Source organism: Xenopus tropicalis, chromosome 7 (assembly GCF_000004195.4).
Source record: "Xenopus tropicalis strain Nigerian chromosome 7, UCB_Xtro_10.0, whole genome shotgun sequence".
Taxonomy (NCBI): domain Eukaryota; kingdom Metazoa; phylum Chordata; class Amphibia; order Anura; family Pipidae; genus Xenopus; species Xenopus tropicalis.
In genome coordinates this window covers 2,905,992-2,978,080 of record NC_030683.2, presented here as the reverse complement: position 1 = coordinate 2,978,080, position 72,089 = coordinate 2,905,992, and the positions used below count along the sequence as shown (strand labels likewise).

Here is a 72,089-nt window from a genome sequence, read left to right as displayed (position 1 = left end):
CCTAACCATGGTATCCATAGTATCCATCCTAACCATGGTATCCATAGTATCCATCCTAACCATGGTACCCATAGTATCCATCCTAACCATGGTACCCATAGTATTCATCCTAACCCTGACAAGATGGTACCCACCATACCCCTGGTTAGGTGGCACCCATCCTAACCATGGTATCCATAGTATTCATCCTAACCATGGTATCCATAGTATCCATCCTAACCATGGTATCCATAGTATCCATCCTAACCATGGTATCCATAGTATCCATCCTAACCATGGTATCCATAGTATCCATCCTAACCCTGACAAGATGGTACCCACCATATCCCTGGTTAGGTGGCACCCATCCTAACCATGGTATCCATAGTATCCATCCTAGCCATGGTATCCATAGTATCCATCTTAACCCTGGTATCCATAGTATCCATCCTAACCATGGTATCCATCGTAACCATTACAAGATGACACCTATAATAACCATATCAATAAAGCAACAACAAAGATGGCACTAAGTGGCACTCCATTACAGGCCCGACCTTAGATGGTCACTATTTATTGGGCTGGTAAGGGGGCTGTTTGGGCCTGTTGAAATGCCAGGGCCTATTTCTTCTCACATGGTTTTTATCTTGTCAAGGAGAAGGTCTTCTCCTAACTGCATCTTACTGCTTGGCCAAATGGGACAGTAATAGCATTTTGGGCAGAAGATACGTCTCTATAAACTCACTCAGAACTGGCGTCTCGCACTTCGGACATGCGGGAGAAAAGCCACTGCCGATCCTGGGCAAGCAGAACTTCCTGCAGGTCCGGGTTGCACTGAAAGTGATCCACAGCTATATTCAGGCTGCGCAGGTACAGCGCCTCCGACATGATCAGCTCAAACTTGGCCTGGAGGGGGGAGCAGGAAAGCAACGGTGAGACCAGATAGTGGTATAAATGAATCGGTGAAGGCAAAACATCTCATATAGACTACTCGTCACAGGTCCCACCTTCTTTACAAATGACCTAAGGCAAAAACCTCTGAGTATGAGGAACATCTCATATTAACTACTGATTTGGGGGTTCCTACCTCCTGTAACTTCTGCTCATCCCGTGACATTGAGAGGAACCCCACGCTGCCACGTATCTCAGGTATGTCCTGCCACAGGGAGTCGGCGGAGGACATGGAGAGGCGCCGCAGGTAGGAGTCTTGGGATTCCCTCCGGCGTAGTCTTGGTGACTCGGGCCTCTGGTTTTTGATGGCCTGGTTAAGAGCTTCATCGCTGTATTCCTGGTACAGGACTTTGGCTGGGGGGGATAATAAGAGTTTAATCCTAGGGTAAAGGGTGCCGTCCTACTGTCTCTAACAAGAATAAGTTGGAGGTCATGATTAGTCGTATTTAGTAACCGGATATAAGTCTTATCCCTAAGAAGAACATTGGCACTTACATGCGCCGTAGAACTGGGATTTACGCCGGTAAGCTAGCGACTGGTCCAGGGTCTTCTGGCCATGTTTCTCCCTGGAAGGAAAAGTCAACCCATTAATAGGACGTTAATAGGAATGCAGACAGGGCCGTATTTATATATAAGCAACCTAGGGCCTGTGCCAAGGGCGGCAACTTTAGGGGGGCCCTTGGCCAGAAAAAAAACCTACCCAGTTGCCAGATGATACCTATATAAATCTGGTAGTGGAACTGGGGGGTAAGGGTCCTGAGGGCAATTGCGACTGGAAAGTTACGTCACTTCTGCAACCTGGGGGGGGTTTAAGTCCGATGCCTAGGCTGATTCCTTGGGTGAATTATATTGGATCCGAGTACTGGTCAAGCTGGCCCTATACTAAGTGGTTATGGATTTACAGTTTGTTCATCTGGGGTATAAATGTGCCATTGCTGTGTTCCTGGGGCTGATTTTCTGACTTGTGGGTCAACCCATTTGTGTGTCTAATGGTGTTCATGGTGGTCTCACTGTCTTTATTGGGCTTACTGGGCTGAGAACCTCCCTTGGCCAGTGACTGGATCTCAGTACTCATTTATCCATTATCCCATTGCTTTACCCAACGGAATTTCTCAGCCAGACTGACTGATATTTTTATGAGGCCCAAGTAGATATTGGTCAAGTGTCGATGTAGTTTTTGTCCCATATAAGGGCCAATAAGTTGTCCCATGTAAGGGCCAATTCTGCAGGAACATTGCTTTGGGTTCCATAGTCAAAAGGTTCCACCAAGGCTTGTGGAGAGCCAGAGGCTTCATCTATTGTTTGTGCCTCACTCTCTTTCTCTTCCACGTCAGTAGCTGTAATTTCTGGGTATTTTTGCCCAATCTCATCTGTTCCTTGATCGATACTTTGCTTGGTAACATTACCAGATGGTAAACCTTTCCCTGGGACCCCTGTATCTGTCTCCAACAGGTTGCACAGACCTCCCTCTTGGTCACTAACAGTCCCTTCTTCTCGCCATTCCCCAGGAATATCTGCAAACTCTAGTTTTTCCTTCCTCGGCTCTAACGAGTCCCATAGTTCACCTGTTATCATTGCTGCCCCCTTAATCTCCTGTTCCCCCATCTCTTTACCCAACGGAATTTCTCAGCCAGACTGACTGATATTTTTCTGAGGCCCAAGTAGACATTGGTCAAGTGTTGGTGTAGTTTTTGTCCCATGTAAGGGCCAATAAGGGACAGGAGTGGCAGACAATATCAGTATCTGTATGTGCAGTGTTAGTAAGTAAGTAGAAGATGAGTTTTCTTCTCCCTGATAGGCTCATCATGTCTGTCCTCTAGGGCCTTACACTATAATCCCAGATTGTGGTCTGGAAGCATCTACGTGTATGTGTACTTACCGGAGGAAGACGGAGTCCGACCTTCTGGCAGGCCTTTCTTTTTTGATTGGCTCTTCTTCATCTGAAGTGATAAAAGATGTTGCTCAATGGTCACATCAAACTATGTTGTGCCCCCACAAACCAAAATGGAACATAATAAAAACAAGGCAAATGGCCACCAGTAGAGCAGGTACCCTGAGGAGCAAATCAAAAAGCTCACCAAGGTGCCACCACCCTAAGTGAATATCTCCAAAGAAATCTGGTTTATTTAAACAAATAATCCAGCTAATAAATTACCCGAATCATTGACCAAAGCATTAAATAGTTCCATTGCAACTTACCAGCGAGGTTCTCTTGGCTCGAGGTATCATCTGATTGTTCATTCTCAGATATGGCCTCCGAAGGTCGGAACCGCAGCCGAGTCTGAGGGGAAGCAGGTCTCATGTTAATGGCAGAGAAGGATGGTCCTGTGGGTTGGCCGCTATTCCCAGAGTCCCTTGTAGGTTCTTGTTCACCCACTGTAGAAGTTATTATAGTACCGTGCCTTTTCTTCGTGCCCGTCACTTGATAGGTGCCCTTCTTCTTATGTCTGATTGTGGGTCGTCTCACCAGAAAACTCTCTTGTGGCTCTTTTATTGTATACCCTTTGTCTGAGCCGTCTGAATACCGTATCCCTTGGGGAGTGACCCACAGTGGAGTTACTGATAGACCTAAGGGTTTCTTGCTGGCATTTGTATCAGGAGAACAATGGGACTTCCCAAAAGACCCACCATGCTGGGTTCCTGGAAGGTCCATGTCTATGTTCCCTTCAGGGATGAGCCCTTCACTGTAGAAGCCCAACTGTTCTGGGCTGCCAAACAAATTCAGCATGGGATTTGAAATGTGAGTGGGGTAGAAATAGGACTTCTTCCTGGATTCTGTTTCCCTTACGTCTGAGCCAGTTATATTACCCCTTTCATGCCCTAAATGTGGGCTATATGTAGAGAGACTGACAGTTTCTCTAGTGTTTTTTTTTGTGTCCATTGGTGGGGTGATAGTCACTATTCTGATCTTTTGGAAAGAACCCTGATTGTGAGGGTCAGACTGCATGGAGCCGAGTTCTGCTGCCCCCCTAGATTCACTAGTACCCCATTGCCTAGTTATTTCCTGTGTTTTATTTTCCATGACTTGGTCCTCACTTTCTCCCATGGCAGTTCTCACATCCGTGATGGTCTCATCCTTATCCATGGGATGTTCTGAGAGGTAGGTATCTGTCTTTTTGGATTTGAATCCTTCTGTACTCTCTAATGATATTTCTTTGGATCTCTCCAAGGCCACAGTCCCAGCTGCCTCTTGTAAAATACCCAGTGCTGCCGGAGTCTGACTTACTACCTTGCTATCTGCCCCTTGTGAGCCCTCGCATGTTCCACTGATCTCATGGTTCCCATCGTTATTTGGGTCTGTGCCGTATGGAGCTGATCTTGGGAGGACATCTGGACACAAAGCCTTTTCCCCCCGATAGGGACATAACTCATCGGTATAATGACCACTAAGTTGAAGTTGAGGCATCTCATTTTGTTCATACCCTTCTGGCTCTGCTTGGTCAACGTTTGGGCAGGTGGGACTGAAAACATCCGAGTAGGAACTTTGGCTTGTTCGTGTTTGATTGGGCTGGAAATCGATATCGCTATTGGGCTCTCCATAGATGGGGCCTCGGTGGATGTCTCCACTCATCTGATCTTGTAAATCAAAACTGAAGCTCAATTCTGCAGGAACATTGCTTTGGGTTCCATGGTCAAAAGGTTCCACCAAAGCTTGTGGAGAGCCAGAGGCTTCATCTATTGAATGTGCCTCACTCTCTTTCTCTTCTATGGCAGTAACTATAATTTCTGGGTATTTTTGCCCAATCTCATCTGTTCCATGATCGATACTTTGCTTGGTAACATTACCAGATGGTAAACCTTTCCCTTGGACCCCTGTATCTGTCTCCAACAGGTTGCACAGACCTCCCTCTTGGCCACTTACAGTCCCTTCTTCTCGCCATTCCCCAGGAATATCTGCAAACTCTAGTTTTTCCTTCCTCGGCTCTAACGAGTCCCATAGTTCACCTGTTATCATTGCTGCCCCCTTAATCTCCTGTTCTCCCATCTCGGGGGCAGTAACTCTTCCTGCCGTACCTGCCCCTGTTGCCCCAATGGTTTGCAGCACATTGTCCTCATTATTCATGGCCAGTGTGTCCTCAGTCTCTGCAGCTCTTTGCTCTCTCATCTCTTGTTGAGCAGTCTCTCGCTCCCTAATAGTGTCTGACACTGTCTCTTCAATTTGGATGCCATATATTATTGTGTCTAGCTTTTTACTGCCTCTCACTTCTCCCTGCCTTAGAGTCTCTTGAATCTCCCTGACGTCTCTCATACCCCCATCGACAGTCTCTTCATTCTGTACTCCTCCAGCAACACCTAATATTGGTCTGTCTATGCTGTCATCACTGGCAGTTTCCCATTCTTCACTGTCTTCACTTAGTGTCTCTCTTCTAGTCTGTATGACAGTATCTTCCATGTCTCTCTTTGTTTTCTGTGCAGTAAGTGCATGTATGTCCTGTGTGCACGCGTCTGTCTCTCCTTCCTCTATGGCTGTCTCCCATAGCTCAGTTGCCGTTTCCCACTGCTCATTTTCAGTCTCATTTTGCTCATACACGACTGCTGTTTCTGTCTTCTTAGTGACTGTCTCTCTTTGCTCATCATCTATTTCTTCCTGCTTGTAGTATGTATCTTTACCATGATCATTTGCTGTCTGTCTCTGCTCAGTGGCTGTCTCACCCTGTTGGGTTGCTGTCTCTCCCTGCTCAGTGGATGACTTTCCCTGGTTGGTCGCTGTTTCCCTCTTTCCATTAACTGTCTCTTCCTGTTGGGTTGCTGTCTCTCCCTGCTCAGTGGACGACTTTCCCTGGTTGGTGGCTGTATCCCTCTTTCCATCAACTGTCTCTCCCTGTTGGGTTGCTGTCTCTCCCTTCTCTGTGGATGAGTTTCCTTGTTCTGTGACTGTCTCTTCTTGCTCTGTGGCTGTCTCACCCTGTTCAGTAAATATCTCTCCTTGCTCTGTGACTGCCTTTCCATAATCACTGGCTGCGTCTCCAAGCTCTGTGACTGTCTCCCCCTGCCCAGTGACTGTCTCATTTTGCCTTGAGGCTGCCTCTCTGTGCTCTGTGGCTCTCTGTTCATGATATGTGTCTGCCTCCATTTGTTCAGTAACTGTCTCTCTCTGCTCTGTGGCTTCTGTCTCATCCTGCTCATTGACTGTGCCTTCCAACTCAGTGGCTGTCTCTCCCTGCCCAGTGACTTTCTCTTCCCTCTCTGTGGCTGCCTCCTCATGCTCTTTTGCATTCTCTCCCTGCTCTGTGGCTGTCTCTCCCTGCTCTGTGGCTGTCTCTCCCTGCTCTGTGGCTGTCTCTCCCTGCTCTGTGGCTGTCTCTCCCTGCTCTGTGGCGTCTCCCTGCTCTGTGGCTGTCTCTCCCTGCTCTGTGGCTGTCTCTCCCTGCTCTGTGGCTGTCTCTCCCTGCTCTGTGGCTGTCTCTCCCTGCTCTGTGGCTGTCTCTCCCTGCTCTGTGGCTGTCTCTCCCTGCTCTGTGGCTGTCTCTCCCTGCTCTGTGGCTGTCTCTCCCTGCTCCGTGGCTGTCTCTCCCTGCTCCGTGGCTGTCTCTCCCTGCTCCGTGGCTGTCTCTCCCTGCTCCGTGGCTGTCTCTCCCTGCTCCGTGGCTGTCTCTCCCTGCTCCGTGGCTGTCTCTCCCTGCTCTGTGGCTGTCTCTCCCTGCTCTGTTGAGGCCTCTCCCTGCTCCGTGGCTGTCTCTCCCTCCTCTGTGGTGGCCTCTCCCTGCTCCGTGGTGGCCTCTCCCTGCTCTGTTGAGGCCTCTCCTTGCTCCGTGGAGGCCTCTCCCTGCTCCGTAGCTGTCTCTCTCTGCTCCGTGGCTGTCTCTCCATGCTCTTTGGAGGCCTCTCCATGCTCCGTGGCTGTTTCTCCCTCCTCTGTGGAGGCCTCTCCCTGCTCCGTAGCTGTCTCTCTCTGCTCTGTGGAGGCCTCTCCCTGCTCCGTGGCTGTCTCTCCATGCTCTTTGGAGGCCTCTCCATGCTCCGTGGCTGTTTCTCCCTCCTCTGTGGAGGCCTCTCCCTGCTCCATGGCTGTCTCCCCCTGCCCCATGCATCTCTCCCCATGCCCAGTGATTTCCTCTCCCTGCTTTCTGGCTGTCTCTCTATACTGATTGTCTGTGCCTCCAAATTCAGTGGCTGCCTCCCCACTCTCTGTGGAAATCTCCCTCTGCTCTGTGGCCATCTCTTTTTGCTCTGCGACTGTCTCTCTGTGCTCTTTGGCTGTGTCTCCCAACTTAGTGGTTGTCTCTTCCCTCTCTGTGGCTGCCTCCCCATGTTCTGTGGCTGCCTCCCTCTGCTTGGTGATTGTCTCTCCCTGCCCGGTGACTGTCTCTCCCTGCCCGGTGCCTTCCTTAACATGCTCTGTGGCTGTCTCATCTTGGACAGTGGCTGCTTGTTCCTGCTTGGTACTGGGCTCTCTCTGGATTTTTGATGTCTCTCCTTGCTCAGTGACAGTCTCTTCATGATCTGTAGTGGTCTCCCCCTTATTGGTGACACTCTCTCCCTGCCCAGTGGCTGTCTCCCTCTGCTCAGTGACTGTCTCCTCCTGCCCCACGATTGTTTCCCTCGGCTCAGTGAATGCCTCTCCCCACCTGTGAAATGTCTCTCCCTGCTCAGTGACTGTCTCTCCCTTTTCTGAAGCCCAGCAGTCCATGGTGAGAGGTGTTGTTGGGCCATTGTCATGTGACCCTTGACCCGTGTCTCCGTTATTGCTGGTAGCCATGTTGCTCCCTGGGCCAGAATTTCCAGTTTCCCCAGTTACAGTTATTGGCCTTTCGTTCCCCGGCTCTCGACTGTCACAGAGACTGTCCCTGGGCTCCGTGTGCGCCTGGTCCCTCTCAGCGTCTGTCCCCTCCGGCCCAATACTGGGCGCTGGGGCCTCCTCCGTATCTGCGCCATCCCCTTCCGCTCCGAGATGGTCCCCTTGTCTCCCCTCACTGTCTCCGTCCATCATGGCCCCATGTCCTGCAATAGCAAAACAGCCAGTTACTCACATACCCCCCAATCTACTCACTGTGTAACCCCCATATCCTATACACACAGTAACTGTATAATATATAGGCACGGTGTAACCCCCATATCCTATACACACAGTAACTGTATAATATATAGGCACAGTGTAACCCCCATATCCTATACACACAGTAACTGTATAATATATAGGCACAGTGTAACCCCCATATCCTATACACACAGTAACTGTATAATATATAGGCACAGTGTAACCCCATATCCTATACACACAGTAACTGTATAATATATAGGCCAGTGTAACCCCCATATCCTATACACACAGTAACTGTATAATATATAGGCAGTGTAACCCCCATATCCTATACACACAGTAACTGTATAATATATAGGCGTAACCCCATATCCTATACACACAGTAACTGTAATATATAGGCGTAACCCCCATATCCTATACACCAGTAACTGTATAATATATAGGTGTACCCCATATCCTATACACACAGTAACTGTATAATATATAGGCACAGTGTAACCCCCATATCCTATACACACAGTAACTGTATAATATATAGGCACAGTGTAACCCCCATATCCTATACACACAGTAACTGTATAATATATAGGCACAGTGTAACCCCCATATCCTATACACACAGTAACTGTATAATATATAGGCACAGTGTAACCCCATATCCTATACACACAGTAACTGTATAATATATAGGCACAGTGTAACCCCCATATCCTATACACACAGTAACTGTATAATATATAGGCACAGTGTAACCCCCATATCCTATACACACAGTAACTGTATAATATATAGGCCGTGTAACCCCCATATCCTATACACACAGTAACTGTATAATATATAGGCACAGTGTAACCCCCATATCCTATACACACAGTAACTGTATAATATATAGGCACAGTGTAACCCCCATATCCTATACACACAGTAACTGTATAATATATAGGTGTAACCCCCATATCCTATACACACAGTAACTGTAATAATTATAGCACAGTGTAACCCCCATATTCCTATACACACAGTAACTGTATAATATATAGGTGTAACCCCCATATCCTATACACACAGTAACTGTATAATATAATAGGCACGTGTAACCCCCATATCCTAATACACACAGTAACTGTATAATATATAGGCACGTGTAACCCCCATATCCTATACACACAGTAACTGTATAATATATAGGCACAGTGTAACCCCCATATCCTATACACACAGTAACTGTATAATATATAGCGTGTAACCCCCATATCCTATACACACAGTAACTGTATAATATATAGGCACAGTGTAACCCCCATATCCTATACACACAGTAACTGTATAATATATAGGCACAGGTGTAACCCCCATATTCCTATACACACAGTAACTGTATAATATATAGGTGTAACCCCCATATCCTATACACACAGTAACTGTATAATATATAGGCACAGTGTAACCCCCATATCCTATACACACAGTAACTGTATAATATATAGGCACGGTGTAACCCCCATATCCTATACACACAGTAACTGTATAATATATAGGCCGTGTAACCCCCATATCCTATACACACAGTAACTGTATAATATATAGGCACAGTGTAACCCCCATATCCTATACACACAGTAACTGTATAATATATAGGCAGTGTAACCCCCATATCCTATACACACAGTAACTGTATAATATATAGGCACGGTGTAACCCCCATATCCTATACACACAGTAACTGTATAATATATAGGCACAGTGTAACCCCCATATCCTATACACACAGTAACTGTATAATATATAGCCAGTGTAACCCCCATATCCTATACACACAGTAACTGTATAATATATAGGCACAGTGTAACCCCCATATCCTATACACACAGTAACTGTATAATATATAGGCACAGTGTAACCCCCATATCCTATACACACAGTAACTGTATAATATATAGGCACAGTGTAACCCCCATATCCTATACACACAGTAACTGTATAATATATAGGCACAGTGTAACCCCCATATCCTATACACACAGTAACTGTAATACATATATAGGCAGGTAACCCCCATATCCTATAACACCACAGTAACTGTATAATATTAGGCACAGTGTAACCCCCCATAATCCTATACACAACAGTAACTGTTATAATATATAGGCACAGTGTACACCCCCCATTATCCTATAACCAAGTAACTGTTATATATAGGCACGGTGTAACCCCATATTCTATACACACATAACTGTATTTAATTATGGCACAGTGTACCCCATATCTATACCACAGTAATGTATATATATAGGTGTAAAAAAAAACCCCCATTCCTATACACACAGTAACTGTTATATATATTTAGGCAGCAGTGTACCCCCATATCCTATACACACCAGTAACTGTATAATTATAGGACGGGTGTACCCCATTCCTATACACACAGTAACTGCTATTAAATATAGGCACAGTGTAACCCCCATATTCCTATACAACAGTAATCTGTATAATTATATTAGGGTGTAACCACCCATATCTATACACACAGTAACTGTATAATATATAGGGTGTAACCCCCATATCCTATACACACAGTAACTGTATAATATATAGGCACAGTGTAACCCCCATATCCTATACACACAGTAACTGTATAATATATAGGCACAGTGTAACCCCCATATCCTATACACACAGTAACTGTATAATATATAGGCGTAACCCCCATATCCTATACACACAGTAACTGTATAATATATAGGCGTAACCCCCATATCCTATACACACAGTAACTGTATAATATATAGGCACAGTGTAACCCCATATCCTATACACACAGTAACTGTATAATATATAGGTACGGTGTAACCCCCATATCCTATACACACAGTAACTGTATAATATATAGGCACGGTGTAACCCCCATATCCTATACACACAGTAACTGTATAATATATAGGCGTAACCCCCATATCCTATACACACAGTAACTGTATAATATATAGGCACAGTGTAACCCCCATATCCTATACACACAGTGACCTGTATAATATAAGGCACAGTGTAACCCCCCATATCCTATACACACAGTGACTGTATAATATAGAGTGTAACCCCCATATCCTATACACACAGTGACTGTATAATATAGAGGTGTAACCCCATATCCTATACACACAGTAACTGTATAATATATAGGCACGTGTAACCCCCATATCCTATACACACAGTAACTGTATAATATATAGGCACGGTGTAACCCCCATAATCCTATACACACAGTAACTGTTAATATATAGGCACAGTGTAACCCCCCATATCCTATACACACAGTAACTGTATAATATATAGGTGTAACCCCATATCCTATACACACAGTAACTGTATAATATATAGGTGTAACCCCCATATCCTATACACACAGTAACTGTATAATATATAGGCACGGTGTAACCCCCATATCCTATACAACACAGTAACTGTATAATATATAGGTGTAACCCCCATATCCTATACACACAGTAACTGTATAATATATAGGCACAGTGTAACCCCCATATCCTATACACACAGTAACTGTATAATATATAGCACGTGCTAACCCCCATATCCTATACACACAGTAACTGTATAATATATAGGCACAGTGTAACCCCCATATCCTATACACACAGTAACTGTATAATATATAGGCACAGTGTAACCCCCATATCCTATACACACAGTAACTGTATAATATATAGGCACAGTGTAACCCCATCCTATACACACAGTAACTGTATAATATATAGGCACAGTGTAACCCCATATCCTATACACACAGTAACTGTATAATATATAGGCACAGTGTAACCCCCATATCCTATACACACAGTAACTGTATAATATATAGGCACAGTGTAACCCCCATATCCTATACACACAGTAACTGTATAATATATAGGCACAGTGTAACCCCCATATCCTATACACACAGTAACTGTATTATATAGGCACAGTGTAACCCCCATATCCTATACACACAGTAACTGTATAATATATAGGCACAGTGTAACCCCCATATCCTATACACACAGTAACTGTATAATATATAGGCACAGTGTAACCCCCATATCCTATACACACAGTAACTGTATAATATATAGGCACAGTGTAACCCCCATATCCTATACACACAGTAACTGTATAATATATAGGCACAGTGTAACCCCCATATCCTATACACACAGTAACTGTATAATATATAGGCACAGTGTAACCCCCATATCCTATACACACAGTAACTGTATAATATATAGGTGTAACCCCATATCCTATCCTATACACACAGTAACTGTATAATATATAGCACGGTAACCCCATATAGTACTGTATAATATAGGCACAGTGTAACCCCCATACTATACACACAGTAACTGTATAATATATAGGGTGTAACCCCCATATCCTATACACACAGTAACTGTATAATATATAGGGTGTTAACCCCCATATCCTATACACACAGTAACAGTAACCCCTCCTATACACCAGTAACTGTATAATATATAGGCACAGTGTAACCCCATATCCTATACACACAGTAACTGTATAATATATAGGCACAGTGTAACCCCCATATCTATACACACAGTAACTGTATAATATATAGGCACAGTGTAACCCCCATATCCTATACACACAGTAACTGTATAATATATAGGGTAACCCCATATCCTATACACACAGTAACTGTATAAATATATAGGACGTAACCCCCATATCCCACACACTGTAACCCCCATATCTATACACACAGTAACTGATAATATATAGTGTAACCCCCATACCTATACACAGTAACTGTATAATATATAGGCACAGTGTAACCCAATCCATACACACAGTAACTGTATAATATATAGGCACAGTGTAACCCCCATATCCTATACACACAGTAACTGTATAATATATAGGCACAGTGTAACCCCCATATCCTATACACACAGTAACTGTATAATATATAGGCACAGTGTAACCCCCATATCCTATACACACAGTAACTGTATAATAATATAGGCCACAGTGGTAACCCCCATATCCTATACACACAGTAACTGTATAATATATAGGCACCCCCATATCCTATACACACAGTAACTGTATAATATATAGGCACAGCGTAACCCCCATATCCTATACACACAGTAACTGTATAATATATAGGCACAGTGTAACCCCCATATCCTATACACACAGTAACTGTATAATATATACGCACAGTAACTGCGTGTGACTTTATATCACAACTATTCCATATGCCGCCTCCAGATGTTTTTGAACTATAAATTCCAGACTATACCAAGTGCCAGAGCAGTCGGGGGAGCCACACAGTACATTACATGACACTATGACCTATAGCAGATTCCACCCAATTACCTGGGGCAAAATATACCCCATTGCTATAGGTGTGGTTGGGGCCAAGGACCCAGCCCCATGACTGCTGTCATTTCCACTTGGTTAATACTGGCTGGCAGAGCAGGGGTTAATCAGCTGTCTATCATTTGGATAATGGGAATCCAAGGAGGGTCCGGAAAGGGGAGGGGCCAGATCAGTCGCCCACCCTGAGACGACATTTAATGGAAGTTAAAGCCGCCGGCAGGTTCTGCTGAGTCACGTCAGGGAAGGAGTGCGCCATAGGGATGGCTCTTACCCCTAAGTGCCAGCTGTGACCGGCTATCAGTGCATTCTGGGAGTTGTAGTTCAGCAGCAGCTGGAAACCAACAGACATTAGACCCCCTGCCTTACACAGCCCCTCAGGCCCCCCTACTAGCCCAGATATAGAGTGTGGCACAATGGGCCAGCGAGAGGGTCAATAGAGTGCAGCAATTCCTTTCTGCTTGATATTCAGTGTAGGAGTTTGCAGGCAGTTAGGAAACTAAGGAAAACAAAGGCATCTGAGCGTCACCCTGAGAGACTGCAGGGGGGTGGCACCGGGGGGGTTGGGGAAAGGGGGTACTACCTGTCCGCTGGCAAGAACCACAGGAGCTCACATTCCTCTCCCCGGGGAAGGGTCAAGGTGCAGGGGTCAGATGTTAGATCCACAGACTCACACGGAGGGACACAACTTCCTGGAAAGGAGCAGCCCAGGTGAGATTCCCAGCACTCAGGCAGGTGGGGGTGGGGCAGGTAAGGCCCTCCCACTGAGACGTCACCTGAGAGAGGTTGTGGGGCGGGGACAGGAGCCAGACAGGGAGGTGCGGGGAGACCGCAGGCTGCTGGGGTGACGTGTAACCCTGGGTATCCCTGGAACTATAGCGGGGTGACTGTTACCCCAATGTTTCTATATATCTGTAACCTTGTTATGGGCTAAGGGGGCCCAGCCTGAAGGCCAGTTAGGGGGGATTTGGGGTGAGTGCTTATTTGTGCCCTGGGTATCCCTGGAACTATAGCGGGGTGACTGTTACCCCAATGTTTCTATATATCTGTAACCTTGTTATGGGCTAAGGGGGCCCAGCCTGAAGGCCAGTTAGGGGGGGATTTGGGGTGAGTGCTTATTTGTGCCCTGGGTACCCCTGGAACTATAGCGGGGTGACTGTTACCCCAATGTTTCTATATATCTGTAACCTTGTTATGGGCTAAGGGGGCCCAGCCTGAAGGCCAGTTAGGGGGGGATTTGGGGTGAGTGCTTATTTGTGCCCTGGGTACCCCTGGAACTATAGCGGGGTGACTGTTACCCCAATGTTTCTATATATCTGTAACCTTGTTATGGGCTAAGGGGGCCCAGCCTGAAGGCCAGTTAGGGGGGGATTTGGGGTGAGTGCTTATTTGTGCCCTGGGTACCCCTGGAACTATAGCGGGGTGACTGTTACCCAATGTTTCTATATATCTGTAACCTTGTTATGGGCTAAGGGGGCCCAGCCTGAAGGCCAGTTAGGGGGGGATTTGGGGTGAGTGCTTATTTGTGCCCTGGGTACCCCTGGAACTATAGCAGGGTGACTGTTACCCAATGTTTCTATATATCAGTAACCTTGTTATGGGCTAAGGGGGCCCAGCCTGAAGGCCAGTTAGGGGGGGATTTGGGGTGAGTGCTTATTTGTACCCTGGGTACCCCTGGAACTATAGCGGGGTGACTGTTACCCCAATGTTTCTATATATCTGTAACCTTGTTATGGAATAAAAAAATTAAACATAAGTTTACTAAAATTATCATTTACTGCCAATGATACATGGCATTAAGGATAAAAACTGCAAGAACGAATTGCATGTAGCGCAGCCCCACACTCACACTCCCATTGGCTGCTGTAAGTGCCAGTCAGGTCGCTGGGCAGTCACGTCTGTGTTTAATGGAGACAGGATCGTGCACTAACGCAGTAACCGCAGGCCGTGGGGGCAATGGTGGGTAATTTGGCACTGGGTGTTTGGGCAGCAAAGTCCCCGGCATCCCCCTCCTGTGTCCCCCACTCCTGCCAGTTCTTTTATTCAGCAACATTAGTAAATGTGGTCACTAGGTGGCGCCATTGGGTTTTAGAAAACGTTTATTCATTGAGCCAATGGGATATTAACCCAAATATAAATCTAAGCAATTCCCCAATATCCATTCATTCCTCATTCTCACTGGGTTTATAGTTATGTGTAACTGTCACTGTGTCTGTCCCTTTCCCTTCCCTGCACTGCTGGTTCTGACTCCTGATACAACTCCCCAATACCCATTCATTCCTCATTCTCACTGGGTTTATAGTTATGTGTAACTGTCACTGTGTCTGTCCCTTTCCCTTCCCTGCACTGCTGGTTCTGACTCCTGATACAACTCCCCAATATCCATTCATTCCTCATTCTCACTGGGTTTATAGTTATGTGTAACTGTCACTGTGTCTGTCCCTTTCCCTTCTCTGCACTGCTGGTTCTGACTCCTGATACAACTCCCCAATACCCATTCATTCCTCATTCTCACTGGGTTTATAGTTATGTATAACTCAGCCTGCAGCCTTGTGCCTTTATATGGGGGGCACAGAACCCCTCAGTGACTGCTAATATCCTTATCATTTACAGTAGGGGGTACATTATCCCTTATAATACATGAGTGATACTCAGAGTTCCCTGTATAACTCAGCCTGCAGCCTTGTGCCTTTATATGGGGGGCACAGAGCCCCTCAGTGACTGCTAATATCCTTATCATTTACAGTAGGGGGTATATTATCCCTTATAATACATGAGTGATACTCAGAGTTCCCTGTATAACTCAGCCTGCAGCCTTGTGCCTTTATATGGGGGGCACAGAACCCCTCAGTGACTGCTAAATATCCTTATCATTTACAGTAGGGGGTAACATTTATCCCTTATAATACATGAGTGATACTCAGAGTTCCCTGTATAAACTCAGCCTGTAGCCTTGTGCCTTTATATGGGGGGCACAGAACCCCTCAGTGACTGCTAATATCCTTATCATTTACAGTAGGGGGTACATTATCCCTTATAATACATGAGTGGATACTCAGAGTTCCCTGTATAACTCAGCCTGCAGCCTTGGTGCCTTTATATGGGGGGGCACAGAACCCCTCAGTGACTGCTAATATCCTTATCATTTACAGTAGGGGGTACATTATCCCTTATAATACATGAGTGATACTCAGAGTTCCCTGTATAACTCAGCCTGCAGCCTTGTGCCTTTATATGGGGGGCACAGAACCCCTCAGTGACTGCTAATATCCTTATCATTTACAGTAGGGGGTACATAATGCACGTGTAGCCAGGCCCCTGCAGACGGCTACATGACGCTGAGCAGATTGGCCACATTAGCCCAGACAGACAAAATGTGCATTTGTGTCGGCCACATACAGAGCTGAATAGCCATTGGGCCAGTGAATGGGCCGGGGCCCTGGGAATAACACGTGTTCCTGCTGCCTCTTGCTGTGGCCCCCACTGCCGGGCTTCCTACTGACTGTCAGCTGGGGAGTGAATCTTGGGTCGCCAGTTTAACATGTGAAAGGCTGAGCCGGGGTTGGATGACAATAAAGTTCCTTAGAACGTTCTATGGAAGAGACTTTCCCTTTAGAATCCAGTTTGCAGGTCATTAACAAAACATTATAGGGCCCGGCGCATAACAATGGCCCCCGGGGGCGGCCTCTGCACCTGCATGGAATGACCTTTGCCCCGGGCGCTGGCCGGCCAATCAGCCGCTGTCGTTGGGATGTTACAATGAGCTGGGGAGCCAATGGGGTGCGGTCTTTGTGTATTTTATGGATAAATCACAGGAGAGGGAATACTTCCCCTTGCAGTGTATGGGGTGGGGTTTGGGATTGGGGGGTGTTTGTTACAGGTGAGACTTCCCCTTTACTTGCGAACCCTCTGTGAGCTCAGGAGCCGCCCAAGGTTGCCCCTTTGTGTCGGTGCCATAAAGCGGGGGCTGTTTATCTACATTTGCACCGAGGGTTCATCCCAAGGGTCCTGGGGGCAAGAGGAGTTCACTCCAGGGGGGGGTCCTGTGTTTGCTGGAGGTACAGAATGTGGGGACTATACACATGGGGTTCTGTGCACCCCAACTACACCCTGTACGACTCACAATAATATCTAAAGCCAAGGGGCCCCCGTTACAGTTTAGGGCCCCCTCTTGCACCACTGCACCCCAAGAATCTATATAAGGATAATTCTACAGTGCAGGGGGGACGCAGGGACCTCATAGTGGAACATACTGCCCCATAAGCTTTATCCCAACGCCCCAGAATTCTACATCCCCCCCCAATAACTGCCCCATAAGCTTTATCCCAACGCCCCAGAATTCTACATACCGCCCCAATAACTGCCCCATAAGCTTTATCCCAAACGCCCCAGAATTCTACATACCGCCCCAAATAACTGCCCCATAAGCTTTTATCCCAACGCCCCAGAATTCTACATCCCCCCCAATAACTGCCCCATAAGCTTTATCCCAACGCCCCAGAATTCTACATACCGCCCCAATAACTGCCCCATAAGCTTTATCCCAACGCCCCAGAATTCTACATACCGCCCCAATAACTGCCCCATAAGCTTTATCCCAACGCCCCAGAATTCTACATACCGCCCCAATAACTGCCCCATAAATTTTATCCCAACGCCCCAGAATTCTACATACCCCCCAATAACTGCCCCATAAGCTTTATCCCAACGCCCCAGAATTCTACATACCGCCCCAATAACTGCCCCATAAATTTTATCCCAACGCCCAGAATTCTACATACCCCCCAATAACTGCCCCATAAGCTTTATCCCAACGCCCCAGAATTCTAACATACCCCCCAATAACTGCCCCATAAGCTTTATCCCAACACCCCAGAATTCTACATACCGCCCCAATAACTGCCCCATAAATTTTATCCCAACGCCCCAGAATTCTACATACCGCCCCAATAACTGCCCCATAAATTTTATCCCAACGCCCCAGAATTCTACATACCGCCCCAATAACTGCCCCATAAAGCTTTATCCCAACGCCCCAGAATTCTACATACCCCCCCAATAACTGCCCCATAAAGCTTTATCCCAACGCCCCAGAAATTCTACATTACCGCCCCAATAACTGCCCCATAAGCTTTATCCCAACACCCCAGAATTCTACAACCGCCCAATAACTGCCCATAAGCTTTATCCCAACGCCCCAGAATTTCTACATACCGCCCCAATAACTGCCCCCATAAGCTTAATCCCAACGCCCCCAAATTCTACATACCGCCCCAATAACTGCCCCCATAAATTTTATCCCAACGCCCCAGAATTCTACATACCCCCCAATAAACTGCCCCATAAGCTTTATCCCAACGCCCCAGAATTCTACATACCCCCCAATAACTGCCCATAAGCTTTATCCCAACGCCCCCAGAATTCTACATACCCCCCAATAACTGCCCCATAAGCTTTATCCCAACACCCCCAGATTCTACATACCGCCCCAATAACTGCCCCATAAATTTATCCCAACGCCCCAGAATTCTACATACCGCCCCAATAACTGCCCCATAAATTTTATCCCAACGCCCCAGAATTCTACATACCGCCCCAATAACTGCCCCATAAGCTTTATCCCAACGCCCCAGAATTCTACATACCCCCCCAATAACTGCCCCATAAGCTTTATCCCAACGCCCCAGAATTCTACATACCCCCCCCCCAATACTTACAGGTAACCTGGTGTTACCATCACTGTCACTTTAATATCAGGGACTGGGGGGAGTGAAGGGAATGGACATGGGGTGTCGGGGTTCTCACACAAGTTGCAGTTGGTCTTTTCTTCATTCTTATGTTTTCTGGATCATTTCAGCACCAAAAGAGATTCTGGGGACAAAGGAGAGAATTTTAAAGGTAAAATAAACCTAAGGGCTCATCTGCTCACATTCCCTGTATCTGTAATAAAAGGTGAGAGCCGATTGGCCCAGGAAGTTTGGCTGTAATTACAAGTTTGGGCACATCGCTCCCTGCATGAGAATAGGATCCTGCCCCCTGTTTATGGGGTGGGGGTAGGACGGGGAGCAGATGGCTCGCTCAGGCTCTGCTGGAGTTGGGTGACCTACAGAGAAGCCATTGTGCTGGGACAAAGCTGAGTGAATAGGGAGAGGCTCAGGCCGAGCAGTGGCTCCCATTGGCTGCAGGTGAAGCAGCTGGATTGTGTCTAATTAGTACTGGGGGGGGGGGATCTCATTAGGGCAGGTCTGTAAGGCCGTTAATAAGGATACAGCCCAGTGGGGTCATACGGGGAGCCCTGGCACTCACACAGCACCCACGCCATTTCTGTTAGACGGATTTAGTTTTAGGGGGGGTTGGAAGGAAATGTTTTGCGCATATCCCTCCCCAGGCATTTCCATTGCTCTGTGTATAGGGGGGGGGGCTGTTATGTTAATATGTTGGGAATAGAGTTATATTGAGCAGCTTTACAGCCCTCACTTACTAGAATCAGTTGCTTTCTCCATTCTCCCCTCTCAAGTCTTCAACCGTCTGCTTGTGGGGTCAGTGACCCCGTGCGGGTTTGGTTGGGGCCCTCGGATTGTTGGGAAACTGCAGCCCCCAGTGCTCTGCTTTAACATTATGGTACAGGGAGGTGCAGCCTCATACTAAGGGGGCCAATGAGCTGAGCAATTGGGCCTCATCCTCTGTTGGGGGTCTAAGGACATCCAAGACCATCAGAAATATGTGTTTCAATCCCCAAAGGGGTCCCGACCCACAGGTTGAGAACCGCTGTTCTACAGTCTTGCCCTACTGCCTCCCTCTTGCCCTGATGTTTCCATCTTGCCCTACTGTCTCCATCTTGTCCTATTGTCTCCATCTTGTACTACTGTCTCCATCTTGCCCTACTGTCTCCATCTTGTCCTACTGTCTCCATCTTGTCTTACTGTCTCCATCTTGCCCTACTGTCCCCATCTTGCCCTACTGTCTCCATCTTGCCCTACTGTCCCCATCTTGTCCTACTGTCTCCATCTTGTCCTACTGTCTCCATCTTGCCCTACTGTCTCCATCTTGTCCTACTGTCTCCATCTTGTCTTACTGTCTCCATCTTGCCCTACTGTCCCCATCTTGCCCTACTGTCTCCATCTTGCCCTACTGTCCCCATCTTGTCCTACTGTCTCCATCTTGCCCTACTGTCTCCATCTTGTCCTACTGTCTCCATCTTGTCTTACTGTCTCCATCTTGCCCTACTGTCCCCATCTTGCCCTACTGTCTCCATCTTGCCCTACTGTCTCCATCTTGTCTTACTGTCTCCATCTTGTCCTACTGTCCCCATCTTGCCCTACTGTCCCCATCTTGCCCTACTGTCCCCATCTTGCCCTACTGTCCCCATCTTGTCCTACTGCCTCCCTCTTGCCCTGATGTTTCCATCTTGTCCTACTGTCTCTATCTTGCCCTACTGTCCCCATCTTGCCCTACTGTCCCCATCTTGCCCTACTGTCCCCATCTTGCCCTACTGTCCCCATCTTGTCCTACTGCCTCCCTCTTGCCCTGATGTTTCCATCTTGTCCTACTGTCTCCATCTTGCCCTACTGTCCCCATCTTGCCCTACTGTCTCCATCTTGCACTACTGTCTCCATCTTGCCCTACTGTCTCCATCTTGTACCTACTGTCTCCATCTTGCCCTACTGTCTCCATCTTGTACTACTGTCTCCATCTTGCCCTACTGTCTCCATCTTGCCCTACTGTCTCCATCTTGCCTACTGTCTCCATCTTGCCCTACTGTCTCCATCTTGCACTACTGTCTCCATCTTGCCCTACTGTCTCCATCTTGCCCTACTGTCTCCATCTTGCCCTACTGTCTCCATCTTGCCCTACTGTCTCCATCTTGCACTACTGTCTCCATCTTGCCCTACTGTCTCCATCTTGTACTACTGTCTCCATCTTGCCCTACTGTCTCCATCTTGCCCCTACTGTCTCCATCTTGCCCTACTGTCTCCATCTTGCACTACTGTCTCCATCTTGCCCTACTGTCTCCATCTTGCCCTACTGTCTCCATCTTGCCCTACTGTCTCCATCTTGTCCTACTGTCTCCAACTTGCCCTACTGTCTCCATCTGTCCTTCTGTCTCCATCTTGCCCTACTGTCTCCATCTTGCCCTACTGTCTCCATCTTGCCCTACTGTCTCCATCTTGCCCTACTTGCCCTACTGTCTCCATCTTGCCCTACTGTCTCCATCTTGCACTACTGTCTCCATCTTGCCCTACTGTCTCCATCTTGCCCTACTGTCTCCATCTTGCCCTACTGTCTCCATCTTGCCCTACTGTCTCCATCTTGCACTACTGTCTCCATCTTGCCCTACTGTCTCCATCTTGCCTACTGTCTCCATCTTGCCCTACTGTCTCCAACTTGCCCTACTGTCTCCATCTTGTCCTACTGTCTCCATCTTGCCCTACTGTCTCCATCTTGTCCTACTGTCTCCAACTTGCCCTACTGTCTCCATCTTGTCCTTCTGTCTCCATCTTGCCCTACTGTCTCCATCTTGCCCTACTGTCCCCATCTTGCCCTACTGTCTCCATCTTGCCCTACTGTCCCCATCTTGCCCTACTGTCTCCATCTTGCCCTACTGTCTCCATCTTGCCCTACTGTCTCCATCTTGCCCCACTATACATGCTCTCCCCACTTTAATTCTGCTCCCTGGGGCCTATAGGGACATATTATTATAGTGTGTAAGTTAATACCGCTGATGATGTTGGCCATAGCAACCAATCAATTGCTTTTGTTTTCTAACGCAGTTGACCATTTAAATCTAATTGCTGATTGGACAGTTCGGATGAGGCGGAAGCCACATGTCCCATATTTACTGAGCCTGTGGATATTTCCCATAGACAAACAAGATTTCACTTTCTGGGACAGGGGGGACAGGGGGGGTTTAACAGGAGATATTCAAGCCCAGCAATTAAAAAGCAATCAGTGCAGGGGGGGGGGGCAATGACCTTGCTTTCTCCCAAGCGTCCCGATGAACTCTCTCCCCCTAATGAGAAGTCAGATCAGTTCCACGAGTCCATTAAAAAGGAATCCGCGTGGCACTTGTGGAAAGGGAGAAATGAGGCAGAAAGTGGGACCTGCCGCCGGCACAATGGGCAGAGACAGAGCTGCCCCCGGCTGAAGCCCCTCGCTAGGGTCATGGGACAAAAGATGGGAGGAAGGGGGGGGTGCATGGGAATGGTCTCAGCAGTTCCGCAAATCCCCCCCCCCCCACTTGCACATCCTTGGCATGTCCCACCCCGGGGGGGGAAATGTTTCTGTACCATCTGCACCACGGGGTCTGGGGGGGCAACAGTGAATTCTTAGCCTTAATTATAGCATTTAAATGAGCCCCAATGCCAATGGGCTGTTGGCAGCAGAGAATATATATATATATATGAATAATACAGGGCATTGTGTGGCTTTAGTTACCCTTTAAATCTAATTTGAGAAGCTCCCGTGCAAATGTGAGAGTTTAACTATTTATTTTTCCCACTTTCTTGTTGTTTCATCGTTAACATTACTGTCCCTCGTGGGCTCAGCCTGAGGGGTTAATTATGTGACCCCCTGATTGTCCCTGGCACTCTCTCGTGACAAGCCCAGGGAATGGGAGGCTTTTGAGTGGTGACAGATGTCTAATGTCTAAGAGAGAGAGTGCTATCACGAGTCCATTGATTGCAGGATCTGCCCCCACACACCCCCAGACAGACCATTATTCAGGGGTCTTTGTGAGATGATGGGGGGGGGGGCGAGACAGATTTTCCCAGTGGTCAGTAAATTTCACAGGGTCCCATACAGGGGAGTTGCACCGAGGGAACTGGTGTAACTGGAAAGTGACTCCCCTCCCTGCAGCTGCAGGACCCGATGTTCCTAGACCCCCAACAGAGGATGTGGTCCAACTGCTGAGCTTATTGGCCGCATTGGTATGAGCCGGCCCAGGGCTAGAGCTCAGAGTTAGACCATACTATTAAATATTGCCCCAACCCCTGGGCACCCTACTTGCTTCTTGCCCCCCCCCCCCCATTCATCTGACTGCCTGCACAGTTCTCTACTTGCCCACTTGCCCCTTCTTTCTGCAGATTGCTGCCCCTGTAGTGCGCCCCCCACCCCCAAGGCACGTGCCCATTCATGGGCAGATTTGCCACATTATGCACCATTGCCAAACAAGCAGATATTTACACAATTTGGGTTTTCAGACAGTTGGGCAAATACGAAGGATCTGATTGTTCCCCTGTCCAACAATTGGATCTTAATGGAGGCCTACGGAGACCCATTTGGGTAGAACTATATGATTGTGCCAATGCGATCACTGCCCAATGGGATTATCAAACCTGCCAATCAAAATGGTGCTGATTGTCTGACAGATTTTGGGCGGCCAGACTTCCCAATGGCCCAATACACAGGTCACAGTACAACCTGCTAATTGGGGGGCGGGGGGTGCTAATTGGATATCCTCCAGGGAAACTTCCGTATCTATAGAAGGTTCCATTTACAGTCTGGGTAACACAATACTGCTATTAGCGACACATTGCAGTCAGTACAAGTAAGCAAGGCCACTGACCAATCATAGAAAGAAGAGGGATCATGTGCAATGAATGTGGCTAAGCACGAAGAATAGCAGCCCATAGCAACCAATCAGCCAGGAAAATACACCATTCTACTGTGTGAACACAAACAAGTCATTGGTTGCTATGGGTTACTAGATCTGGAGCCTGTTATTGGCCACATTCTGTGAACCCCACTAAGCTATAAAGTCCAAGCCCAGGACAAGTGCCGGCGCTTTTAGGTTAGGACTTGCAGTACCACTTCCCACCACTGTGTGTGCCCTTGGGCGGCAGTAAAGCTAAAGGTTTTTGTTACTCCCTGCAGTAAATAAGGCAAAATCTGAAGGGCGTCTCATTGGACTAGAGATTTGTTTTAATTCTGCTTGGACCAACCACAGATATTTCCTGGTAAAAAAACAGGTAAAAAGTATCTCCAGCACAGGTGGGACAGGTGGGAGTTGCAGTACAACCACTTTGGGGAGGCGGTTACACTGGCCTGGAAGCCATTGCTTATTTTGTTGCATCACATCACGTTACACCTGGGGGGGCGGAACCGCAATGGTCCAAGTGATCCGCCCCCAACTTCATTTGCATTGATATAAAGGGGAATCTTTTCTCTCCCGGTCTCCTAGTTAAATCTGACACTGGTATCTCCAGCCAGCAGTGCTGCAGCTCAGCCTCTCCGGTAAAGGGTAACTGATCCTGCTATTTGATTTAGTATCTCTGCCATAAAGCAAGGAAGGCCCGCTGTTTTTTTTTTTTTTACAAGAATGGCAAGTAGAGGCAATCATGTGACTAGTAGGAAATACCACCCCCCCCCCCCATTGGACTAACAATATCTTAGTGCTCGTTAGCAACATTATCCTGTAATTACACCCAGTCTGCAATATGCATGCAATATGTTTGGGTTCCGTTTTATTTGGTTGTAGAATAAACAAAAGCAGATCCGTAGTGTGTGGGGCAGATCCGTAGTGTGTGGGGCAGATCCGTAGTGTGTGGGGCAGATCCGTACTGTGTGGGGCAGATCCGTAGTGTGTGGGGCAGAGCTCAGCCATTCCCCAGCACCCACCCATTCCCCAGCACTCATCCATTCCCCAGCACCCACCCATTCCCCAGCACCCACCCATTCCCCAGAGCTCACCCATTCCCCAGCGCCCACCCATTCCCCAGCGCCCACCCATTCCCCAGCGCCCACCCATTCCCCAGAGCTCAGCCATTCCCCAGCACCCACCCATTCCTCAGCGCCCACCCATTTCCCAGAGCTCACCCATTCCCCCGTGCCCACCCATTCCCCAGAGCTCACCCATTCCCCCGTGCCCACCCATTCCCCAGAGCTCAGCCATTCCCCAGCACCCACCCATTCCCCAGAGCTCACCCATTCCCCAGCGCCCACCCATTCCCCAGAGCTCACCCATTCCCCAGCGCCCACCCATTCCCCAGCGCCCACCCATTCCCCAGCGCCCACCCATTCCCCAGCACCCACCCATTCCCCCGCGCCCACCCATTCCCCAGCACCACCCATTTCCCAGAGCTCACCCATTTCCCAGAGCTCACCCATTCCCCCGCGCCCACCCATTCCCCCACGCCCACCCATTCCCCAGCACCCACCCATTCCCCCGCGCCCACCCATTCCCCAGCACCCACCCATTTCCCAGAGCTCACCCATTCCCCAGCACCACCCATTTCCCAGAGCTCACCCATTCCCCAGCACCCACCCATTCCCCAGCACCACCCATTTCCCAGAGCTCACCCATTCCCCAGCACCACCCATTTCCCAGAGCTCACCCATTCCCCAGCGCCCACCCATTCCCCAGTCTGGAGGGGGTGCTAAGTGGATATAATGGGGGGGGCTATGGGGTGTGATACAGCCGGGCACATAGGTGCCAATGCCAGGTGATCCTGTGGGCAGCTTTGCCCCGTGGGGTCAGTGAATAAGGGGGAGGAGTAGAGCCGCACCCTGTTTGTATAGTTACTGCCCCCTCAGCATCTGGCTCGGGGGCAACTGTAATTATGTTCCTATGACTACGTATCTTTTGTATACGAAACGCGTCGGGACCTTTTTGTTTTAAGATCTCTACAATAAAGTTTTAGTGGACCAAGGAGTGCGGCCATTTCTCTTCAACCTGATGTTTGTTTAATACCTCAGGCTACGGGTTGGGGGCGCTGCACCGGGACCCCCACTTGTCTTTGGGGAGTGCATTTCCCAATAACTTTGCCAGGACTGTTTTGAAGTCGTGTGTTGGAGGTGGGGGGTCCGGGGTTTATACACCCACATAATTTATGGGGTGAGCTTGTTACCTCTTCATTTGCACTTAGCTTTGTAAGAGCCTGGGGGTTGTACTGAGGCCTGTATATACGCACACTCCCCCTCCCGTTACCGGAAAACTGTGTATGTACTCACCTATTCACTGCCCCATCCGCCCCCACTCACCCTCACGTGTCACAACTTGCACTCACTCATCTCTTCTGTGCACAAACCGAATTCTGTGCCACAAAATCAGAGCAGCCATGTGATTTATAAGTACAGAAATCTATTCGCTTGGGTGGGGGGGGAATATCAGGCCAGTAATCATCTCCCTGGAACCCCCCCAGGTATAAAACTGCAGTCTTACCAATGTAATTACTAGTAAAATCAGTGTCTGCAGTAACTGGGGGGGGCTCTGTCAGTAACTGGGGGGGCTCTGTCAGTAACTGGGGGGGCTCTGTGAGTAACTGGGGGGGGCTCTGTGAGTAACTGGAGGGCTCTGTGAGTAACTGGGGGGCTCTGTCAGTAACTGGGGGGGCTCTGTCAGTAACTGGGGGGCTCTGTCAGTAACTGGGGGGCTCTGTCAGTAACTGGGGGGCTCTGTCAGTAACTGGGGGGCTCTGTGAGTAATTGGGGGGCTCTGTGAGTAACTGGGGGGGCTCTGTGAGTAACTGGGGGGCTCTGTGAGTAACTGGGGGGCTCTGTCAGTAACTGGGGGGCTCTGTCAGTAACTGGGGGGCTCTGTCAGTAACTGGGGGCTCTGTCAGTAACTGGGGGGCTCTGTGAGTAATTGGGGGGCTCTGTGAGTAACTGGGGGGGCTCTGTGAGTAACTGGGGGGCTCTGTGAGTAACTGGGGGGCTCTGTGAGTAACTGGGGGGGCTCTGTGAGTATCTGGGGGCTCTGTGAGTAACTGGGGGACTCTGTGAGTAACTGGGGGGCTCTGTGAGTAATTGGGGGGCTCTGTGAGTAACTGGGGGGGCTCTGTGAGTAACTGGGGGGCTCTGTGAGTAACTGGGGGGGCTCTGTGAGTAACTGGGGGGGCTCTGTGAGTAACTGGGGGGCTCTGTGAGTAACTGGGGGGGCTCTGTGAGTAACTGGGGGACTCTGTGAGTAACTGGGGGGCTCTGCGCGTAACTGGGGGGCTCTGCAAGTAACTGGGGGGCTCTGTGAGTGAGTAACTGGGGGGGCTCTGCGAGTAACTGGGGGGATCTGTGAGTGAGTAACTGGGGGGGCTCTGCAAGTGAGTAACTGGGGGCTCTGTGAGTAACTGGGGGCTCTGTGAGTAATTGGGGGGCTCTGCGAGTGAGTAACTGGGGGCTCTGTGAGTAACTGGGGGGCTCAGCAGTGACCTGACCTATGTTTCGTTGTTCTCAGGGAATTTGGGAGAAGGGGGTGTGGCTAAACTTCCTCCCAAAGAGGGGCCCAGGCCCTTCTGTTTGACCCCACAGGGAACTACTTACCTCTTCCCCCCCCCCCCCCCGCAGGCTTCAGAGAAAGTGAACTGCCCCATCATGCCCCCACCCATGGCACTGCACCCCACCCTGGGCCCTGACCCCCCCACACATAGACCCAGCGCTGGTGTTTCTATAGGATCCAGAATAATAAACTCAGTTTCTGATGGTACCGGTACCAGCAATGAGACACCACATGATTGGACGGAAGCATCTGTCATTGGCCAAGGGAACAACAAACTGTGATTGGACTACAGGTGGGGGCACCCAAAGCTGATCCCTGCCCCAATCACCCCCCCCCCCCCACAGTGCTCACAACTTCCCCAACTTTCATCCCTGATTGGACAGGACCAACTCTTAAATTCCTACAGGGGTTCAGGGTCCTTCAAGCCAGTTCAGCAGCTTATCTGCCCATGTATGCCCCCCCAATGGGTCAACCCAACCCTAAAACTGGGCAGATCTCAACCAAGCAGGTTTGATTTTCCATCGAATCGGGGGTCACATAATAGCCAGGGGGAGACCCAATCGGTGGTGGAAGGGTCTGTGTGCGGTGCCACAGCAAGTTCCCCCTACCCAGGGGTGGGGGGGCATCACTGACGGGAATGGCATCGGCCTGTCGGCTGAAATACAGGTTAGATGTGACCGTGCTGGTTGACTTGCCCTTTCCCCGGGGGCGGGGCTGCCATACAAGTTTACCCCCCCCCTTACAGTTACTGATTATCTCTTTCTCCTGTAATCCCTGTGCCTGTAACTCAATCCTGGGGGTCTGGAACATCTGCCGGGAAGGACAATGGGCCCCTCATTTGCACAGAGCATTTCACACCCGCAGCTCCTGGGGGAGAACAAAAGCTCCAGACGGGGCAGATTGTGGGCTCTGTTGCACATTGTTGTGGCTGAGACAAACCCGGGGGGGGGGGGGGGCGGGGGGCAAGGTGTTTTCTCATTGCAGCCCAATTGCCCCATGTGCTGATTGGATCAGTAACAGGTGAGCAGTTTGGGGGAACAGGTGGATATCTGGCCAATTTGGCCCCCCATGCACTGGGTTAGATTGGGTTGAGCTAAGCCTTAGCCCTCAACCTGTCTGATTGGTGGTCCCTCCCGCGGGCTCCATATATGGACCAATAAGCTGCCAGCTTTACTTGCCTTTTACCTCTGCGCTGACTAGGATTGGCTGTTTCCAGCTGAACTGCAAGCGGCCAATCACTTGTGAATTTCTCGCCCTATGGGTAAGGGGGATCCTTGTCTTTTCAGGTACCTGATCGGCTGCGGAGCAATTTGCCCCTACATGTGGGTGGCACTGATCCGATCCCGGTCTGCCCTAGAGCTGCTGGGTACATTCCATGTTGGGCAACACATGGGTCAAACAGTGCCAACCCAGACCCCCTGCCAATGTGTCCCCGTGTAAAAAAATATTATTATTGTCCTTTAGATTGTAAGCTCTTGCAAACAGGGCTCTGATCTTAGTGTCCCTGACTGTAACCCATGTTTGCTAGTGATTATAGGATTGTGGGGCGCTGGGCAGACGGATACACGAGGGGGATGATGATGATGATGAAGGTACTGTACCTGAGTGCCCCAGGGGGAGGGGGGGGGGGTCTCTGTACATTGTTGGTTCATCAATAATTACTCAAATTAACAGGTTGTAACAAAAGACAATACATGCTCCTCCCCCTTCCCACAATGCCATTCACCTGCCCCATTGTTCCTGCAACCCCCAGAGGAAACTGACCCCACCAATACCCACAGCGTTAGGGAAGACAAGGGGGTTTGGGGTATAATTAGTGGCCAGTTGTAACATTGTATCACGGTGGCACTTGTGCCCATTGTGTGAATTGTAGGCAATGAAATTAGTGTAATTGGCTCTAACTAAGCTAAAATGCCTCGGCTGCTAGGGATCCTGGGAGTTGTAGTACAGCAGGATGGTTATTGCAGATTTATATCCACAGGGCCCCACGTTAGCTGTGTTTGTAAGGGCCAGGAGGGAATGGGCGCCGCTGGCAGACAGATGGCAGGTACCGGGGCCAGAACAGGTGTTGTCCTCAGGGAACTGCAGGTGATATGGAAAGGAGCCTTCTGATTGGCTGATGCTCAGGGTGGGGGGAGGGAAGGTGCACCTTTGCTTGTCGTGTGATAATCCTTCCATGACTAGGGATGGAGTGTATGGAGGGGCCTGGGGCTCTCTAACATGGGGGGGGGGGGCACATGTGCCCTCTGTGCAAAGCATTATGGGAAGAGTAGGGCTGGGATTAGGGGTATAGTCAGGGGCATCAAATAGAGAAAGCAGTTCTGTAACTTCTGGGGGTAAAGGGGGCACAGGGGGATATGTTTATGAAAATGTCCTGTTGCCACTGTTTGGGGGGGGGGCTAAGCTTTGGGGGCCAGGACTGTTACTTACACCCCTGGATACAGAGGCCCCGCAGGGGGGCTGGAACCCCACTAAAAGCACATACAGTACGTAATTCAGGGGTACCCCTCCGTGGTTATTAAAGATTTATTGCCCCCAAAACCTTTGGAATAAGTTGGTTATCATAAAAGCTCAGTGCTGATGCCAAGCTGTGCCCAGATGTGTGTGTGTGTGTGGCCAAACCCGGGCAGAACTGGCACTTAGTTCCTATGGCACCACATGGTTACGGCGGCACTTATGCACCAAGTATATGGGAAGGGATCTGTGTGTGTGTGGGGCCCCCGGGTACCCCAATCTGCAACTCAATCTGATCTCACTGCCGACTGTGTGACTCTGCTCCAACCAATCCAACCAAATCTGTCCTGGGCCCCCCAATGTTTCTATATATCTGTAACCTTGTTATGGGCTAAGGGGGCCCAGCCTGAAGGCCAGTTAGGGGGGGATTTGGGGTGAGTGCTTATTTGTGCCCTGGGTACCCCTGGAACTATAGCGGGGTGACTGTTACCCCAATGTTTCTATATATCTGTAACCTTGTTATGGGCTAAGGGGGCCCAGCCTGAAGGCCAGTTAGGGGGGGATTTGGGGGCTTATTTGTGCCCTGGGTACCCCTGGAACTATAGCGGGGTGACTGTTACCCCAATGTTTCTATATATCTGTAACCTTGTTATGGGCTAAGGGGGCCCAGCCTGAAGGCCAGTTAGGGGGGGATTTGGGGTGAGTGCTTATTTGTGCCCTGGGTACCCCTGGAACTATAGCGGGGTGACTGTTACCCCAATGTTTCTATATATCTGTAACCTTGTTATGGGCTAAGGGGGCCCAGCCTGAAGGCCAGTTAGGGGGGGATTTGGGGTGAGGGCTTATTTGTGCCCTGGGTACCCCTGGAACTATAGCGGGGTGACTGTTACCCCAATGTTTCTATATATCTGTAACCTTGTTATGGGCTAAGGGGGCCCAGCCTGAAGGCCAGTTAGGGGGGGATTTGGGGTGAGTGCTTATTTGTGCCCTGGGTACCCCTGGAACTAGAGCGGGGTGACTGTTACCCCAATGTTTCTATATATCTGTAACCTTGTTATGGGCTAAGGGGGCCCAGCCTGAAGGCCAGTTAGGGGGGGATTTGGGGTGAGTGCTTATTTGTGCCCTGGGTACCCCTGGAACTATAGCGGGGTGACTGTTACCCCAATGTTTCTATATATCTGTAACCTTGTTATGGGCTAAGGGGGCCCAGCCTAAAGGCCAGTTAGGGGGGGATTTGGGGGTGCTTATTTGTGCCCTGGGTACCCCTGGAACTATAGCGGGGTGACTGTTACCCCAATGTTTCTATATATCTGTAACCTTGTTATGGGCTAAGGGGGCCCAGCCTGAAGGCCAGTTAGGGGGGGATTTGGGGTGAGTGCTTATTTGTGCCCTGGGTACCCCTGGAACTATAGCAGGGTGACTGTTACCCCAATGTTTCTATATATCTGTAACCTTGTTATGGGCTAAGGGGGCCCAGCCTGAAGGCCAGTTAGGGGGGGATTTGGGGTGAGTGCTTATTTGTGCCCTGGGTACCCCTGGAACTATAGCGGGGTGACTGTTACCCCAATGTTTCTATATATCTGTAACCTTGTTATGGGCTAAGGGGGCCCAGCCTGAAGGCCAGTTAGGGGGGGATTTGGGGTGAGTGCTTATTTGTGCCCTGGGTACCCCTGGAACTATAGCGGGGTGACTGTTACCCCAATGTTTCTATATATCTGTAACCTTGTTATGGGCTAAGGGGGCCCAGCCTGAAGACCAGTTAGGGGGGGATTTGGGGTGCTTATTTGTGCCCTGGGTACCCCTGGAACTATAGCGGGGTGACTGTTACCCCAATGTTTCTATATATCTGTAACCTTGTTATGGGCTAAGGGGGCCCAGCCTGAAGGAACTGTATTTGTGGCCCTTACAGATATCCTTAAACTACAACTACCAGAATCCCCCACAGCTAAAGCTCTGTAAGTAAATGATTCAGTGCATTGTGGGTATCAGGGTTACTATCCCTTTAAAAGGCAGTACGTGCAACTTCCCCTTTAATCTCATTAGCAGATAAATGGCGAGTTGAGAGCCGGGGGCTCAGAGTGCTGCTTTGTGCTGTGGGGGCAGCAGGGTGGGAGCAGAGAGCCGCGTTACCCATCACACCCACCCCGGCTCCAGGCGCCGAAACTCCTTCCCCTGGCGGCAATTAGGGCAGTACTAACGGGCGGCGCTAGGACCTGCGCGGAATCCCAGAGCTCCGGTCCCGGGATGGTGAGAGATCGGCAGGAGCTGATGGAGCGATTCCCCGATCCCGACAGTTACCCCCTCGCTGACATGCTCAGTACGGACGGGGGTGAGCCCATGGGGGGCATTAGCGGCTTGGCCACTTTCCTGGATCACGTACAGGTGCTGCTGGAAGCGGCCAACTACCTGGAGCGGCTGGAACAGGACAGGAAAAGTAAGTGTGGGGGGTAATTGTGTCTGTCAGGGCAGGTGGATTCTACCCCAAGACGGGGCAACTGGGATTATTGGGTCCTTGGCTGGGGTGGAACAAAGAGATGGCACATGGGGGCAGTGTGAGTCTGGGGGCACCTCCCTGGGGCACAGTGTGCCCCCAGACTCACACTGTGCCCCAGGGGGGTGCCCCCAGACTCACTGTGCCCCAGGGAGGTGCCCCCAGACTCACACTGTGCCCCAGGGGGGTGCCCCCAGACTCACACTGCCCCAGGGAGGTGCCCCCAGACTCACACTGTGCCCCCAGACTCACACTGTGCCCCAGGGAGGTGCCCCCAGACTCACACTGTGCCCCCAGACTCACACTGTGCCCCCAGACTCACACTGTGCCCCCAGACTCACACTGTGCCCCCAGACTCACACTGTGCCCCCAGACTCACACTGTGCCCCCAGACTCACACTGTGCCCCCAGACTCACACTGTGCCCCCAGACTCACACTGTGCCCCAGGGGGGTGCCCCCAGACTCACTGTGCCCCAGGGAGGTGCCCCCAGACTCACACTGTGCCCCAGGGGGGTGCCCCCAGACTCACACTGCCCCAGGGAGGTGCCCCCAGACTCACACTGTGCCCCCAGACTCACACTGTGCCCCAGGGAGGTGCCCCCAGACTCACACTGTGCCCCCAGACTCACACTGTGCCCCCAGACTCACACTGTGCCCCCAGACTCACACTGTGCCCCCAGACTCACACTGTGCCCCCAGACTCACACTGTGCCCCCAGACTCACACTGTGCCCCCAGACTCACACTGTGCCCCAGGGGGGTGCCCCCAGACTCACTGTGCCCCAGGGAGGTGCCCCCAGACTCACACTGTGCCCCAGGGGGGTGCCCCCAGACTCACACTGTGCCCCCAGACTCACACTGTGCCCCCAGACTCACACTGTGCCCCCAGACTCACACTGTGCCCCCAGACTCACACTGTGCCCCCAGACTCACACTGTGCCCCAGACTCACACTGTGCCCCCAGACTCACACTGTGCCCCCAGACTCACACTGTGCCCCCAGACTCACACTGTGCCCCAGGGGGGTGCCCCCAGACTCACTGTGCCCCAGGGAGGTGCCCCCAGACTCACACTGTGCCCCCAGACTCACACTGTGCCCCCAGACTCACACTGTGCCCCCAGACTCACACTGTGCCCCCAGACTCACACTGTGCCCCCAGACAGAGTCTGGGCACAGAGTCTGGGGGGGCTCTCACTGGCTTAGGGCTTGTTGGGGAGACTAGGGGCCCTTCTGTGTAACAAAGGGAACTGTGCCCCCCCCATGCCAGACAGTGTGAGGAGGGACACAGTGCCCCCATGTGTGGAACTGGGCAACAATGGGAAGTGACTGGGGGGGACTGGTACAGTTTCTATTGGCTCCGCACAGACAGAGGGACAGACTCTCTGTAACACTCAGATCTGATACAGTAACAAAGGGAGATCAGCATCGGGCGGTGGGGCAGTTAGGGGGGTAGAGTAACTAGCTACAGGCTGGGGCAGTCAGTGTGTGGGGCAGTTGGTTGGGGTACAGTGACCGATACAGACTGGGGCAGTTGGCTTGTGTACAGTAACATTAGATACAGGCTGGGGCAGTTGGTGGGGGGTACAGTAACATTAGATACAGGCTGGGGCAGTTGGTGGGGGGTACAGTAACATTAGATACAGGCTGGGGCAGTTGGTTGGGGTACAGTAACATTAGATACAGGCTGGGGCAGTTGGTTGGGGTACAGTAACATTAGATACAGGCTGGGGCAGTTGGTTGGGGTACAGTAACATTAGATACAGGCTGGGGCAGTTGGTTGGGGTACAGTAACATTAGATACAGGCTGGGGCAGTTGGTTGGGGTACAGTAACATTAGATACAGGCTGGGGCAGTTGTTCTGGGGTACAGTAACATTAGATACAGGCTGGGGCAGTTGGTTGGGGTACAGTAACATTAGATACAGGCTGGGGCAGTTGGTTGGGGGTACAGTAACATTAGATACAGGCTGGGGCAGTTGGTGGGGGTACAGTAACATTAGATACAGGCTGGGGCAGTTGGTTGGGGTACAGTAACATTAGATACAGGCTGGGGCAGTTGGTTGGGGTACAGTAAACATTAGATACAGGCTGGGGCAGTTGGCTGGTGTACAATAACATTAGATACAGGCTGGGGCAGTTGGTGGGGGTACAGTAACATTAGATACAGGCTGGGGCAGTTGGCTGGTGTACAGTAACATTAGATACAGGCTGGGGCAGGTTGGTTGGGGTACAGTAACATTAGATACAGGCTGGGGCAGTTGGTTGGGGTACAGTAACATTAGATACAGGCTGGGGCAGTTGGGTTGGGGTACAGTAACATTAGATACAGGCTGGGGCAGTTGGTGGGGGTACAGTAACATTAGATACAGGCTGGGGCAGTTGGTTGGGGTACAGTAACATTAGATACAGGCTGGGGCAGTTGGTGGGGGGTACAGTAACATTAGATACAGGCTGGGGCAGTTGGTGGGGGTACAGTAACATTAGATACAGGCTGGGGCAGTTGGTGGGGGGTACAATTAACAGGGTGGGTACAGTAACATTAGATACAGGCTGGGGCAGTTGGTTGGGGTACAGTAACATTAGATACAGGCTGGGGCAGTTGGTTGGGGTACAGTAACATTAGATACAGGCTGGGGCAGTTGGTTGGGGTACAGTAACATTAGATACAGGCTGGGGCAGTTGGTTGAGGTACAGTAACATTAGATACAGGCTGGGGCAGTTGGTGGGGGGTATAGTAAGAGCAGGTACAGAATTGGGTATCAGACTATGGAAAGGGCAGTTTCTCAGTATTTAACCCCCAGCACAATGCCCCACTCAGGGAGGTTCCCCTATTGCCCCCGGTACTCGCAGCAGGTTAATGCCACTTTATGTAACAAAGGAACCTTCCCTTTATGTCTCCCCCCCTTCCCTGTCTCCGCTGCCGGTTCTGTAGCTCAGTGTTGATTTGGGCCTGAGGAACTGGGCAGCACCTACCTGTCCTGTGTATCCTGGGAAGCAGAATATTCTGTGGTTCTGTAACCAGCCCGGACTGGCAGTCTGTGGGTCAGGCAAATGCCAGGGGGGGGCTGTAAGGTGCAATAGACACTATTTATTGGGCTGTTTGGCCTCTGGGAATGCCTATACCTGAGTTGGTGCAGTTGGGGGGCAGAATGATGGGGTTCAATTGGGTGAGTGAGTCAGAGGCACCGGGGACCCAAGGAATGACGTGATGGCCCCATAGAGGGGCAAGATAAGGTGCGGGGGGGCCCTACAGGTGCTCTCAGTGAGTGGGGATTAGGTGCAAGACTTTGGCATGGCATCATAGTGAGTGTGAGTGAGTATGTGAGTGAGTATGTGAGTATGTGAGTGTGAGTGAGTATGTGAGTGTGAGTATGTGTCACAGTGTGACCCCCCCCCCCCTCCCCTGCAGTGTTGCTGTTTGACTGGTGTATCTCACTCTGTTTGGCTTGGGGGGGGGGGGGGGGGGCATTATATGTATCACTCAGTTAGGCCTGAGTGGGGCCCAAGGGGCACAGAAGCTTCCTATTCCCCCCCCCCCCCCAGCCTCTGGCAATTAAACTTATAATGAGTACCCAGGAGTGAGCCCCCCCCTCCCCAGACTGTATCACAAGTGAGCTTACTGCTCTGTGTGCGACTGTAGCTCTGACCCTCTGCCATAAAGTAAGACCAGGCTGCTGAAGTTTTGCCAGACAGGAAGTAGAGAGTCACATGATCACTAGGGCACTCCCCCCAGAACCAAACGTGATTTTTTTTCTAAATGAATGATTCTCCAAACACATCCAATCACATGCGGTTACTGTTACTCTTCCCCCTCTGTATGGGGGTACGGGGGCAGGTTTGGGGGTGACAAACGACCCATCCTGTTACGCTCAGTAAATTCCTTCCCCCGGGCCCCCATGGTTTTATCTTTCTTCCCTATTAATAACATTGGCATCGCCGTTACCAGTCAGGCAAGTAAAACCCCGGCCGGGGGCAACTTTACCTGCCCCCCCATCTGCTCATTGCCCGGAGCCCCAAGCAGATCTGTGGGTCGGGGGGTGCAGGGGAGTTTGTGGGGGAGACACAATAAGGGGAGTTGTATATATTGGGGGTAAATGGTTTCCCCCCCCCAGCTGGGTCATGTGACTGCTAATCCCCCCCTTTATCCCTATAACCCACCTGACTCTCCAGCCCACAAAGGCCTTTCCCTATACGGCTGCATTGTGCCTAACCCACAGAGCTTGCACTCTAACAGGCCGGTAACAATGATGCTTGGTGCCAATGTTATTAATAGGGAAAAGGCAAAAGTATAGGAAGGCCGGTATTCTATTGCAGAAACGTTGGCAGCCCCCCTGAAAGCCCCGAGAGCCCCTTCATTCTATAGCGCCCCCCCATGGCCATTGCCTGATAGTCTGCTACTCTGGGCGGGGCTTTTTCTTCTGCCCCTCCCCCTTCTCCCTATAACAAGACCAGACTTGTGCTGCCGCGGCTGTGGGGGGATGCTGGGAGTTGTGCCCCACTGAGACACAGTAGCAGTTCTGTTCCCTATGGAACAATAGGTCGAGTCATTACGAGGCCGGGGCCGGTTCGGATTACTGGGTCGGAACCCGATACAAGCCGCCGAGGCGCTGGGCAGAACCACGTGATGAGGAAGTTGCCGGGATACCGGCGCACACACGCTTCCCACATGGATACAGTCTCCTCTCCGCTATTGGCTGGTCTGCCAGGGGGGCGGGTCTGTGTGTTGCCAGTACAACCAATCGGCTTGTGGCTGGCTCTCATGTCACTTGTTGCTGAGGCTCAGGGGGGCGTCGTCTGTTCCCTTCATAAAGCAGAACACGTTAACCCTTTCTGGCCCGGGGGTGAAGTTTTACCTGAGGTGGGAAATAAGTGTCCGTCCCACCGAGTAACTGCCCCCCACAGGCTTTGGGGGCAACTTGCTGCACCAATGGGGCGCCCCTATTTCTTCTTCAAGCCGAGTTACTGGGGCAGTTGCTGGTTTCCTCTCTAGGAAGTGGCTGGCGCAACACAAAACTCCTTCCCCCCGGGCACACTGGGCCTGGGCACCTGTATCTGTGCCAGGGGGCGGCTCTACAGGGGATTACATGGGTTGCTATTGGCCCGGCACATTGGGGGCATTGGAATTTTAATGAAGGGGAATTGGGGGGGGGGGGGGGGGGCTTCTGGGCAAAGTCTCAGTCTGGCTCATCTGCCCCCCAAGTGCCCCCCCCTGTGCCCCCCTGTGCCAAGCTGCTTACTTGTCTATCAATTTCCCCCCCACCTCCCCATGTTTAGTCTATTCATTTGCCCCCACTCCCATCCCTAAACTGCCCCAGCCCCCATGTTTAGTCTATTCATTTGCCCCCACTCCTGTCCCTAAACTGCCCCTACCCCCCATGTTTAGTCTATTCATTTGCCCCCACTCCCATCCCTAAACTGCCCCTACCCCCCATGTTTAGTCTATTCATTTGCCCCCACTCCTGTCCCTAAACTGCCCCTACCCCCCATGTTTAGTCTATTCATTTGCCCCCACTCCTGTCCCTAAACTGCCCCTACCCCCCATGTTTAGTCTATTCATTTGCCCCCACTCCCATCCCTAAACTGCCCCAGCCCCCATGTTTAGTCTATTCATTTGCCCCCACTCCTGTCCCTAAACTGCCCCTACCCCCCCATGTTTAGTCTATTCATTTGCCCCCACTCCATCCCTAAACTGCCCCAGCCCCCATGTTTAGTCTATTCATTTGCCCCCACTCCTGTCCCTAAACTGCCCCTACCCCCATGTTTAGTCTATTCATTTGCCCCCACTCCCATCCCTAAACTGCCCCTACCCCCCCATGTTTTGTCTATTCATTTGCCCCCACTCCTGTCCCTAAACTGCCCCTACCCCCCATGTTTAGTCTATTCATTTGCCCCCACTCCTGCCCCTAAACTGCCCCTACCCCCCATGTTTAGTCTATTCATTTGCCCCCACTCCTGTCCCTAAACTGCCCCTACCCCCCATGTTTAGTCTATTCATTTGCCCCCACTCCTGCCCCTAAACTGCCCCTACCCCCCATGTTTAGTCTATTCATTTGCCCCCACTCCTGCCCCTAAACTGCCCCTACCCCCCATGTTTAGTCTATTCATTTGCCCCCACTCCTGTCCCTAAACTGCCCCTACCCCCCATGTTTAGTCTATTCATTTGCCCCACTCCTGCCCCTAAACTGCCCCTACCCCCATGTTTAGTCTATTCATTTGCCCCCACTCCTGCCCCTAAACTGCCCCTACCCCCCATGTTTAGTCTATTCATTTGCCCCCACTCCTGTCCCTAAACTGCCCCTACCCCCCATGTTTTGTCTATTCATTTGCCCCCACTCCTGTCCCTAAACTGCCCCTATCCCCCATGTTTTGTCTATTCATTTGCCCCCACTCCTGCCCCTAAACTGCCCCTACCCCCCATGTTTTGTCTATTCATTTGCCCCCACTCCTGTCCCTAAACTGCCCCTACCCCCCATGTTTTGTCTATTCATTTGCCCCCACTCCTGCCCCTAAACTGCCCCTACCCCCCATGTTTAGTCTATTCATTTGCCCCCACTCCTGCCCCTAAACTGCCCTACCCCCATGTTTAGTCTATTCATTTGCCCCCACTCCTGTCCCTAAACTGCCCCTACCCCCCCATGTTTAGTCTATTCATTTGCCCCCACTCCTGTCCCTAAACTGCCCCTACCCCCCATGTTTAGTCTATTCATTTGCCCCCACTCCTGCCCCTAAACTGCCCCTACCCCCCATGTTTAGTCTATTCATTTGCCCCCACTCCTGTCCCTAAACTGCCCCTACCCCCCCATGTTTAGTCTATTCATTTGCCCCCACTCCTGCCCCTAAACTGCCCCTACCCCCCCATGTTTTGTCTATTCATTTGCCCCCACTCCTGTCCCTAAACTGCCCCTACCCCCCCATGTTTAGTCTATTCATTTGCCCCCACTCCTGTCCCTAAACTGCCCCTACCCCCCATGTTTAGTCTATTCATTTGCCCCCACTCCTGTCCCTAAACTGCCCCTACCCCCCCATGTTTAGTCTATTCATTTGCCCCCACTCCTGTCCCTAAACTGCCCCAGCCCCCATGTTTAGTCTATTCATTTGCCCCCACTCCTGTCCCTAAACTGCCCCTACCCCCCATGTTTAGTCTATTCATTTGCCCCCACTCCTGTCCCTAAACTGCCCCTACCCCCCCATGTTTAGTCTATTCATTTGCCCCCACTCCTGCCCCTAAACTGCCCCTATCCCCCATGTTTTGTCTATTCATTTGCCCCACTCCTGTCCCTAAACTGCCCCTACCCCCCCATGTTTAGTCTATTCATTTGCCCCCACTCCTGTCCCTAAACTGCCCCTACCCCCCATGTTTTGTCTATTCATTTGCCCCCACTCCTGTCCCTAAACTGCCCCTACCCCCCATGTTTAGTCTATTCATTTGCCCCCACTCCTGTCCCTAAACTGCCCCTACCCCCCCATGTTTAGTCTATTCATTTGCCCCCACTCCTGTCCCTAAACTGCCCCTACCCCCCCATGTTTAGTCTATTCATTTGCCCCCACTCCTGCCCCTAAACTGCCCCTATCCCCCATGTTTAGTCTATTCATTTGCCCCCACTCCCGTCCCTAAACTGCCCCTACCCCCCATGTTTAGTCTATTCATTTGCCCCCACTCCTGTCCCTAAACTGCCCCAGCCCCCATGTTTTGTCTATTCATTTGCCCCCACTCCTGCCCCTAAACTGCCCCTACCCCCCATGTTTAGTCTATTCATTTGCCCCCACTCCTGTCCCTAAACTGCCCCTACCCCCCCATGTTTAGTCTATTCATTTGCCCCCACTCCTGCCCCTAAACTGCCCCTATCCCCCATGTTTAGTCTATTCATTTGCCCCCACTCCTGTCCCTAAACTGCCCCTACCCCCCCATGTTTAGTCTATTCATTTGCCCCCACTCCCGTCCCTAAACTGCCCCTACCCCCCCATGTTTAGTCTATTCATTTGCCCCCACTCCTGTCCCTAAACTGCCCCAGCCCCCATGTTTTGTCTATTCATTTGCCCCCACTCCTGCCCCTAAACTGCCCCTACCCCCCATGTTTAGTCTATTCATTTGCCCCCACTCCCGTCCCTAAACTGCCCCTACCCCCCCATGTTTAGTCTATTCATTTGCCCCCACTCCTGCCCCTAAACTGCCCCTACCCCCCCATGTTTAGTCTATTCATTTGCCCCCACTCCTGCCCCTAAACTGCCCCTACCCCCCCATGTTTAGTCTATTCATTTGCCCCCACTCCCGTCCCTAAACTGCCCCTACCCCCCCATGTTTAGTCTATTCATTTGCCCCCACTCCTGTCCCTAAACTGCCCCAGCCCCCATGTTTTGTCTATTCATTTGCCCCCACTCCTGCCCCTAAACTGCCCCTACCCCCCATGTTTAGTCTATTCATTTGCCCCCACTCCTGTCCCTAAACTGCCCCTACCCCCCCATGTTTAGTCTATTCATTTGCCCCCACTCCTGCCCCTAAACTGCCCCTATCCCCCATGTTTAGTCTATTCATTTGCCCCCACTCCTGTCCCTAAACTGCCCCTACCCCCCATGTTTAGTCTATTCATTTGCCCCCACTCCTGTCCCTAAACTGCCCCAGCCCCCATGTTTAGTCTATTAATTTGCCCCCACTCCTGTCCCTAAACTGCCCCTACCCCCCATGTTTAGTCTATTCATTTGCCCCCACTCCTGTCCCTAAACTGCCCCTACCCCCCCATGTTTAGTCTATTCATTTGCCCCCACTCCTGCCCCTAAACTGCCCCTATCCCCCATGTTTTGTCTATTCATTTGCCCCCACTCCTGTCCCTAAACTGCCCCTACCCCCCCATGTTTAGTCTATTCATTTGCCCCCACTCCTGTCCCTAAACTGCCCCTACCCCCCCATGTTTAGTCTATTCATTTGCCCCCACTCCTGTCCCTAAACTGCCCCTACCCCCCCATGTTTAGTCTATTCATTTGCCCCCACTCCCGTCCCTAAACTGCCCCTACCCCCCCATGTTTAGTCTATTCATTTGCCCCACTCCTGTCCCTAAACTGCCCCAGCCCCCATGTTTTGTCTATTCATTTGCCCCCACTCCTGCCCCTAAACTGCCCCTACCCCCCATGTTTAGTCTATTCATTTGCCCCCACTCCTGTCCCTAAACTGCCCCTACCCCCCCATGTTTAGTCTATTCATTTGCCCCCACTCCTGTCCCTAAACTGCCCCTACCCCCCATGTTTTGTCTATTCATTTGCCCCCACTCCTGCCCCTAAACTGCCCCAGCCCCCCATGTTCTCTCTATCCAACGGAGAGGGTTAATAGGTGACGGCATTGCAGACTTGGGGCAGAAAGACTACATTTCCCAGCAGCACTTGCGGCTCAGAAGTCCGTCCCTTTCTCTCCGCAGCGAGATGGTAAACACAGTGCGAGTCAGTGCAGCCCGGGAGCCTGAGAGGCAACTGCCCCCCGAGTTCTGCCCCCCCCCCCCCACCAACTGCCCCCCAGCCTGCCCCCCCCCCGGGCTCATGTTCCTTTGCATTCCGGGCTCTCAGTACCCGACTCCCCATTTATTCTATATATATATATGAGAGAGAGTTGGGGGTACCTGTGGGGGTATTTCGGGGTGCCCCTGCCCCGGTGCATTATGGACTGTGTCCGGATGCTGAATGTGCAGCGCTTGCTGGAGGCGGCCGAATACCTGGAGAGAAGGGAGAGAGGTAAATGGGCTGGGAATGTCCCCCTTGTGTTTCCGTAGCTGGTACAGAATTACAGGGGCTGCTGGGTAACTGAGGAAACTCCTCCTTGTCCGTAAGCCTCTGTACCTGCATGGGAATTAACCCTGTGAGTGCCAGAGGGCCCAGGCTGGGAATGTGACTGCCCAGTGGGGGGGGGGGGGGGGAAATATTCCATAAAATATAACATTTGCATTGCTAATATGTATTTGGGGGGGGTAACAATGGGGGCCATACATGGCTCTGTGTGACTAATGAACATGAGTGGGGAGTTGGGCAGAATTGACACACACACAGGGGCAAATTGAGGGAACTTGTACCCCCCCCATTGTATGATTGTATTCAACTTGATTTGTGTAATTAATTCCCCCATTATAATTAGGGCTAGCGGGGGATGGGGGGGTACCCTTTCCACTAACTGCCCCCGGGGGGAGAGCAGGAGGTTTGTTTGGAAACATGGCGCCCCCCCATGTGGATTATGCAGTGCGGATTTATGGGATGAGCTCATCTCCCCCCGCAAACCCCCCCCCCAGTGAGAAATGGTTTGGCCTCAGTGTAATAATGAGTTAACTTGTCGGTCGTTACTTCCTGCCACAAATAAAATGTTATTCTGGATATTTGGAGGGGGGGGGGTTTGCATTATTTATGGGCTGAGAGACCCCCCCAGCAATCGGATTCATGTCCCTAATTGCACTGAGCTTTAACTGCCCCCAGTTTATTTGTGATGGAGAAAGACTGTATTAATAAAGGGTAAATATACCCAATTACTGAATGTCTCTAGTACTAGGATACAGCTTATTGTGTGCCCAGAACATTCCTTCTCTGTATATTTGTATTTATACATATGGGTAGGAGGTGCCATAGTGTTTCCCTTAGACAGTACAGTATGGGGGTACAGCTTATTGTGTGCCCAGAGCATTCCTTCTCTGTATATTTGTATTTATACATATGGGTAGGGGGTGCCATAGTGTTTCCCTTAGACAGTACAGTATGGGGGTACAGCTTATTGTGTGCCCAGAACATTCCTTCTCTGTATATTTGTATTTATACATATGGGTAGGGGTGCCATAGTGTTTCCCTTAGACAGTACAGTATGGGGGTACAGCTTATTGTGTGCCCAGAACATTCCTTCTCTGTATATTTGTATTTATACATATGGGTAGGAGGTGCCATAGTGTTTCCCTTAGACAGTACAGTATGGGGGTACAGCTTATTGTGTGCCCAGAACATTCCCTCTCTGTATATTTGTATTTATACATATGGGTAGGAGGTGCCATAGTGTTTCCCTTAGACAGTACAGTATGGGGGTACAGCTTATTGTGTGCCCAGAACATTCCTTCTCTGTATATTTGTATTTATACATATGGGTAGGGGGTGCCATAGTGTTTCCCTTAGACAGTACAGTATGGGGGTACAGCTTATTGTGTGCCCAGAACATTCCTTCTCTGTATATTTGTATTTATACATATGGGTAGGGGGTGCCATAGTGTTTCCCTTAGACAGTACAGTATGGGGGTACAGCTTATTGTGTGCCCAGAACATTCCTTCTCTGTATATTTGTATTTATACATATGGGTAGGGGGTGCCATAGTGTTTCCCTTAGACAGTACAGTATGGGGGTACAGCTTATTGTGTGCCCAGAACATTCCTTCTCTGTATATTTGTATTTATACATATGGGTAGGGGGTGCCATAGTGTTTCCCTTAGACAGTACAGTATGGGGGTACAGCTTATTGTGTGCCCAGAACATTCCCTCTCTGTATATTTGTATTTATACATATGGGTAGGGGGTGTCATAGTGTTTCCCTTAGACAGTACAGTATGGGGGTACAGCTTATTGTGTGCCCAGAACATTCCCTCTCTGTATATTTGTATTTATACATATGGGTAGGGGGTGCCATAGTGTTTCCCTTAGACAGTACAGTATGGGGTACAGCTTATTGTGTGCCCAGAACATTCCCTCTCTGTATATTTGTATTTATACATATGGGTAGGGGGTGCCATAGTGTTTCCCTTAGACAGTACAGTATGGGGGTACAGCTTATTGTGTGCCCAGAACATTCCTTCTCTGTATATTTGTATTTAAACATATGGGTAGGAGGTGCCATAGTGTTTCCCTTAGACAGTACAGTATGGGGGTACAGCTTATTGTGTGCCCAGAACATTCCTTCTCTGTATATTTGTATTTATACATATGGGTGGGAGGAGCCAGGCCCTGGGCTGACATGTTGGTGCCGTTGCAGAGTGTGAGCATGGCTATGCCTCGACCTTCCCGTCTCCGGAGAGTTTGGACCCACAGGGATTAAAACAGAGAAGGATCAAGTCAAAGAGATGCAGTGGCCTCGGCATTAGCAGGTAGGTACCTACCCACTCACAGTTACACCACACAAACCAAGAAGTGGTTCCTATAAATAACCAGGGTTTAGCAGCCCAGTTCTGACCCAAAGATTCAGTATCACACAACTTTATAGCAGCAGCCACAACATTTCCAGGAACCATTAAGGGCTCTGCACTGCTGGTTCTGACTCCTGATACAACTCCCCAATATCCATTCATCCCTCATTCTCACTGGGTTTATAGTTATGTGTAACTGTCACTGTGTCTGTCCCTTTCCCTTCCCTGCACTGCTGGTTCTGACTCCTGATACAACTCCCCAATATCCATTCATTCCTCATTCTCACTGGGTTTATAGTTATGTGTAACTGTCACTGTGTCTGTCCCTTTCCCTTCCCTGCACTGCTGGTTCTGACTCCTGATACAACTCCCCAATATCCATTCATTCCTCATTCTCACTGGGTTTATAGTTATGTGTAACTGTCACTGTGTCTGTCCCTTTCCCTTCCCTGCACTGCTGGTTCTGACTCCTGATACAACTCCCCAATACCCATTCATCCCTCATTCTCACTGGGTTTATAGTTATGTGTAACTGTCACTGTGTCTGTCCCTTTCCCTTCCCTGCACTGCTGGTTCTGACTCCTGATACAACTCCCCAATACCCATTCATTCCTCATTCTCACTGGGTTTATAGTTATGTGTAACTGTCACTGTGTCTGTCCCTTTCCCTTCCCTGCACTGCTGGTTCTGACTCCTGATACAACTCCCCAATATCCATTCATTCCTCATTCTCACTGGGTTTATAGTTATGTGTAACTGTCACTGTGTCTGTCCCTTTCCCTTCCCTGCACTGCTGGTTCTGACTCCTGATACAACTCCCCAATATCCATTCATCCCTCATTCTCACTGGGTTTATAGTTATGTGTAACTGTCACTGTGTCTGTCCCTTTCCCTTCCCTGCACTGCTGGTTCTGACTCCTGATACAACTCCCCAATATCCATTCATTCCTCATTCTCACTGGGTTTATAGTTATGTGTAACTGTCACTGTGTCTGTCCCTTTCCCTTCCCTGCACTGCTGGTTCTGACTCCTGATACAACTCCCCAATACCCATTCATTCCTCATTCTCACTGGGTTTATAGTTATGTGTAACTGTCACTGTGTCTGTCCCTTTCCCTTCCCTGCACTGCTGGTTCTGACTCCTGATACAACTCCCCAATACCCATTCATCCCTCATTCTCACTGGGTTTATAGTTATGTGTAACTGTCACTGTGTCTGTCCCTTTCCCTTCCCTGCACTGCTGGTTCTGACTCCTGATACAACTCCCCAATACCCATTCATCCCTCATTCTCACTGGGTTTATAGTTATGTGTAACTGTCACTGTGTCTGTCCCTTTCCCTTCCCTGCACTGCTGGTTCTGACTCCTGATACAACTCCCCAATACCCATTCATTCCTCATTCTCACTGGGTTTATAGTTATGTGTAACTGTCACTGTGTCTGTCCCTTTCCCTTCCCTGCACTGCTGGTTCTGACTCCTGATACAACTCCCCAATACCCATTCATTCCTCATTCTCACTGGGTTTATAGTTATGTGTAACTGTCACTGTGTCTGTCCCTTTCCCTTCCCTGCACTGCTGGTTCTGACTCCCCAATACCGTTTTCCTTACAGCCCCTAACACTTCTCCTTTCTGATTTCAGATCAACGCACAATGAACTGGAGAAGAACCGGTAAGTACCTTTGGGCCAGTAATATCTGTGTGTTCCTGGGGATCAGGCAGGGAGCAGACATGGGGGCCACTAGTTATTTTTTACTATTCCTAATTAGCCAGACACTGGTTTTAGTAGCCTGGACTTTGTGTTACCCCCTCCCCCACCCTCAGCCAAATGTGGGGGGCAGCTTGGGTGCAGTTTGGGGACCGTTCTGGATAAAGGCCCCTTTGGGTGGCACCAGGAATGGGCCAGAGATCCTGACTGATGTTGTATGGGGGTACTCTCAGCGGAACAGCGCCCCCTCCTGCAGAAAAAAGCAAAATATGTAACTGAGCCTCGTCCGTCAGCGAATCAGCGGCTGCCTGTGCCCATTCTCTGCCCATTCCAGTGCCCGCCCCACAGGAACAGAACGATACCGACAGTTGTTGCTTCTCCCCTGTACCAGGATGGGAACATCGGGTGGCACTGGGCCCAACAGAACCAACTCTGCTGATATCAATTTACATTCTTGTTTGGCCTTTACCCCGTTACCATCTTTTGGGGGGGGCATTTGAGATAAATGTGCGGGAGGGAATTGCCCCAGACATGCTTGGTGAATACAGGGTTAAAATCTGACCCCTCCTCCTATTGTGCCCCCGACAGGAGAGCCCACTTGCGCCTGTGTTTGGAGCGGTTAAAGGACCTGATACCCCTGGAGTCGGACGCCGCGCGGCACACAACCCTCGGGCTGCTCAATAAGGCCAAGCTCCATATCAAGGTAAGGCGCCACTTAGCCGATATTGGCCGCCAGTTGGGAGAATGTCCCTTTAACTGCAGCATTTGCTGGTGAGTCGCTACAAGCAGTGACACCGGGGGGTTACTGGGCAGTGTAATACCCATTACCCATACGCCCCTGACCCACAGAGCTCACAGTCTTCCTTTCGGGCAGATTGAAACTTGTCTGTGATTGGTTGTTGCAGCAATTCTCACTGACTTCCCTTACCCTTCCCAGAAACTGGAAGATACGTCCCGGCGCGGGCAGCACCAGCTGGAGGTTCTAGAGCGGGAGCAGCGGTTCCTGAAGAGAAGACTGGAGCAGCTCCAGGGCGGCACGGAACCAGAGAGAGTGCGGTCAGACAGTATCGGATCCCACGCTTCCACCGACCCATCCGACTCTGAGAGAGGTAATTGGCTCCCTCGTTAGCTTGTCATGAAACCTCCGACCCAAATCCAAGCCACAGGTTCTGTTTTGATTTCCCTTTGGCTGAAAGCTCCTCCCTATGTATGAACCCAATTGCACTGAAGCTCCTCCCCATGTATGAACCCAATCACACTCATGCTCACCATTCCCCATTAAAGGAACAGTAACACCAAAAAATGAAAGTGTGTTTGTTACAGTAACACTACTATAGTTTATATAAATACCCCGCTGTGTAGCCCCGGGGGCAGCCATTCCTGCACTGGTACAGCTGGGGTGTTTGCTACAGAAACCCTACTATAGTTTATATAAATACCCCGCTGTGTAGCCCCGGGGGCAGCCATTCCTGCACTGGTACAGCTGGGGTGTTTGCTACAGAAACCCTACTATAGTTTATATAAATACCCCGCTGTGTAGCCCCGGGGGCAGCCATTCCTGCACTGGTACAGCTGGGGTGTTTGCTACAGAAACCCTACTATAGTTTATATAAATACCCCGCTGTGTAGCCCCGGGGGCAGCCATTCCTGCACTGGTACAGCTGGGGTGTTTGCTACAGAAACCCTACTATAGTTTATATAAATACCCGCTGTGTAGCCCCCGGGGGCAGCCATTCCTGCACTGGTACAGCTGGGGTGTTTGCTACAGAAACCCTACTATAGTTTATATAAATACCCCGCTGTGTAGCCCCGGGGGCAGCCGTTCCTGCACCGGTACAGCTGGGGTGTTTGCTACAGAAACCCTACTATAGTTTATATAAATACCCCGCTGTGTAGCCCCGGGGGCAGCCGTTCCTGCACCGGTACAGCTGGGGTGTTTGCTACAGAAACCCTACTATAGTTTATATAAATACCCCGCTGTGTAGCCCCGGGGGCAGCCGTTCCTGCACCGGTACAGCTGGGGTGTTTGCTACAGAAACACTACTATAATTTATATAAATACCCTGCTGTGTAGCCCCGGGGGCAGCCATTCAAGCTGGAAAAAAGGAGAAAAGGCACAGGTTACATAGCAGATAACAGATAAGCTCTGTAGAATACAATAGTGTTTTATCTGTTATCTGCTATGTGCCTGTGCCTTTTCTCCTTTGAATGGCTGCCTCCATGGCTACACAGCAGCTTATTTATATAAATTATAGTAGACTTTCTGAAGTAAACACACAACTTTTACCAGTGCAGACAGCAGCACATTATATTTTAGTTACTTTTATACACTTTCATTTTTTGGTGTTACTGTTCCTTTAATGCCCTCAGACCCACACAAGCTCCTCCCCATTCCCCATGAATGCAGCCAATCCCACACAAACCACGCCCCATTGTGACCTCACGCTGTGCCGTATGATGCCATAGCATTGGGACCCATGGGTTGGTTCCGTACGTACTTTAACCCCTGACCCGCCATGTTGTTCTTCCCTGCAGAGGAGATTGAAGTGGACGTTGAGAGCACAGAATTGTCCCAGCTGGAGGTGGGCAGTACCGGTACCAGCAGCGCCAGTATCAGTGACCTGGACGACCAGAGCAGCATGCAGAGCCTGGGCAGCGACGAGGGCTACTCCAGCGCCAGCATCAAGTTGTGCTTTACCTCCTAGAGCCCAGCGGGGCACGTATTGGGGGGCACAAATGGCAGCTCAGCAGGACTCCTGAATATCTGGGACCAAAAGCTCCCGTACCCCCCCCCCCCAAGCACAGGTCCCTTACTGGGGGTGACACAGCTGCTACAGCGCCGGGGGGTTCTGCGCTGGGGAAGATCCGGACCTCGGTTGGAAGGTACCGGCCCATATGTTTGTGTTGCTGCTAAAGAATAAGAAACCATCGACCCATCCTCTTGTCTCTGCAATGTGAAGAGCCTGGTTCTGCCCCTCAGGCCCAACCCACGAGTGGCAGCTAAACCAAAATGGCTTCCACGCTCTGTGGACCAATCACAAGCCTCCCTTGAACTGTGTCTTTATACAGATTCGTTTGTCCCTGGGATCTTATTGGGTTCCTTCAGGTTCCGATCTAACTGGGTGGATCTCTAAGCTGGGCCGTCCCATCATGCAGCTCTTTGGGGCATGCTGGGGGCTGTAGTCCGGTGGCAGTAAATGCACAAATACCCCCACGGCTGCTAATCCTTCCGGATGGACTTCCAGAACCCGGGGCGCGGCGGTTCTTCCGGGTCTCCCCGTAGCACTCCCTTAAATTATTTTTGCAGATAAAAGAGAATATTTTTAATGTGAGAAGATGGAATAATATATAAGTAGTGACATCACGATGACATCACCGCGGTGACAATTGGTGCCTTGGATCCCCGTTTCCTTTCTTCTTTGTGTTTAATTTATTGTTTTCTTGGTCATGTGATACAGTGGCTCCACCCTCTGCCTTCCCAGAATCCCCTGCCCTGCGTTACTGGCGGGCAGGCTTGGGACACAAAGCCCTACACTATGAAAGGGAGCATTGAGTTGCAAGGCTCCGCCCCTCACTAGGTGCAGTAAGTGGGCGGGCCCCTCAGGTGTACTTACCTGGCCACGTACGTGGGACTGTCTTCTAGACAAGTTTATGTTCAACTTTGTAAGTTGTCTAATGGTCGGTGCGTTCCGCTGCCCCCTACGGGGCAGTGAGAGCAGTTTTTACTCTGTGGGGGCGGGGCACAGCTTGCCCCTCCCAGCTTGTACTATTAGAGCTTTGCCATCCAATGGGCATCCAAGGCTGGACGCACACCGGTGCCTCTGCGCAGGCGCGGTGATTGGTTATTTCCTCTGTGGCCCCTGCCTCCCCCATAAACCCTTTCCAACCCAGAGTGGGGGTGATTAGAGTTTGCCCCCATTAACTATTCCCCAGCTCAAGCAGCAAGACTCGGAGGGGGCGGGGCATCTTGCGGCTAAAGGGCAAGTCAAAACATGTAATTCCCTGTCTGTGCAGGGGCAGTGACACCCATGGGTGGGTGCAGCACCCTCTAGTGCTCGTGCCTGGATTCTGCTACTAAACTCTATGGCAGCTCCGGCAGGAAGGGTACATTCTGGGTAAGGTATCGCCCCATTTCCTGGGGCCCATAGGCCTCACTTTCTGCTTAAGGGCAAATCTAAAGGGGACATTCCACTAAAGGGGAAGTTCACCCAAAACATTGCTTTTTTTCATATTGAAAGCCAATGTAACTGTAATAAAGGTGCATTCACCTGTGCGACGTCCGGGGCCCCCGGGTATCTGGGGGGATGGCACACAGTGTGGCAGAGCTGCTGTGGCACGGGCCAATCATCTGGCACGAACACCTAGAGTGCCCGGCTGCTGCACTGTTTGTTTGGGTGGAGTTCCCCTTTAATCTGTTACAAACCACATCCCAGAATCCTCGGCTCCCCCTGATAGAGCTGCTGGGATGGTATTTCCCCAGGTGGCTTCTGGGAACTGTAGTCCAATTATAGATAGGGACACAGGCTGGCAGCTATAAACTCCGCCTCCACATCCTAATCCAACTCACAGGCATTATGTGACTCCGCCTTATCTACTTAATTATGAAACTAATTTAATTCTGACACTAAATTATTATTATTATTATTATTGCTGAATTCACTATTTTATTTGGTTCTGTAGTTATTTCTGTATCGGGCCGCCCGGCACCACTAATAAAGTGATCCAGAAAAATTGTCTTGGGCCTCTCATTGGGCAGAAATGTATTGTATCACAGGTTATTACATAAGGGCCAAACTGAGCTGATAGCAACCAATCAGAAATGAGAATGGCACAGGTTACACACACTGACTGATACAGGGGGGGGTAAATGAAAGCAGAGATTCGATTGGTCGTTGTTAATATGGACTCTAGAGCTGAATGGGTACATTTGGTGGAGGAGGAGGAATAACGGGCTGGGGCTGTTACCATGGTTTGGGCCCCAGGTACTGGTGAAACCTTAAGGCTACAGGGTACAATGACATTCCTGGCAATTCCCTGCTCCCTACTTTGTGGGACAGTTTGGGGGGCCTTTACCGTTTAAGCACAATAATCCCCCCCATGCACAGAGCCAGATCCGTACAGAATGGGAAGAACCTGACTGAGCCCTGACCCCAACCCAACTGCCCCCCTGTGGGATGGAACCCCGACTGTGAGCCTGACCCCCAACATCACTGCCCAACCTCACTAATGCCCTTGTGGCTGAATGGGAGCAACTCCCAGCAACACTGTTCCACCATCTAGTGGGAACCTTCCCAGAAGGGCAGGGGCAGTTATAGCAGCAAGGGGAGGGGCAACCCAACTGACCCCCTGTGGGATGGAACCCCGACTGTGAGCCTGACCCCCAACATCACTGCCCAACCTCACTAATGCCCTTGTGGCTGAATGGGAGCAACTCCCAGCAACACTGTTCCACCATCTAGTGGGAACCTTCCCAGAAGGGCAGGGGCAGTTATAGCAACAAGGGGAGGGGGACCCAACTGACCCCCTGTGGGATGGAACCCCGACTGTGAGCCTGACCCCAACATCACTGCCCAACCTCACTAATGCCCTTGTGGCTGAATGGGAGCAACTCCCAGCAACACTGTTCCACCATCTAGTGGGAACCTTCCCAGAAGGGCAGGGGCAGTTATAGCAGCAAGGGGACGGGCAACCCAACTGACCCCCTGTGGGATGGAACCCCGACTGTGAGCCTGACCCCCAACATCACTGCCCAACCTCACTAATGCCCTTGTGGCTGAATGGGAGCAACTGTTCCCATGGGGGCTGCTCTGGACTAGAGAGGCCCCAGTGGAAGTAAAGGGACGACAGGAACTCCCAGAACAAATGGATGGGCCGATCCCTTCTCCTTATGCCACTGTCAGGCCCCAGACGCCGGTTACTTGGTGCCTTAGTGGGCAGACACGGGGGCTGCTGAGGAGCCTGCGGGGCTTTGGCCGAGTGGATTAAGGGCACCAGATTAGCACAAATCCTCATCTTAACGGCCCCACGGGGGTTATTTTGGGCTCAGCGCATGTGTTTGTGCTACTCCGGCTCTCAGCCGCCCCGGGGGCGGATTCATTCACATGGTGGGGTAAGAAGATCAACTTCATAAAAGGGGCTGTTCACCTTTGAGTTAAGTTTTAGTATGATGTAGAGAGTAATATTCTGAGATAATAAAAAATGAAGACCAATTGCAAATTATTTGTGGTTTTGTAATTATTTCACTTTTTGAAGTTTCAGCAGCTATCTGGTTGCTAGGGTCCAAATTACCTTAGCAACCAGGGAGTGGTTTGAATGAGAGACATTTATAGGAGAGGGGCTGAATAGAATGAAAAATAATAAAAAGTAACAATCACAGAGAAATAGGTTTTAGCTGCCGGGGTCAGTGACCCACATTTGATAACTGGAATAAATCGAAAAGTCGTTTAGAATTGGCCATTCTATAATATACTAAAAGTTAACTGAAAGGTGACCCCACCCCTTTAACAAGCCAGTAAGGCATCAGAGGAGGGAAGTGTCTGGCAGCACCTCAGGCAGAACAGGCTGTACCCCAATATTATAGCAGGGGCAGTGGGTGGGGTAAAGCCCCTCAGCTGTAACTCCCAGCACCCCCTGTCCATCCCAAGCAGCTGGAACTTACACTTTATTTCATTTAAACCTTAAATTTTGCCCTATTGTCTCCCCACCACTGGGAAGTTGTATCAGGAGTCAGAACCAGCAGTGCAGGGAAGGGAAAGGGACAGTGACACATAACTATAAACCCAGTGAGAATGAGGAATGAATGGGTATTGGGGAGTTGTATCAGGAGTCAGAACCAGCAGTGCAGGGAAGGGAAAGGGACAGACACAGTGACAGTTACACATAACTATAAACCCAGTGAGAATGAGGAATGAATGGATATTGGGGAGTTGTATCAGGAGTCAGAACCAGCAGTGCAGGGAAGGGAAAGGGACAGACACAGTGACAGTGACACATAACTATAAACCCAGTGAGAATGAGGAATGAATGGATATTGGGGAGTTGTATCAGGAGTCAGAACCAGCAGTGCAGAGAAGGGAAAGGGACAGACACAGTGACAGTGACACATAACTATAAACCCAGTGAGAATGAGGAATGAATGGGTATTGGGGAGTTGTATCAGGAGTCAGAACCAGCAGTGCAAAGGAAATTAATGGATATTGGTAAGCTGCCTAGAATAAGGCAACAACACAGGTTTTCGGACCATTTTTGGACAGAAGCCCATTGGATACAGGGGGTCTGGCACAAGAAACCTTTATTCTTCAGTTTTACAAAACACGCCCCCCCCACCCCCCGCCATGTTGCCCCTCCCACAGGTGAGAAAACATCATTTAGTTACAATAGGAAAATGTACAGTTGGTGTCAGAAAGACAAACCCAGAGTGCCCGGGGGGGGGGGAAGCAGTGAGGCGCAGGGATACGTTGGCACCGGGTCAGGCAATGAGGGGGGGCACAGCTGGCATCTGCACAGGACACTCTGTACTCGCTCTTCCCTGGAACCAACACACAGGACGTTCCCTGCTACCAAATTAGCCTCCCGCCCCGGCTAAATATTGTCCAGAACATCAGGCACGGAACCCGGCCAATCAGCTTCTCATTAGAAGCGCTAGAGCTACTGGACTCTAGGGGGCGTATTAGCACCACACAGGAGGAGAGAGGATGGAGTGGGAGGGCTATTAAGGTTTAACCCCTGCAAGGGGCTTTCTAGTAACAAAATGGCAATTCCCTATTTACACACGGGATTAAAACAAACTCACAATCGTTACCCACGAGACTTTTATGTACAAAAACGATATATATACAGGGCACGCAGCCCACGCGCTCGCCCTACGACTGTTACACAAATTACAACTGTGTATGAGGAACGGACAGGAACCTTCTCTTGTGGCGGCGGATTGGCCAATCACTGCCCGATCCACTTGTTTGGCCACCTTGGGCTGATCCCATCGCTGACCCATAGAGCGGGGCCTGTAGGTGGATTAAACCTGCATCGACATCCCATTGGGCAAGAACATGAAACCTGCTCAGTTGCTATCTATTAGGCCAGATATTGGGCAGGCCGGCCGGCGGAGGATTTATTGGCCTGTGTGGGTCAGCGAGTGGATACAGAATGACGGGCTGCCCAAATACCCAATATGGCAGCTTACGCGGAGCGACCAGAATCAGCATCAAGCTTTGGTCTGTGTGGGAATCCTAAACTGGGGGGGTTCAGCTTTAAATAGAGCTAGGGTACCTGGCACACAACTTCCGTAACTATGGTAGGTAAATCCCTAGCGATCACCCTAGCAGGCAGCACCGCATCCCAACAGCGGCTAGGAACGACCAACAGTTTGTCAACCTCTAGCTTTGTGCTTTTAACTGGGCACCAAATGCCCCATCATTTAACCCATTGTGCACTGTGTCTCCATTAGATGCTGCCAGTACGTGACCCTGCAGAACCCTACCCCTGGGGCACAAATGACCAAACAGGGCAGACCCCCCCACGCTGAGTCCAAAGAGCATCGGTGCTGCAGGTAAAGAGGTGACAGATTTGCATCCTGTAAGTGGGGGGCATCGGGCACATTAATCACCTTGCACCCCCAGTCCATCACTCTTGCGGCTGAGAGAGGGACATGAAATCAGAGGAGACAGTTCTTAAAGTGAAAGGAGACCGCCGCCTCGATGTTCCTCATACAACAGCCAATAATTTAGTTTTAGAAAAATATATTGATAAAATGCAAAGCCCAGCAGAGAATCCGTCCGGCCAGTCCCGCCGTCACTGGGGCATGAGGTGCCGCACGTTGTATTTGGACGTATCCTGGTACTGTGTCATGGGTTTGTCTGCAATGCCACACGTGCCCACTCCCACCTTCCCTGTCACACTCTCGGGGGAGGCAAAGATACTTCTCTTGACCTGAAACAAGAGCAGATGGGTCAGAATGGAAACATCCGAGAATGGCAGAACGTCCTCTGCCCAGGGGATAATTGGGCCGTAGCCAATAAAAGGATAAGTTCTAGGAGAGCCAAAAGCCTCTCTCTCTCAGCCGGACACACAGCTAAATGCCCAGGTCTGTGGCCATTACTGACTGGCCTTGATGTAACACAAGAAACACTCACACAAGTTCAATAGAAAGGTTAATATTCTCACAGGCACATATAACTGGCAGCCCAGGGGCAATTACACAGCTACGTGCTGAGTAAGAATGGAAAGAGGCAAGTTAGTCAGTGGGCTCAGGTACAGGAGAGGGAACAGTGTAGCCATAGAACAAGGCCAAGGTGTTATGATCAATCCCATGATCCTCCAACCAGCCATGAGTTGTATTTAACCACTAGAGGGCAGCAGGGCTTACAATAATAAACATAACCCAATATGAAGGTAGGAATACAGGGCAGGCAGAACCTTACCTGGCCTTTCTTGTTTTTGGAGTAGGCTTTGTTATTGAACTGCTGCCATTTCACCTTCTGGTCTTCCCTCTCCTGCTCCAGCTCCTTTATTCTCTGGGCTTTCTTTAGCGCTTTCTTCTTCTTATATTCTCTCTGGGCAGCGATCATCTCTTTCCTGCCCAACCAAATGAAAGGGGGTAAGAGAGTTCCTAGGCAACCAGCACAAGGGCCTCAACTCAGTAACTGCCCCAGTCTAAATTATCATCTGCCCAATACCTTTTTTTTTCTTGCACAGTGCGGGGGTTATATAACTAATGGTCATAATATTACTACTCAGTAAAACCCTTAGCAACAATCAGCAGGTAGCATTAACTGAAAAGAACATCTAACTGGTTGCTATGGGTTACTAGGTGAGACAAAACCTAGAAAGCTTTTAAGAAATATAAGTCAGAGGGGACAGTGTTTAATGAATATAAACACTATAACAAGTGATGTAAAACAGCAATCCGGAAGGCAAAGATAGAAAATGAGGAGCGCATCGCGGCCGAGGCTAAAACTAACCCCAAAAAGTTTTTTAAGTATATTAATAGTAGATTGGAAGAAGGCGAATGTCTTTCCTATATTTATACAGGGAGTAAGATCCCAGCCGGGCAATTATAGGCCTGAAATTCGACATCCGTGGTGGGCAAGTTATTTGAAGGCTTGTTAAGGGATCACATACAAAAATATGTACTGGAGAATGGCATTATGGGTAGGAATCAGCATGGCTTTATGAAGGGCAGGTCATGTCAGACCAATTTAATTGCTTTTTATGATGAGGTAAGTAAGAAGCTGGACAGTGGGGGGGGGCAGTAGATATAATCTATTTGGATTTTGCCAAAGCATTTGATACCGTTCCCCACAAACGACTGCTTTCTAAGCTTAGGGCTATTGGTCTTAGTGAAGTCGTTTTCACATGGATAGAAAACTGGCAACAGAGGGGGGTTGTTAATGGCACATTCTCTACTGGGAGTAAGTTCTGTACTGGGTCCACTTTTGTTTAACTTGTTCATAAATGACTTAGGGGAGGGGATTATGGGTAATGTATCAGTGTTTGCAGATGGCACAAAACTCTGCAGCCCAGTTCTACCCAGGGTGTGGCAACTTGCAGAAGAATCTTGACAAACTGGCAATCTGGGCAGCTAAGTGGCAGATGAGATTTAATGTGGATAAATGTAAGGTCATGCACCTGGGATGTAAAAATATGCCCCCACTTATACCCTTAAAGGGACTGCACTAGGCAAATCCATAATGGAGAAGGAGCTTGGAGTCCTTGTAGATAATAAACTTGGCTGTAGCAAGCAATGCCAGGCAGCAGCTGCAAGGGCAAACAGGGTATTGAGCTGTATTAAAAGGGGTATAGATTCACGGGAGGAGGGGGTTATTCTTCCCCTTTACAGAGTGCTGGTAAGGCCCCATCTAGAATATGCTGTTCAGTTTTGGTCTCCAGTGCTCAAACGGGACATTATTGAGTTAGAGAGGGTCCAGAGAAGGGCAACTAAGCTGGTAAAGGGTATGGAAAGTCTCAGTTATGGGGAAAGACTGGCCAAGTTGGGTCTGTTTACACTGGGGAAGGGGCAGTTAAGAGGTGACATGATAACTATGTATAAATATATAAGGGGATCATATAATAACCTAATACTTTATTTACCAGTAGGGCCTTCCAACGGACACAAGGGCACCCACTCCGTTTAGAAGGGAGGTTCCAATGAAATTGTCGCAAAGGATTTTTTACAGTGAGAGCTGTGAAGTTGTGGGGTTCCCTCCCTGAATCAGTGGTACTGGCTGATACATTATATAGGTACAATGAAGGGGAGTTACAGGGGGGGCTGGGAAGTTGTGGAATTCCCTCCCTGACCCAGTTGTACTGGCAGATACATTATATAGTTTCAAGAAGGGGCTGGATAAGTATTTAGCAAGTGAGGGAATACAGGGGTAGGGGGGATAGCTCTCAGTACAAGTGAGGGAATACAGGGGTAGGGGGGATAGCTCTCAGTACAAGTGAGGGAATACAGGGGTAGGGAGATAGCTCTCCGTACAAGTGAGGGAATACAGGGGTAGGGGGGATAGCTCTCAGTACAAGTGAGGAATACAGGGTTATGGGAGATAGCTCTCAGTACAAGTGAGGGAATACAGGGGTAGGGGGGATAGCTCTCAGTACAAGTGAGGGAATACAGGGGTAGGGGGATAGCTCTCAGTACAAGTGAGGGAATACAGGGGTAGGGGAGATAGCTCTCAGTACAAGTGAGGGAATACAGGGTAGGGAGATAGCTCTCAGTACAAGTGAGGGAATACAGGGGTAGGGAGATAGCTCTCAGTACAAGTGAGGGAATACAGGGGTAGGGGAGATAGCCTCTCAGTACAAGTGAGGGAATACAGGGGTAGGGGGGATAGCTCTCAGTACAAGTGAGGGAATACAGGGGTAGGGGAGATAGCTCTCAGTACAAGTGAGGGAATACAGGGGTAGGGGGGATAGCTCTCAGTTACAAGTGAGGGAATACAGGGGTATGGGGAGATAGCTCTCAGTACAAGTGAGGAGGGGGAATTAACAGGGGGTTAAGGGTGGGGGATAGCTCTCAGTACAAGTGAGGGAATACAGGGGTAGGGGAGATAGCTCTCAGTACAAGTGAGGGAATACAGGGGTAGGGGGGATAGCTCTCAGTACAAGTTGAGGGAATACAGGGGTAGGGGGGATAGCTCTCAGTACAAGTGAGGGAATACAGGGGTAGGGAGATAGCTCTCAGTACAAGTGAGGGAATACAGGGGTAGGGGGGATAGCTCTCAGTACAAGTGAGGGAATACAGGGGTATGGGAGATAGCTCTCAGTACAGTGAGGGAATACAGGGGTAGGGGGGGATAGCTCTCAGTACAAGTGAGGGAATACAGGGGTAGGGGAGATAGCTCTCAGTACAAGTGAGGGAATACAGGGGTAGGGGGGATAGCTCTCAGTACAAGTGAGGGAATACAGGGGTAGGGGGAGATGCTCTCAGTACAAGTGAGGGAATACAGGGGTAGGGGGGATAGCTCTCAGTACAAGTGAGGGAATACAGGGGTAGGGGAGATAGCTCTCAGTACAAGTGAGGAATACAGGGGTAGGGGGGATAGCTCTCAGTACAAGTGAGGGAATACAGGGTTATGGGAGATAGGCTCTCAGTACAAGGAGGGATAGCTCTCATACAGTGGGGAATACAGGGTAGGGGGGATAGCTCTCAGTACAAGTGAGGGAATACAGGGGTAGGGGGATAGCTCTCAGTACAAGTGAGGGAATACAGGGGTAGGGGGATAGCTCTCAGTACAAGTGAGGGAATACAGGGGTAGGGGAGATAGCTCTCAGTACAAGTGAGGGAATACAGGGGTAGGGGGGATAGCTCTCAGTACAAGTGAGGGAATACAGGGGTAGGGGGATAGCTCTCAGTAAAGTGAGGGAATACAGGGGTAGGGGGATAGCTCTCAGTACAAGTGAGGGAATACAGGGGTAGGGGGATAGCTCTCAGTACAAGTGAGGAATACAGGGGTAGGGGGATAGCTCTCAGTACAAGTGAGGGAATACAGGGGTAGGGGAGATAGCTCTCAGTACAAGTGAGGGAATACAGGGGTAGGGGAGATATAGCTCTCAGTACAAGTGAGGGAATACAGGGGTAGGGGGGATAGCTCTCAGTACAAGTGAGGGAATACAGGGTAGGGGAATAGCTCTCAGTACAAGTGAGGGAATACAGGGGTAGGGGGGATAGCTCTCAGTACAAGTGAGGGAATACAGGGTAGGGGGATAGCTCTCAGTACAAGTGAGGGAATACAGGGGTAGGGGAGATATAGCTCTCAGTACAAGTGAGGAATACAGGGGTAGGGGGGATAGCTCTCAGTACAAGTGAGGGAATACAGGGGTAGGGGGGATAGCTCTCAGTACAAGTGAGGAATACAGGGTAGGGGGGATAGCTTCAGTACAAGGAGGGAATAAAGGGTAGGGGAGATAGCTCTCAGTACAAGTGAGGAATACAGGGGTAGGGGGATATAGCTCTCAGTACAAGTGAGGGGAATACAGGGGTAGGGGGGATAGCTCCAGTACAAGTGAGGGAATACAGGGTAGGGGGATAGCTCTCAGTACAAAGTGAGGGAATACAGGGGTAGGGGAGATAGCTCTCAGTACAAGTGAGGGAATACAGGGGTAGGGGGGATAGCTCTCAGTACAAGTGAGGGAATACAGGGGTAGGGGGGATAGCTCTCAGTACAAGTGAGGAATACAGGGGTAGGGGGGATAGCTCTCAGTACAAGTGAGGGAATACAGGGGTAGGGGGATAGCTCTCAGTACAAGTGAGGGAATACAGGGGTAGGGGGATAGCTCTCAGTACAAGTGAGGAATACAGGTAGGGGATAGCTCTCAGTACAAGTGAGGGGGAATACAGGGGGTAGGGGAGATAGCTCTCAGTACAAGTGAGGGAATACAGGGGTAGGGGGGATAGCTCTCAGTACAAGTGAGGGAATACAGGGGTAGGGGGATAGCTCTCAGTACAAGTGAGGGAATACAGGGGTAGGGGAGATAGCTCTCAGTACAAGTGAGGGAATACAGGGGTAGGGGGGATAGCTCTCAGTACAAGTGAGGGAATACAGGGGTAGGGGGGATAGCTCTCAGTACAAGTGAGGGAATACAGGGTTATGGGAGATAGCTCTTAGTACAAGTTGCCCCAGGGACTGGTCCAATTGCCATCTTGAAATCAGGAAGGAATTTTTTACCCCTCTGCGGCAAATCAGAGCAGCTTCAGATGGGATTTTATTAACCTACCTGAACCTTCTATACAACATACAACATTCTATCATGTACTTTACGTTTAATACTATTTAATTGCAAATAAGGTCTTTATAGAACTAAATATTTTTGAAGTGCTAAAAAGGTGGCCCGAGAGCCTGATGATGTAAAATCTCTGCCACTATTGGACACTTGCGTTATTGGTGGGGGGCAAATAAGTGAGGTGTTATGCTGAAATGGAAACATACTTTGACATAGGCAGATTGCCGCTGTCCTCCTTGGCTTTCCTCCCCTCCTCGACCGGCCTCAGATTGAGCAGAGACGTGACTTCGGCATTGCCATAGCCAGCGAAGGTTATGGCCGCAGTTCCGTTCTCTTCGTCTATTTCCTCGATCTCCGCCTCGTACCACCTGTAAAGATATCATGGCTGTAAGCATGTGAGTAAAGGCTTGGCAAGGCAACGAGGAAATGTTAAACGCTGCAAAGCAAACCTAGGCTTGGGGGGCTTATTATGGGTAACAGAATGAACGGGGGGGGGGGGGGGGGGCTTTATGCTGTATTAAAGACAAAGCAGTTTAACACCAGCAAGATCAATTGCGTTTCAGAGAGTCGGCAAATTGCATTACAATGAAACGGTGTTCACGTAATATAAACACCCCCCCAACTAAGCAAGTGAGTCCCTGCAGGATTGGGCGAATGGAGTGCAGAGCAAGTAGACATTCGATAGCCAGACCAAAGGCCCCAGCAAAGCTTACCATATCACCCATATACAGCTCACTGCACTTACTGTCCATCATCGCTCCAGACCGCCATGCACTTCTCTCCAACCTTCCATGATTGGCTGCCGCTGGCGGACATGTCGTCGCAGGCATCATCTGCCGTTTCCGAGGGTTGTGAGGATAGAAGGTCTTTGGTTAATTCTATCACTTCCTGAAAGACAAGAGCGAGTGGGAAATTCCGCATGGATACTGGCGCCGTCTCCATGTTAGGTAAGCGAGGGTATCCTTACCCTTTAAATCTATTTATAAAGCCAAGACAGGGTGCCCTATATTGCTCCCTACATGCCCAGCAGAACACAGCAGTGTTGGTTCCTTGGCACAGAGGCTCACAGGCCTGGCACCAGTAAGCTGCTTCTGATTGGCTGCAGGGCATTGCTATAGCTGTGCATCTAATGATATCAGCGTACGGGGGCATCATTGCCAATTGGGCATAAAGCTTGGAAGTCGGTGGCACATTTCTGGGGTAAGAATAACAATTGTGCAAAATACTGAGTGCATCTGACTGCCACACGGTGCATCACATGATCCCACGTGCACTGCACTCTCTCTAGTCACATGGGACAAATCCCAAGACTCCTCTCTGTCTGTGGGATAATGGCAACAGCACCCACTGCTGGAGGGAAGCGGGGAGCACAGCTCAGGTCCAGGGTCAGAGACCCTCACTGCAAGGAGGTGAAGGCCGACATGGACCCTCCAGTTTAGCTGCCTACACTCAGTGGGCAACATCTGGGGTATAAAACCTTGTTTTAAGGGCTACACAATCCATTATTTTGGATTTGGCCAAACACCCCACAAGGGATTGGACATCCGGCTGTCGGTTACTTTAAAACCACATGACCATAAATAAAGGTGCAGTCAAATCCAAATATTGGCCAAATACAGATCCAACTCCTGGAATAGGTAAAGTACTAGTTTTATGCTCCAAGTGAAATAACTGTGCTGCTGTATATAGCCGTGCCAAGCAGCTCTACAACTGACGAGATTTGCTTCCTTACCACCGACATGGTACATCAAGAGCTTACAATCTAATAAAGCATTAGTTTGCTGCCTGTAGAATGACCGGCAATATATCAGATATTTGGAAGGAATTTTCCTAGGATTGAATAATACACAAAAAGGCACTGGAGCCCTTGGGAGGAAGAAGAACCATAATAAAGACCTGAAGGACAAATCCTGCCAGAATGGTGGATTTGTTCTAAAGGAGAAGTAAACCCTTGTAGTAAGTATCTGGCCCCCTGCATGGAGTCTCCTCCCCCTCCTGTGAATCTGTTACTGGCTTCCAGTTTGAACCCTCCATGTTGGCAATTTGTGCCAGTGTTGTGAGCAGACATGGCCGCCACCAAACACACCCCTTTAATTTAGTCACGTATGATTGGGCAGGGCATCTGGTTAGGGCAGTGGGTCTGTTCCATATGCCTTCTAGGAGGGTTAATTTCTCCTTTAACTGCTTTCCTGACACAAAACGTAGACTCCACAGACCTGAATACATTTCTGCATTACGTTACAGGCAATGACAAAACCATGTTGCCTAGAGACAAGTGTCCCTAAATGTTACTGGCACCCAAAGGGTTAAGGGGAAACAAGATCTTTAGGACAATAAAAATGGGGATTGTGCACTGGAAATGCACCGGGAGCAGTAATAAAACAGAGGAGAATAAGGCTTAGACCTTTATCCCATTTACTGGCCGGGCAGGGCAAACAGAAGCCACAGGCCACGCTATTAACAAGGGAATTACCTGCAAATCTTTCTTTAGTTTCAGTAAATCTTCATTCTCGCCATTGGCCGTTAACGCAGATTCAACCTGTTGCAATTGGGCTTTGTAACCCGCCAGCTGCTTAGCTAAATCTTCTGCCATCTGCAAGGAACCAGCAACGGGAATCAGTCATGTACAGTCACTTTATATTAGAGAATAAAACAATTCCTTCTCTGTATATTTGTATTTATACATATGGGTAGGAGGTGCCATAGTGTTTCCCTTAGACAGTACAGTATGAGGGTACAGCTTATTGTGTGCCCAGAACATTCCTTCTCTGTATATTTGTATTTATACATATGGGTAGGAGGTGCCATAGTGTTTCCCTTAGACAGTACAGTATGGGGGTACAGCTTATTGTGTGCCCAGAACATTCCTTCTCTGTATATTTGTATTTATACATATGGGTAGGGGGTGCCATAGTGTTTCCCTTAGACAGTACAGTATGGGGGTACAGCTTATTGTGTGCCCAGAACATTCCTTCTCTGTATATTTGTATTTATACATATGGGTAGGGGTGCCATAGTGTTTCCCTTAGACAGTACAGTATGGGGGTACAGCTTATTGTGTGCCCAGAACATTCCCTCTCTGTATATTTGTATTTATACATATGGGTAGGAGGTGCCATAGTGTTTCCCTTAGACAGTACAGTATGGGGGTACAGCTTATTGTGTGCCCAGAACATTCCTTCTCTGTATATTTGTATTTATACATATGGGTAGGAGGTGCCATAGTGTTTCCCTTAGACAGTACAGTATGGGGGTGGAGCTTATGTGTGCCCAGAACATTCCTTCTCTGTATATTTGTATTTATACATATGGGTAGGGGTGCCATAGTGTTTCCCTTAGACAGTACAGTATGGGGGTACAGCTTATTGTGTGCCCAGAACATTCCCTCTCTGTATATTTGTATTTATACATATGGGTAGGGGGTGCCATAGTGTTTCCCTTAGACAGTACAGTATGGGGGTACAGCTTATTGTGTGCCCAGAACATTCCTTCTCTGTATATTTGTATTTATACATATGGGTAGGAGGTGCCATAGTGTTTCCCTTAGACAGTACAGTAATGGGGGTACAGCTTATTGTGTGCCCAGAACATTCCTTCTCTGTATATTTGTATTTATACATATGGGTAGGGGGTGCCATAGTGTTTCCCTTAGACAGTACAGTATGGGGGTACAGCTTATTGTGTGCCCAGAACATTCCCTCTCTGTATATTTGTATTTATACATATGGGTAGGAGGTGCCATAGTGTTTCCCTCAGACAGTGGGAGGGAAGGGATAAGGGACAGGAATGAGTAGGAATGGGTTGGGGACAAACTACAGGACCAGTCCCGGTTCCGAGTGAATGAGGGGTGAGTACAAACATAAGTGGCCAATGGGGTGTCGGTAGGGGGGAGGGATGGGGGGGGGGGGCTCAGACACACAGTACAAGGCCCATGAGGCCGGACGCCCCGGGGGTAACGCTATAGAGACAGGGGCTGCCCAGCACCACACTATAAGCCAACTCCGACCCCCCCGACCCTCAGTAACCCAGCCCCGGGCCGCTCAGCCGCCCAATCCCCCGGTTTCCCGCTCCGGTCACTCACCGCGTCGCTCTCCGTCTCACAAACACTCACTTCCCGGCAGCCCCTCCTCTTCTCGCGAGAATTCCGGGCTCTCGCACTTGCCCAGACGCCCCGCCCCCGGCTCTTACGCACGCAGAGACGGTTGCCATGGCGACCAGGGGAGAAGCCAAAGTGGCGTCGGTTGCGCTCTAGGGGGAGGGGCAAGAATACGAGAGCCGCCTGTGAGAGAGTCTGTGTGAGGGTTGTCGGGTTGGTGGTTTTCCCGCCAAATTGGGCTACTAGCCCAAGGTACAGTTCTGGGTTATTGTTTGGAGCCTTGGCGGGTTTGTAGTTTATAAAGTAGCCAAAGTTTTTTTTCCCCTCTAGTGTGCCTGTCCCACTGCATGCTGGGTAATGTAGTTTGTATGTAACAATTAGCCTACAGCTAGTAATGATATAAAACTACAATACCCAGCATGCAATTGGACAGTATAGACATTCTGTTTTGTATTCCTTTTTGCTGTTTCAGGCTCAACCTGTCTATTCTACCCCCTGCTCCCTGCTCTATAGGGTATGTGATTGTACTGTTACTTTCTACTGGGATGTGGGGCAGTTCTACCCCCTGCTCTATAGGGTATGTGATTGTACTGTTACTTTCTACTGGGATGTGGGGCAGTTCTACCCCTGCTCTATAGGGTATGTGATTGTACCGTTACTTTCTACTGGGATGTGGGGCAGTTCTACCCCCTGCTCCCTGCTCTATAGGGTATGTGATTGTACTGTTACTTTCTACTGGGATGTGGGGCAGTTCTACCCCCTGCCCCCTGCTCTATAGGGTATGTGATTGTACTGTTACTTTCTACTGGGATGTGGGGCAGTTCTACCCCCTGCTCTATAGGGTATGTGATTGTACTGTTACTTTCTACTGGGATGTGGGGCAGTTCTACTCCCTGCTCTATAGGGTATGTGATTGTACTGTTACTTTCTACTGGGATGTGGGGCAGTTCTACCCCCTGCTCTATAGGGTATGTGATTGTACCGTTACTTTCTACTGGGATGTGGGGCAGTTCTACCCCCTGCCCCCTGCTCTATAGGGTATGTGATTGTACTGTTACTTTCTACTGGGATGTGGGGCAGTTCTACCCCCTGCTCTATAGGGTATGTGATTGTACTGTTACTTTCTACTGGGATGTGGGGCAGTTCTGCTATAACTCTCAGGGTATCTTGGGGCTTCTGAGAGTTGTAGTCCAACGCACCCGTATGTATATCATATCTGGGGTTAATACAACATTCTGAATTCATTGCTGTAGTGACTTCCCAGTGGGACTGGGCACAGAGGGAATAATCAGCCACCCCAGTAACTGGAGAGGGGGCACAGGGCTTGGGTAGGGATTATACGCTTTAAAAAGGCAGATTTTTCCAAATACTTTTCTATTTTTTTAGATTTCTTTTCATTGCGCATATTGGGCTATTTTTGGGCTACTTTTAAAGTGGCTTTTGGCTGGTTTTGGGCTGGTTTTAGAACTGACTGGGCTAGTTTGGAAAAGTAAATCTGCCAGCCCTGTGTGTAGTAGTGACATTTGCAACGTGTGCAATTCCCTGTTTCCCCCCAACCCTCACCGAGAATAAGGGGAGTAGAGCGTGTGTGTGTGTGTGTGTGTGTGTGTGTGTGTGTGGTGTCCCAAAATAACCGCGAAATAGTAATTATTCTACTATGGACCCCATTGGTGCCAACTGGTCAGTTGGTCACATTCTCCCCAGTGGGTCTGTATCCCTGGGAGCCTTGCCTTAGCAACCCCACCAGCAGCCAAATAGGGACTTGCAGTACAACTACAGCTGGGAGTGGTGCATCCTGGGTATCCCTTAATTGCCCCTCACCTGTGCCCCCGATTTGGAGGCCAAATTTTTCTGCCTTGGTGCAGGTTCTATAACATAGAGCTGCCTGTGCTGAAGGAAGAAAATAAAAGGTGGAGGCCAAGACATGTTGCAGTTGGTCTTTATTGTGTATGGTTATTGTGTAGTTACCCAGTTGCAGGGGGGGTTCCAGCAAGTGACCGGCCACTGGGTCGGGTGTATGTATTCACTCCAAATCTTTCAACTTTCCTTTACTTTACACTCAGCCTGAAATATAAATGTAGGGACTAGCGACGAGCGAATCTGTCCCGTTTTGCTTCGCTGGAAAATCTGCGAAACGGCGACAAATCCGTGAGACTTGACCATCATACCTTCCAACATATGAAAAGTGGGACAAAAAGAAATGGCGCGCGTAGTAGGGAGAAATTTGTTTGACCCCGCCCATTGATTGCAACCGCCCCCTGAATACCAGGTATTTAACGTTTGAGCACATTTATGGGGGTCTTGTTCTATGTGTTATTACAGTTCGGCTAATAAAGGTGACGTTGCTCTTTAAGCAGTTCCCCCAAGAGTTTATTAATCTGGGACTGGGGCCTGAGCTGTTAAAATCTGAATTGTCCCTGAAAATGGGCACAGTTGGGGGGTATGTTTACATCTGTGCATTTATTGGCCCTTGGGCAATTGTATGAGGACACAGAGGGAGGACTTTAGTCCGGCCCCCCAACAGTCTGAGGGACCATGAACGGGCCCCTTGCTTAAAAAGTTTGAGGACCCCTGCTCTAGAGGAAAGCCATAGCTCAAGTGATGCAAGTCGGGGAGCCAGGAGCCCGTGAATGAAAAGTCAGGGTGCAGGGTACCATCTAACTGGACATTGCCTGAATATCAGCCAAAATACGGATACATATATTTACCTTTCTGGGTTGCACCCAGTACTGCCCTCTGGTTCCCTTCAGGGTTTTTTTTTGTCCCATGGAAAATTAAAGGACACGTTCCCAGCTTGAATTGGATGCTGCCCTCCTTGTTATTCCAGTTTGGGCCACTTGGGGGCAGTATCTCCCCTATTACTGCAGGAATGTGTAGGGATCGGAAGAGTTATTAATGTAACAAGACAACAGAATTTTACCCAGGGCTTTATAGGGCAATGGGTGACCATATAAAGGCACAAGGCTGCAGGCTGAGTTATACAGGGAACTCTGAGTATCACTCATGTATTATAAGGGATAATGTACCCCCTACTGTGAATGATAAGGATATTAGCAGTCACTGAGGGGTTCTGTGCCCATATAAAGGCACAAGGCTGCAGGCTGAGTTATACAGGGAACTCTGAGTATCACTCATGTATTATAAGGGATAATGTACCCCCTACTGTAAACCATAAGGATATTAGCAGTCACTGAGGGGTTCTGTGCCCCCCATATAAAGGCACAAGGCTGCAGGCTGAGTTATACAGGGAACTCTGAGTATCACTCATGTATTATAAGGGATAATGTACCCCCTACTGTAAATGATAAGGATATTAGCAGTCACTGAGGGGTTCTGTGCCCCCCATATAAAGGCACAAGGCTGCAGGCTGAGTTATACAGGGAACTCTGAGTATCACTCATGTATTATAAAGGATAATGTACCCCCTACTGTAAATGATAAGGATATTAGCAGTCACTGAGGGGTTCTGTGCCCCCCATATAAAGGCACAAGGCTGCAGGCTGAGTTATACAGGGAACTCTGAGTATCACTCATGTATTATAAGGGATAATGTACCCCCTACAGTAAACGATAAGGATATAAGAAGTCACTGAGGGGTTCTGTGACTATAAAAATACCAAGGTGAAGGCTAATAATCTCTGGTTGCTGGGTTACTTTCCATAGCAACTAGAAGGCATTTTTACATTGGAAACTGCAGATATAATTAAAGACCCACAAAGAGAAGTTGGCTGGATTGCGCCAATGAACATATTTTATTTGGAGGTGAAATTTCCCTTTGAATCCTCAGATCTGGCTCAGACCCAGCCCATATATACCCCCCCAAACCTGTAGCGCAGCCTCTCACCTTACCCACCAATCAGCCGCATCCCCCAGAGTTATTCTAAAGCAGCTCTGCTTGGGGCAATTGGGCACCTCTGGGTTACTCACTAGAGGGCGCCAGTATACACACTCATTACAGGAAGGGGGTTTGCTAGTTGCTGCCAATCAGTGTTTTGCCCCATCAGTGCATGTTTTGCCCCTGTGCTATAGTAATAACCCCACCCTATTCTCTATAGAGTGCAGTGCGTGCCTCACAGCTGTAACAACGCGTAGCAACACCGGGTGGCGCTAAAGGCCACAGTGAGACGTCTGCGCTGAGCGAATGAGTCGGGATGTGACTCCGGACAAGGTCACTTGGAAGGTAAAGGTCACATTTTTATTAATTGTTCCTCTGTATGTGATGCACATAATTGGGCCCCTGAACCCCCATACAGCTCGGGGTTATTTCTTTCTATTCTGCTGATTCCCAACCTATAATTTACCAGTTGCAAAAATTACAACTATGAAGTGAGACTCTAATTGTTATTACTGATATTTCTTTTTCTACCCATTCCTATTTATCTCTGGTTGCTGGGGGGTCAGGGGCCCTAGCAACAGCTATCAAAGGGCTCTCTCTCTGCACTGATTTTGCTTCTGATTGGAGACGTCATCCACGTAACGAACTGATCCTTTTTTATGAATAAGGGGGTCCTATTAGGGGGGGCCCAGAAAGGCCTGAAGGTTTATATTGCTAGACCTCAAAACAAATGTGCTGTGGGTTTGGTTTGGAGGTATGACTGGGTGTAATGGGTCATGGGCAGCCATATAAAGGGTGTGGCTTACTTAGGCTATACAATATTTTTATGCAATATGGGGCACCATGGCTATCATCAGTAATCAGTCCCATACTACTAAGTTACCAGCCCCTCCCCCCTTTCAAATGGCCCCAGTTATTAGCCAATCAGTGACCTGGCAACCATGGCCATGCTCTGGGCATATATGTATGAAACGTGTGGCTGCAGCCAGCAACTTGCCCAAATGAGAAGTGTCCTGGTTTTTCGAGATCTGGTAACTTTCTTATATGGGCAGGGAAATGCTATTAATCCGAGATGCCCCTATTCTACAGGACTCACACCTATTATTATTATTATTATTTAAGGCTCAGTTTCCGTCCAGCCACCCTCTAACCCTTCCAGCCAGGGACCGGCACTCGGGTGTGTGGTTAGACCAGATTTTCAGATTCCACCTCTGTTGTTCTCTAAACTCCTCCAGAACAAAGAGTTTCCGCAGCTTTTCATCCACCCGGCGACTCATGAGCGACCTGTCTGCCCCACGGGGCAGGAACCTTATGTTCCCATAGGGGCGGGTACAACCTAATAGCAGATCTGCTGGGACTTCTTCAGGGCACGGACTGGAGCAGGTTGCACAGAACATGTGTGCCCAGAACATTCCTTCTCTGTATATTTGTATTTATACATATGGGTAGGGGGTGCCATAGTGTTTCCCTTAGACAGTACAGTATGGGGGTACAGCTTATTGTGTGCCCAGAACATTCCTTCTCTGTATATTTGTATTTATACATATGGGTAGGAGGTGCCATAGTGTTTCCCTTAGACAGTACAGTATGGGGGTACAGCTTATTGTGTGCCCAGAACATTCCCTCTCTGTATATTTGTATTTATACATATGGGTGGGTGTATCTGTATATATGAGAGGAGGCAGCTGAGTGCTCCCTGTATGTTACTTACCCCGGGGTACAGAGCCCCTGACATGGCGGCTAATTTGCTGTCGCTGACACCGATATTTCGTTTCCAGGTGAGTTGGCCAATGACAGGCCGGGATCACATCATTCATATCCTGCCGTGACGGAGACTCAGCTCTGACTCACTCTGTGTTTTATCTCGACACTTCCAGACCCCTGAGCCGCCGCCTCCTCACCATTCAGAAACCACAAGAAAAACAGTCAATTACAGAACATTTTCTGCCGCCTGTCATTCACTCGGCTCTGTAACCCTTTCCTGTCTGCAGTCCCGGAACCAACCCTCCCCCCTCCTGTGCTGCCTGCCCTGCCTTGTATCCCCGATACTAACCTGTGAGCTGGGTCCTAAATATGGGTCCCTATATGTGTGGAGTGCAATCCCCCTAGAGATAGGGACCTTAGATTGTAAGCTCACTGGGGCAGGGACTGATGGGAATGTGAGAGGGACCTTAGAGTGTAAGCTCACTGGGGCAGGGGCTGATGGGAATGGGATAGGGACCTTAGATTGTAAGCTCACTGGGGCAGGGACTGATGGGAATGGGATAGGGACCTTAGATTGTAAGCTCACTGGGGCAGGGACTGATGGGAATGGGATAGGGACCTTAGATTGTAAGCTCACTGGGGCAGGGGCTGATGGGAATGGGATAGGGACCTTAGATTGTAAGCTCACTGGGGCAGGGCTGATGGGAATGGGATAGGGACCTTAGATTGTAAGCTCACTGGGGCAGGGACTGAGGAATGATAGGGACCTTAGATTGTAAGCTCACTGGGGCAGGGGCTGATGGGAATGGGATAGGGACCTTAGGTGTAAGCTCACTGGGGCAGGGACTGTGGGAATGGGATAGGGGCCTTAGATTGTAAGCTCACTGGGGCAGGGACTGATGGGATGGACAGGGAGGCCTGTAAGCTCACTGGGGCAGGGACTGATGGGAATGGGATAGGGACCTTAGATTGTAAGCTCACTGGGCAGGGACTGATGGGAATTGATAGGGACCTTAGATTTAAGCTCACTGGGGCAGGGACTGATGGGAAGTGATAGGGACCTTAGATTGTAAGCTCACTGGGGCAGGGACTGATGGGAATGGGATAGGGACCTTAGATTGTAAAACTCACTGGGGCAGGGACTGATGGGATGTGGATGGGGACCTTAGATTGTAAGCTCACTGGGGCAGGAGCTGATGGGAATGGATAAGGGACCTTAGATTGTAAGCTCACTGGGGCAGGGGCTGATGGGAATGTGGATAGGACCTTCAGATTGTAAGCTCACTGGGGCAGGGATGATGGGAAGCGGATAGGGACCTCTAGATTGTAAGCTCACTGGGGCAGGGATTGATGGGAATGTGATAGGACCTTAGATTGTAAGCTCACTGGGGCAGGGACTGATGGGAATGGGATAGGGACCTTAGGTGTAAGCTCACTGGGGCAGGGACTGATGGGAATGGGATAGGGGCCTTAGATTGTAAGCTCACTGGGGCAGGGACTGATGGGAATGTGACAGGGACTTTGGCCTGTAAGCTCACTGGGGGCAGGGACTGATGGGAATGGGATAGGGACCTTAGATTGTAAGCTCACTGGGCCAGGGACTGATGGGAATGTGATAGGGACCCTTAGATTTTAAGCTCACTGGGGCAGGGACTGATGGGAATGTGATAGGGGACCTTAGATTGTAAGCTCACTGGGGCAGGGACTGATGGGAATGGGATAGGACTTAGATTGTAAGTCACTGGGGCAGGGGCTGATGGGAATGGGATAGGGACCCCTTAGATTGTAAGCTCACTGGGGCAGGGACTGATGGAATGGGATAGGGACCTTAGATTGGTAAGCTCACTGGGGCAGGGGCTGATGGGAATGGGATAGGGACCTTAGATTGTAAGCTCACTGGGCGCAGAGACTGATGGAAATGAGATAGGGACCT

At 49.9% G+C, this 72,089-nt stretch overlaps 2 protein-coding genes, 1 long non-coding RNA gene and 1 other non-coding gene across 5 annotated transcripts in view; 2 read left to right on the top strand and 2 right to left on the bottom strand.

The window, feature by feature from the left end:
* The window catches only part of arhgef5, a 21,155-nt gene extending 7,083 nt beyond the window's left edge, over window positions 1-14,072 (bottom strand). Inside the window, exons 1-6 of the transcript XR_004223564.1 lie at window positions 13,899-14,072; window positions 3,130-7,872; window positions 2,810-2,870; window positions 1,426-1,496; window positions 1,067-1,284; window positions 725-885 (exon numbers count right to left, since the gene is read on the bottom strand). This is a non-coding gene — a transcript (Rho guanine nucleotide exchange factor 5). The remainder of the gene's footprint in view (window positions 1-724; window positions 886-1,066; window positions 1,285-1,425; window positions 1,497-2,809; window positions 2,871-3,129; window positions 7,873-13,898) is intronic.
* An 18,200-nt stretch (window positions 14,073-32,272) lies between these two features.
* On the top strand, window positions 32,273-51,035 carry mxi1 (MAX interactor 1, dimerization protein). Of its 2 annotated transcripts, none has more exon segments than NM_001008128.1 (6): window positions 32,273-32,412; window positions 44,444-44,555; window positions 46,236-46,265; window positions 46,890-47,004; window positions 47,239-47,410; window positions 48,837-51,032. In NM_001008128.1, coding segments are annotated over 6 exon segments (723 nt in total). In that variant the 5' UTR covers window positions 32,273-32,288; the 3' UTR covers window positions 49,007-51,032.
* On the top strand, window positions 33,147-34,898 carry LOC116412092. The gene is made up of 2 exons (XR_004223546.1): window positions 33,147-33,278; window positions 33,524-34,898. It is a non-coding gene; the product is annotated as an uncharacterized LOC116412092 (long non-coding RNA).
* A 2,540-nt stretch (window positions 51,036-53,575) lies between the features above and the next one.
* On the bottom strand, window positions 53,576-64,642 carry smndc1 (survival motor neuron domain containing 1). The gene is given in 6 exon segments (NM_001006856.2): window positions 53,576-55,229; window positions 55,721-55,874; window positions 60,728-60,889; window positions 61,267-61,409; window positions 62,995-63,114; window positions 64,603-64,642. Coding segments are annotated over 5 exon segments (717 nt in total). The 5' UTR covers window positions 64,603-64,642; the 3' UTR covers window positions 53,576-55,091.
* Between the last annotated feature and the right edge of the window lie 7,447 nt (window positions 64,643-72,089).

Excerpts from the sequence above, each read along its gene's own strand:
- mxi1 (XM_031905021.1), top strand. The coding sequence starts at position 42,053 with ATGAGAGAGAGTTGGGGGTACCTGTGGGGGTATTTCGGGGTGCCCCTG. Across the intron at positions 42,186-44,443 it reads CCTGGAGAGAAGGGAGAGAG|AGTGTGAGCATGGCTATGCC; the intron begins GTAAATGGGCTG and ends GTGCCGTTGCAG. Across the intron at positions 46,266-46,889 it reads AATGAACTGGAGAAGAACCG|GAGAGCCCACTTGCGCCTGT; the intron begins GTAAGTACCTTT and ends TGCCCCCGACAG.